Genomic DNA, 70,777 nt, shown 5'->3' on the forward strand with positions numbered 1-70,777 from the left:
GGAATGTCTGCTCCTCATGGATTCGATCTTAGATCAATCTAGAGCAAGCGACGAATTTCCTACACTCCAAGGTCACCATGCCACTAATGCCGAGCACCCTGCTCGTGCACGTCGTCTGAGGTGGAAAGATGAAGATTTGGTGATCACGGCAACTTCAGAAGGGCCGACCACTTGAAAGGTCATTGTGTGGTTTTGATAATTGAGTGACAACCTAGGTAGACTAATTGTATTTTTGTGAGATACATAGGTGATTAGTCCATAGGTACATGTGTGTGAAAATGGCTTGGAGATGTTGCAAAGCTCACACATGTGATGATGAAGGAGCTCATTGCAAATGAGACATGACATTAAGTCATGTGATCAAGGTGGAGAAGATCAAGACATGACTTGGCTTGATGGACCGGTTGCAAGCGTGAAGGGCAAGTTGGAGGTTTTGGAGCGATGGACCACGTAGCGGTGAAGCTTAAGTAAGACTTAGCACCGATGGACGAAGGCAATGGTGAAAAGCAAGTGAAGTCAAGATCGATGAACCAATATGATCACGTGATGATATGAAGTGGATCATATCATTGTTGATTGTGTTGGTGCATGTGTTGCATCGACATTGGAGGAGATGGAATGGAATGCGTAGGGCAAAGGTATAACCTAAGTCATTTCATTTCACCGGTCATAGGTGTGTAGAGAAGTTTATGACCGGGTTTAGGATAGATGGCCGTACTATCAAGAGGGGCAAACTTGTTTGCGTATCGGTCATCTAGTGTCACTCGAGTGATCTAACTTCGCATCATCGCTAGGATTGAATGGCGTGGCAAGTTGAGTGGCTAATCTTTTGGAAAATGATTATGAAAATGCTAACACACATACACACGGTGGTGTTCACTTGGTGGCGTTGGCACATTTACAAAGGAGATGAAGTTGGAGTTGATATGGATCAACTCGGTGAAGGAACGGGGGCAAGGGTTTGAAACTCCACCGGCGCCCTATATAGAAAAGACAGGGTCTCATAGGAGTGGACCGAACGCTAGTCACGTGGTGACCGGACACTGGGGTCCTACGTCCGGTCAGTGGCAGCAGAGAGCGCGTAGGCATCAGTCTTCGACCGGACGCTTCCGCTAAAAGTGACCAGATGCTAGCACGGTGTGTCCGGTTAGGCTGACGTACGGTAATGTAGGCGACATAGAGAAGTTAGAGAGGACTGGATGCTGATGCTGCATCCGATCATGACCGACCGAACGCGTCCGGTCATGACTGGATGCTTACTGGAAACGACCAGATGTTGGTGTTGGTGCGTCCGGTCACTTTGAGCAGCTGCGTTCGGTCGTCACTTGACCGTTGAGATCGAGTGACTGTGTTTGAATGGAGTCAACATGTGGTGAGCATCCGTTGACCGGACGCTTAGGTCCTGCATCCGGTCGATATGACCGGCGTGTCCGGTCGTCCCGAGTTTTGCCCAGTGAAGGGGTAACGGCTAGTTTAGCCCGTGGGGCTATAAATAGAAGTGGGTCTCAGCCATGGCTGGTGCTGAGCACCTTGGGGGACTTTGTGTCCATGCTTAAGAGTGCTTGGGAGCCCTCCATCTCACATATGCTTGATAGTGATCATCCGGTTGTGTGAGAGAGCGATTCTAGTGCGATTGCATCGTGAGGTTCCATCGAGTGGCACTAGGTGATCGAGTTGCAAGCCAGTGGTACTTATTACTCTTGGAGGTTGCCACCTCCTAGATGGCTTTATGGTGGTCTCTATCGAAGCCCGCAAGAAGCTTGTGCGGTGCTCCGGAGAAGAGCTTTGTGAGGGGCATTGTGCTCGCCCCGTGGGAGCCGCGAAGAGTAAGTCTAGTTGAGCGTGTTATTGAGCTACCCTCACTTTTAGGGTAGGTTCTTGTGGTGCCCGATGTGTGGGCTTGGCGGCTATGCCAATTAGCCGCTGAACCACCAAGTGAGCGGTCGACACAATAGGGATGTAGCGTGTTGGCAAGCACGTGAATCTTAGGAGAAAATCACCATGTCAACCTTATTCTTTCCGTTGGTTTGCAATCCCTTTACACAAGCTTGTGATTACTTTTATATACATTGTGCTTGTGTAGTTGCTCTTGTAATTAGTTAGCTTGTGTAGCTCACTAGTTACCTTCTTGCTTGTGTAGCATAGAAGTAGCTCCCTTGCGTGGCTAATTTGGTTTGTGTAACCATGATAGTCACATTGCTTAGTTTATGTAGCTAAGTATTTGCACTCTCTAATTTGGCATTGGTTGCCTTGTTATTGAGCATTGTTAGTGAGCATTAGGTGGCTTTGTGCTTTTGCTTACTAGCATGTGTAGGAGCTCCCTTGTTACTTGAAGTACTAGTGGCATAGGTTTGTGTAACTTTGCTTCTAAAATTGGTTAGGTGAGCTATAGCTAGCTCAACACCTTTGTTGCTTAATTAGTATCTTTAGAAGGTGGTAGAGAACATAGATAGAGGGGTGTAGTCTTGGCTAGACCGATAGTTTTAATTCTACATTTGTTTCGGTTAGCCGACGCGATTAATTTTAGAAAGGACTATTCACCCCCCTCTAGTCTGCCATCTCGACCTTACACCACTCCCCGCCCCGACGGAGAGCATGCCAAATCCCTATTATTTTAGGTTGGTGGGTATAGGTCTGATTTGTTAGGACGCCATGCACCATCTTTTCGCCGACCATGCCAAGCGCAGCCACGTCAACGACCTCTATCAGATCGACTTCCCTGAGGCCGACCAGCCTGCGCCAATGGTAAACATAGTGTAAATCCGAACAGATCTCCCGGATGACACGCTTCATACAATCCTAGAGGAAAGCCCCGAGCCATACTCCAAGGGTTCAACCAGTAGCTGCCCACCTTTCCCTCTAGGCTTTGGGAAAGAGCTTTTCATGGTTAGCCACGACAATGTTGCTATCAATGGAGAAACTAGTGTCCAGCGTCGTGAGCGCAAAGCCAGGAACACTGATCGCCAACGACGTCACAATGAAGAAGCAAAAAACGCCGCCCAAGCTGCCAGAGGTGACCCGCCACCTCTCGCTCATAATCTCCAACAAGAGTTCCTCATGGTGGATAACTAGCAAGTGGAGCAGACGCCAAGCGCCAATCTGGCTGTGGCCACCCATGAGTTGGCTAGACTCCCACCAACGCCGGAGGTACTCAAGATCCAAACGCTACTTAAAGTAGCTCCGGTCTAGGTCCACGATATCCGAAACCTAGCTCTGTCCTTTTCGACAGCGTCCACACGTAGTCGTAACCCCTGTGGTTCTCACCATAATGGGGGGAATCATTACCACAGCGGCCAGATCGTCCAAGGGGGATCTAGGGGCAATGTTGCCATCAATCCTGGATCATAAGGACCATGAAATCAACGTGGCCGACCAGCTCGTGATGCCAACCAGGAGGTTAATCAACCCCTGCGCGATGACACCCGCGATCGTATCAATGCCAATCTCGATGCTTGCCATCGCATTGAGAACAGTCGTGCCCAGCGGCATCGAGCAGAACTCCAACACTGACAGGAGTTTGACGACCAACATGGCAACCCCATCGGCCTCTGACCACTCCCCGTTGTCGAGCCAATGGGACCTCGCCCCTTCATAGCAAGGCTGCGAGCTGTACAGTGGCCCATAGGCTTCATGGTCTTTGGGATCGATCCCTATGACGGCAAGGCTAATCCCGAGCAGTGGATGTAGCTCTACGAGATCGACGTACATGCTGCCGGGGGAAACAACAATGTAATGGCAAACTATCTGCTTGTTATGCTCTTCCAATCTACTAATAATTGGCTTTATGGGCTTAGGGGAGGACTCCATCGAATCTTGGGATGATCTTAAGAGAGTTTTTATCAAGAATTACATGGCAATGTGTCAGTAGCCTAGTATGAAGTATGATCTAGAGAAACTCCATCAGACGTCTAGGGAACCTTTGCAAAGCTACATCAAGCGTTTTTTGGAAACGAGGAACACCATCCCTAATAGAGGGGACAGTGAGGCCATCTCCGCTTTCACCAAAGGACTCCATCACCATCAGGAGTTGTGCTCCAAACTTTACCACAAGAGGCCACAGACCATTGATGAACTCCTCAAGCTTGCAAACTCATATGTAGACTTCGAAGAAGCTGATCAGTAGTTCAAGGACAATGTTGCTCATGCTTCCCTCTCGGATCGCCACCCATGTTGTGATGATGATCATCACAAAGAATGGCATTATGAAGATCGTGGCAGGCGCTATGATGATCGTGAATGCTGTCATAATGATTGGCTAGAGGGATCAAGGGCTGCACAGCCACGTCGTCGCCGACCAAAAAACTTCATCAATAATGTAGAGCAGCCACGCGCTAAGCACAATTTCAAAGTTGCCTACGAAAAGCTCCTTGATGGTCCATGCCCAATTCACAAGGACAACAAGCACAACACGCGGCAATGCTATGGCATGGCCAAAGCTTTTTGTGATAAGGAGTAGAAACAGCAGCGACGCAAGGACGATGAGTCAGATGACGGCAAGGGGGAGGAACGTCCTAAGGAAGTAGGACCCACTTTCCAAGATGCCAACAAGACTGTCGCCATAATATTCGGAGGGTACACCACCTTCGAGAGCAAACACTAGCAGAAACTCACCGCTCGACAGGTCATGTCGATCACCAAGTATGACACGGTCATTGATCCTAAATATCTAGATTGGTTAGAGTACCCTATCACCTTCAGTAGGGCTGACTAGTGGGTGGATATCCCATACACAGGGCATTTCCCACTCGTGTTGGATCCCACCATCCGCAACATGTTGTTCAAGAAGGTCCTCATCGATGGTGGGAGTGCCCTTAATCTCCTCTTCGTCAGAGCCCTGACTGAGTTAGGCCTCACAAAGGACGATCTCATCCCTGTTGATTCTCCATTATGGGGGGATTGTACCTGGCAGAGTGTCCCAACCTTTGGGGTAGATCACCTTGCCAATCTAGTTTGGCACCGCCGACCACTTCCGTACTAAGTACGTGAACTTCTTCATGGCAGATTTTGATACCGCCTACCATGCCATCCTTGGCCGACCAGCTCTCGCCAAGTTCATGGTCGTGCCTCATTATGTCTACCTGGTGTTGAAGACCCTGATGGAATAGGGCGTTCTCACCCTGCGTGCCAACGTCTCCACCACCTATGACTATGAAAGAGAAGGACTCACCATCGCCGAAGCAATCGACATCTCAGCTAGAATGGAGGCTTGCATCGTTGACTCCAAGAAGGTCCATACATTGTCAAGGTAGTTACCCCACTAGGGTCATATATGTTCTGTGATCAAGACGATGTAGACATCCCTAACTCCTGGCACATCAAACACCTCAGACGTTTCTATCCTTGAGACGTCCTACTAAGATATATATCCCTTATGTATTTATGCATTTCAATAATGATTTTCTCTATGATGTTTTCTCCATTTGTTGTTTTCTCCATAATTTTCCTCAAATTATCTTTTATATTTCTCCATGCTAAACATCTTTAAGATGACGTATACTATCGCCATTAAAATCGAACGGCACCCTTGCCTCGGTCGAACACGCTCAAGGGCTTCGCCTCCCCACGAGAATTGACTCTACTAGGCTCCAATTACACCCATTTGCCTATGACTCTGCGTAGCCACCGAGCCGCCATGCCACCGAGCCACCAAGCGAGCTGCTAAGTGAGCCGCTTGAGTCGTAAGCAAGCCGCACTGCGTTGACCAGTCATGTTTTCATTTGTGTTATCCAGAAGCAGCCTTGTCTTCAACTTAGCACCAAAACATGCATGAGCAGTAGCGCCCTGCATCATGAGCGGGCGGTAGTGGCTCCTCGGTGATGCCCATATTCCTAAGCGTGTACAAGAATCTTGGGATAGAATGCCCCACACATTTCACCATGGTATAGTGCTTAGCACTCTTCATGTTCTCCAATTTTGTCACGGTATAGTGCTCTCCATGTTCTCCAATTTCACCATGGTATAGTGCTAAGCACTCTCCATGTTCTCCAATTTTGCCATGGTATAGTGCTAAGCACTCTCCATTTTCTTCAATTTCGCCATGGTATAGTGCTTAGCACTATCCATGTTCTCCAATTTCGCCATGGTATAGTGCTAAGCACTCTCCATGTTCTCCAATTTCGCCACGATATAGTGCTTAGAACTCTCCATGTTCTCCAATTTTGCCATGGTATAGTGCTTAGCACTCTCCATGTTCTCCAATTTTGCCATGGTATAGTGCTAAGCACTCTCCATTTTCTTCAATTTCGCCATGGTATAGTGCTTAGGACTCTCCATGTTCTCCAATTTCGCCACGGCATAGTGCTTAGCACTCTCCATGTTCTCCAATTTCGCTACGGTATGTGCTAAGCACTCTCTATTTTCTCCAATTTTGCCACGGTATAGTGCTTAGCACTCTCCATGTTCTCCAATTTTGCCACGGTATAGTGCTAAGCACTCTCCATGTTCTCCAATTTCGCCACGGTATAGTGCTTCACACTCTCCATGTTCTCCAATTTCGCAATAGTATAGTGCTTAGCACACTCCATGTTCTCTAATTTTGCCATGGTATAGTGCTAAGCACTCCCTATGTTCTCTAATTTCGCCATGGTGTAGTGCTTAGCACTCTCCATGTTCTCCAATTTCGCCATGGTATAGTGCTAAGCACTCTCAAAAATTCTCCACGGTCAATTGCTAAGTATTGTCTCCATTTTGAAGTTCTCAACACTCTCCAAATTTTACTCCTTTGTCCAGTGCTAAGCATGGGGATTTTGTCCTTTATATAAATATGAATAAACTCCAAATAAACATAAACTGCTCTACAGGATATAAAATTCACCGATACATTGCTCCTAATAAACTCCGCTCTATTTTCTTCATCACCGAGTTCATATATTTTATTTTTAAATCATGTACTACCCATCCTACATATTTGTATTGCAGGATCATTGTCTAGGTGGTTGCACCATCTGGCCTTTGGATTTCTCCACCGATCAACTGGTCGGACTGCTAGGTTCATGACTTCGTCGTCGACCAGTTGGTTAGATTATTCTACGTTCACTTCTACTCGGTGCTCACTTCGTAGCTGACCAGTTGGTTGGGTTGCTCAGTACTTGATTCTTTGCCAACCAACTGGTCGGATTGTCTGTCGCTTCATCGTTAGTTACGCTTTGGGCTCGCCAGCTAGGCTGGGGACTTCGTCTATCGATTCGCCTGATGGCTTACTACGTTTTGCCAACGTTGCATGTCATGTGTGATATCAATGTGTTCCATGCTGTCCAGATCAGGGCGCTGATCCTGGGCGGCGTGTCAGGGGCTTTTATAAGTATATCTATCGTAGCAATCTAGTGTTAAGCACTTTCCGTTTTCTCCACATTTTACTGCTCGATATTATCAAGTTTTACTCCATATGCCTAGTACTAAGTGTCTTCTTCACCTACTGTCAGGCTCGGGGACTACAATGTATATATTACACCTTGCGGTGCATGTATAAATACTAACATCCTCTTTGACTAAGTCATGGATGATGATCATCTGACTTCGTCAACAAAGCCTAAGTGTGTACACTTCACCTAAGGTCGATGTCTCTGGCAAGCTCCGCCGATGTTTTCTTCGTCGATCAACTGGTCGGACTGCTAGGTTCATAACCTTTGTCGCCAACCAGCTGGTCGGATTGTTCGACGCTCACTTCTACTTGGCGCTCACTTCACCGCCGACCAGTTGGTTAGGCTACTCGGTTCTCGATTCTTCACCAACCAACTAGTCAGATTGTTTGTCACTTCATCGCCGGCTAAGCTGGGGACTCCTCGGCGTTCGGATTCTTCATGCAAGAGTCACCAACTAAGCTGGGGACTCCCTTAGCGGTCGGATCTTGCTACGTCTCATCGGTGTGCTATCAACTTGCTCCATGTTGTTTGGATCAGGGTGCTGATCTTGGGTAGCACGTCTAGGGTCTTGATACGCACATGTCAGATGATGTCGACAAGCTTTCAGATTTATTTTCTTTGACCCTGCTACAAGATCTATTCTTCATCTTCCAGCAGGCTTAGGGGCTAAGTGGCTACACTTCACCTAGCAGTGAATGTAGTGCTCTTTTCTTGATTTACCCTCCTTATTGACTAAATTATGGATGATTCCTCGCAAACGAAGTCTAAGTGGCTACACTTCGTTTGAAGAATTTTTCAATTTAATCTTGAGCCCCTTATATCCTTCCGGCAAGTCTTACTTGGTTAAGTCCGAGATCGATTAACCTGTTAAACTGGTCGGCTCCTACTTTCACTGCTCAAGTCACCAGTTAAACTGGTCGGCTTCGACTTCCATCGCTCGAATCACTGGTTAAACTGATAAGCTTCACGTCAAACTGCTCGGACTTGTTCAAGACAGCGTTGCTCAAAGGATACAAGGCGCTCGGGGACTAGCTGTGGGGATATGACCCCGGTACCCACAAAGACAAGACATGGGTCGCGCCCCAAAGGTGGCCCAGCCCACAATATCAAGGCATGCACCGCAAGACTACATGAAGATGTGATTTATTGTATAATACTAAATAGGATATTTTTCTTGTAACCCTACCCCTCTAGAGTATATAAGGAGAGGCAGGGGTACCCTAGACGGGATATATCGAATCTAATAAACAATCAATACAAAATAACAGAGCACATGATGTAAGGTGTTACGTTAAGCTGATGGTCTGAACCTGTATAAATCTTGTGTCTGTGTCACCATCCGGTTTCTATTACGCGCACTTCTACTGATTCATCTGTAGACATACCCCTCGGTAGACTGCCGACCATATTTCGTCGACAGCGCCTCCATTGTCGCCAGTACAGGGCAGCCACAAGCCACGGCAGCATGGGTGGGACAACCCGGCATCGAGATCACGATGGGCACGCCTACCCCTAGCGACGTGACACCCACGTCAAGTGAGGCTTCTCAGCGTCTCGCATTGTTCACCGAGGAGGTGCAGCACAAGCAAAAGTCGTCATTAATCGTCAGTCCACCAAGGCAGAAGGTGGCAACCACGAAACGCCCCCTGCCAATCAGGAGCAGACGGATTGCCACCCAACCGTTGACGCACATACCGACCGTCAAGTGGGGCAAGGTGCTACTCACGAAGAAGATGGGCATCGTGCCGCCGACAGCACCAGTTTCATCAGCGTCCAAGGGAGCATACGACGCCATATTCACGGGGAACTTAACGTCGAGCCAAGTTGCAGCCTTCGACGAGCTGTTTCCAGCGACCAACAACAGGCTGGTAGAAAAAACAACGTGCTCTTCTCGGATGCCGGAGTTGGATCGCGTAACCAGTAGAGGAGGCGCCCAAGTTCGTAGGTTGGAGCACTGCTCTTAGCTCGGTTGTACACCTTTTATGTGATATCGATATTCGAAATTGTATACTAGGACGGTCTAGCCTACGGCTATAAGACCTATTAGAGCGCTCCTCACAAGCGCGTCATTTGTATGGTTCAATCCTTGCGCAAATCTTTTGCGAGAGAAAAGAAAGATCATGTCCGGTAGCGAGGAGGAAAAAGTGGAGAAAAGACGTGCGGGGCAACGGCGACCACGCAATGAAACAACGGCAACACGTCGCTCGCGTGGCCTACATAATATATATATATATATATATATATATATATATATGGTGCATGGGAACAAGACAAGCGATGATAGCACATAATGCATGATCGGTAGTTTTTTTTTCTTTTTTGCGAAGGCATGATGGTATATATGTACAAATTAAAGAATATTAGTTGTTGTAGGCCAACAAACCAACAAAGCAAAGCTAATCAGGGGATGGATGGATGATGGATCGGAGGGGACTGCCACCTAACTGATCGTCCATGCCTGCTTTTATATATATAATAATGTTATTAGTAAGAGATATAGCTAGATAGTAAGTATCATCATCGCCATCATCAGCGGGGAGAAAGCTAAGAGAGAATCAGAAATGGAGCTAGCAGATCGAGAGAACAGCAGTAGTACAGACCGGAGGAGACACGGTACGGTGTACCACGACACTACAAGACACATGACATGCATGGCTCTACCGAATTCAGGAGCTTTGCCAGAGTGCCGGGGGCACTCGATGAAGACCTAAAAATACTCGGCAAAGGGTTACACTCGGTAAACGACACTCGGCAAACCCTTTAACAGCAAACACTAGTTTGCCGAGTGTTTTTTGTCGGACACTCGGTAAAGACGTTGCTGAGTGAAAAAAAACACTCGGCAAATTTTTTTTCAAAAAATAAATAAAAAAAGGCAAACAATTTTTCAGAAAAAAAAACAAGCCGCCGTCTTCTCCTCGCCGCGATGCCACCAAGCCGCACCACCACCACGCCCAGGCCGCCACCACGCCGGGGCCGGATCTGGTGGAGGCGGTGGAGGAGCGCCGCCGGGAAAGGGAGGGGGGAGGGCGCCGCCGCGCCGGGAGAGGAGGGCCGCGCGCCAGATCCGGACACGCGCCGGGGCCGGATCCGGCCTCCCCGTGCGCCACCGTCGCCGGATCCGCCCGCGCCGGGGCCGGATCTGGTGGAGGCGGTGGAGGAGCGCTGCCGGGAAAGGGAGGGGGGAGGGTGCCGCTGCGCCGGGAGAGGAGGGCCGAGCGTCGGGGCCGGATCTAGCCTCCCCTTGCGCCATCGTCACCGGATCCGCCCGCGCCAAGGTCGGATCTGGTGGAGGCGGTGGAGGAGCGCCGCCGGGAAAGGGAGGGAGGAGGGTGCCGTCGCGTCGGGAGAGGAGGGCCGCGCGCCAGATCCGTCCGCCCGTCGAGAGAGGAAGGGGGGAAGGCGCCACTGCCGGGAAAGGGAGGGGGAGGGGGCCGCCGCCGGATCTAGGGAAGGAGTGGAGGGGCCGTCGGCGGGGAGAAGGGGAGGGGGCGGCGTGGCGCGTGCGCGTGCGCGTGTGCGGAGAAGGGGAGGGGCGGCGCGGCGCGTGCGCGGAGAAGGGGAGGGGGCGTGCGGGCGCGGCGCGGGAGAAGGGGATGCCGCGTGCGGGGAGAAAAGGGGGGGGGGGGCGTTATATTTGGAGTTTTGCTTTGCCGAGCGGCGGATGGGAGGCACTCGGCAAATCTTGTTTTTTATTTTTTTTTTCTAGCTCTCTTTTACACAGTAAGTAGTTTGTTTCCTTTGCCGAGTGTCCTAGATCTGGGCACTCGGCAAAGTTTTTTTTTATTTTTTTCTTCTCTTTTTTTCCAGAAAAAATATTTTTATTTCTTTGCCGAGTATTCTAGATCTGGGCACTTGATAAAGTTTTTTTTATTTTTTTTCTCCTTCGTTCCTAGAAAAAAGATTTTATTTATTTACCGAGTGTAAAAAAACACTCGGCAAACTTCTTTTTTACCGAGTGTTTTTTTAACACTCGACAAACCTAATATTTGCCGAGTGTTTTTTTTTAGTATTTTTAGTGCAGCACTCGATAAATAGCTTGTTTGTCGAGTACCCGAGAGAATATATTCGGCAAATATAAAAACGCTCGGTAAATTTAACGTTTACGATAGCGGTGGCGTGGACAGTCGATCCAGAGACGTCTCCACTCTCCAGTGATTCAGCTCATGATATGTGTCCTACGTCGCGCGCGCGCTCTCTCTCTCTGCCGGCCGGCCCACCCTGTACTACCCCTCCTGAGTTTCTCCGGTCTCTCTTTGCATTTTGCGTTTGGGTATACATATAGTTTTAAAAAAGAAATCGTTTTTTTCAAAAAAAAAATGATATGGTGGCTGCTACGTAGCTGTATACCTCAATGTTGAGTCATGCCATACTAAGTGGTTTATTCTGTAGGCATTTTGAGTTACGATAATTACTATATTAATTTAAGAGATTACAGTAACTCCATACTAAGTGGTTTATTATAACGTTATGGTAAATATCTCCGTGTGTTATAATAACCCAACTATGATAAATATGTATTGATATTATCGTAAATTAGTATATAAAATTATCGTAAATGGAGGTGGCCACGGAATAACTTATTTTGTAGCTGGCTACTGAATACACTCTCCCTATAGAACTACTATCCTATAGCTAGCTACAAAATAACTTATTCTGTAGCCACTTTGAGTTACGATAATTACTATGTTAATTTACGAGATTATAGTTGAAGGGACCGTGACGCCTAAGAGGAGGGGTGAATTAGGTAACTTAAAATTCTAACTCTAAACTATGGTCTCTTTTTCTAACCTTAGCAAAACCTATGCAATAGATAAACTATCTAGATGTGCAACTATGGTTTTACTAGTGTGTTGCTATCTCTGCCGCAAACGAAGTAAAGTAATCAATGTAAATGCGGAAGCTAAAGAGCAAGGTAGAGATATGCAAACTCCCGTCGATGTCTCCGTTATTTTTACCGAGGTGTCGAGAAACGCGCAAGCTTCCCCCTAGTCCTCGTTGGAGCCCCTCGCAAGGAATCCCTCACAAGGGCCAAGCTTCCGGTCGGATAACTCCGTGGATAGCCTCAGGCCTTCCCCACGCGCAAGTGGGTCTTCGATGTGCCTCTCGGCAAGCCTCTTCCGGATGCTCCCCGCCGTCTTCACTATCAAGCTTCCAGCCGAAACGCCACGGGCCTTGTTCCCTCCGGTATACGGTGGCGGTCACACCACAAACACAGTTGATGTGATCTCGCAAGACTTTAAGCCCCTCTGATGTACAACACTTGTGCTCGCAAGCACGGGGTGGCAAGAGGCATGCAAACCTCACTAAACACTAGACAAACACCTAGAGCAAGCGCATAAGCGGTGGTCTAATCAACCTAAGCACTTCGTAAAGTACTTATGCTAATCACCTAATAAAACACTAAGCACTATGCATGTGGAGATCACTAAAATGGTGTACCAACACCCTTGGTATGTTTTCTCAGCTCCACTTGTGTCAAATGGCCGGTTGGGGGTTATATTTATAAGCCCCACTGAGAAAGTAGCCATTGGTGTCGAATTCCCGCGAAACTGCTACTGACCGGACGCTGAATCGTCTTGACCGGACGCGTCCGGTCGTCCCGACCGTTGAGTCGGCAAAATACTGATCGGACGCTGGCAAGCGTCCGGTCGCCTGCCACCGAATGCGTCCGGTCGCAGATTTGCCGCTCTGGAACCTCTCTGTACTTGATCGGATGCTGTTGTCCTACGTTCAATTGGTTGCCGCCAGCGTCCGGTCCAGTGTCCGGTCGCCTGTTTGCCGAGCCACTTGTCCAGCGTCCGATCGCAGCGTCCGGTTGCTTGTCCAGCGTCCGGTCCTGCATTCGGTCACCACAGTGAGCTTATTTCTTCACAATCTTGCGTACGACTTGGTTCCAATCTTCATGCTTGGACTTTGCTTGATCTCTTGGGTCTTTTCTTGTGCTCCTAAGGTCTTGCTTGAGGTGTTGATCATTGGATCATCACGTCGTCTTCGTCCAAGTTACGTCTTGCACCCTATTGAACTACAAAACAAACACTTGCAAATTCATTAGTCCAATTTGGTTGTGTTGGTCATCAAACACCAAAATCCAAAGTAAATGGGCCTAGGGTCTATTTTCCTTACAATCTCTTCCTTTTTGGTGATTGATGCCAACACGACCAAAGCAAGCAAATAATAAAAATTCTGGAAGTTAAAAACTACCTACTTGCTAGGATGCAATGCAAAGGGCAAGATTATATGATACTAATTGACAGATACCAATTAAAAGTTTACTTAAAATCTTGTCTTGCCCTTACAAATATCCCCGTGTGATATTATGGATTACTACAAATTTTACCATTACTTAGACTAATCCATAATCCACTTTCCTCCCTTTCTAGGACCATTACAACTTGTAGACATCAACTTGATGCTTGCCTTTGGTCCTTCAAATTCTTCCCCTTTGGCATCAAACACGGAAAAGGAAGACCTTAGTAGCACAAGGGAGGGTCAAATTTTGTGATCCTTTGTGTATAGAGTGAGATGGATCACAAAATTTGACTCTCACATTATATAGACTAAGCTCCCCCTAAATATATGCATGCATATGGTAGAAAGCAAAGCATATGCATAATTAGCAATTTATTGTACAAGAGAGTTAAATCTATATAATGAATGGAGAAAGCATATAAATATGAAAAGAAAGGACCAACATGATGATGCCAATTGAAGAATAATGCTTAACTCCGGGGACTCCAATTTCCTTACAATGAGACTACTACACATGTGATAGGTTTAAAAAAAATGATACTATTTGAACAAGTGTTAGTCTCAAAGCATCCAAGTTATAGAATTACTCCCCCTAAATATGTGCACACAAATGTGGAACACTGTGTAGGAATCATGCACATTGATTTTAGAATCAAAATACCACTTGAAAGATGACTTCTCATGAATGTGAGAATCATTTTCAAAAATGATATTCGGGAGAGATTATCTATAATTTGGACTTTGGCACATATTAGATAAACAAAAGTAGGACAAGCTATGTGTTGTGCTTCTAAACAGTTTTAAACCATGTAGGTTTGCTCCAAGGGTTGATAATAAAACCGAGCACGCCTACCATATGATATACCTATTGAATGCATGACAAAAGATTAAGTATGTAAATGCAAACATAGGCATGACAGATAACTAGATGCTTTAAGAGTATATCAATTGAAAAATAATACCAATTGAAATGAATACTAATTGTAAGTAATGACATCTAGTTACCTAACATGGGAAAGGAAATTTAGGTCCATAGTATCCACTAACCCACTTGGCAATAACTTTGTCCATTATGATGCACCCCATGAAATGCACCCATACTTTGCCAAGTCTCCAAATTCCCCGATGTCTGACGGACTTCTCACTTCCCTCTCGGGATCCAAACCTTCTTGGTGCTCTTCATGTTGGAAATGATTTCTTTTGGCACCCAAAAGCGTTTGACCCCATTGTTGGCTTGCTTGTTCACCTTGATGGCCACCACCTTGTCATTTTTCTTCTTCTTTAAGAGATAAGGTGTGGAGGCCTTCTTGTCCACCTTATTGGTGTAGGTGTTGGAGAGCTTGCTTGTTTGCTTTTTCTCCTTCTTCTTTGCTCCTCCCCCATTCTTCACCTTGCACTCATAGGACTTGTGACCTTCCTTGTGGCACACGTAACAAACCACGATTTATCCTTCATCAAGCTTCTTCACTCCCTTGATGGTGTTATCTTAATGAAGTTGGGTTTGCTTCGCCTTACCTTTTACTTGAGTCAAGTCCATGGTGAGGCGAGCTACTTCTTGCTTGAGTTGCTCATTCTCCTTTGCAACCTCTTGTGTGCATATATCTACAACAACTTTCTCAACACAAATTTGGTTGCACAAAGGTGAGTCTAAACATAAATCATTACAAGAAGTAGAGACATATTTTTTAGACATGTTAAAGATAGTACTTTTCTTTTTAGATGCCTTGATGGGGGTTGTGCTAACGGCTTCAAGATTAGCAACTTTATTAGTTAGCTCATCATAATGTTTGCACATGATTTCCATTTTAGCAAGCAAACTATTATATGCTTCTTGTGAGCTAGCTAACTTTTCTTTTAATTTTTTATTTTTCTTTAAGAGTTGCTCATCATTGATTGTGCATGCATTCGTTGTTGCACTAATCTCAAGTTTCTCAATTTTAGTAGATAGTTCAATATTGAGATTAGCAAAGTTCTCATATTATTCAAGCAAGGTTTTGTATGCTTTTTGTGAACTATCTAGCTTTTCTTTTAAACTTTTGAGCTTCTTTTGTTGACTAGTGCAAGCTTTAGCAAATTTAAGATTTTCTTGCACAAGTTCATGATAAGAAGGCATATCATCATCACTATCACTCTCACTAGAGGAAGAGCTTTCGTTACCTCGTGCCATAAGGCACACACGAGAAGAGCTTGATGATGATTGCTTGCGGCCTTGCCTCTTGTGATGGGGTTCTTCTTCACTTGAAGAATCATCCCATGATCTTATTGATGTGAGGGCTTTGTTCTTGCATGCCTTCTTCTTTGCCTTGGGTGTGGGCTTGTTTGGTCAAACTTCCACAAAGTGCCCCAACTCGCCGCATCCATAGCATCCTTTCTTTCTTTGCTCATCTCTTTGATTAGTGAAAATGAGGTCTTGAATTTAGATGGGCACACCCTTGACATTGAGCCTTATGATCATCTTCTCCACCTTTTTGATAAGTTTGATTGATTCTTCATCAAGGTCGGAGGTGGAGGAGGAAGATTGATCATCATCACTTGATTCTTGTTCATCATCATCATCATCCTCATCTTCTTCTTCATCTTCACTTGAGGAACTTGAGCTTGAGCTTGTCTCAACTTGCTTGCCCTTCATCTTCTTTTTCTTGCTACAAGCGAGAGCTTTGCCTTTGCTTGATGAAGAAGCTTCTTCTTGACCCATCTTACGTGACATTTCAAATGCCACTAACTTGCCAATGGCTATGCCTGGGGTCATGTTGCTCAAGTCCTCCATGTTGTGAAGGATAGTGATGATGCTTGCATATTTCTTTTGTGGTAGCACGGAGATGATCTTCCTCACGATGTCCGCATCATCTAGTTTTAATAATCCTATAGAATAGAGCTCATTGATAATTAGATTCAATCGAGAATACATATCACGAACAAGCTCATCATCATTCATAGCAAATGAATCATAATTTTGCTTAGCTAGACAATGTTTTTGCTCACGGACATTACTTGTGCCGTTATGGAGCTCTTGGAGTTTTAACCAAATTTCATGTGCCGTATTTAAGGTGAATACTTGGTTAAACACATCCATGCTAAATGATTCAAACAAGCAATTTTTAGCTCTAGCATTAAAATGCATTTCTTTTTCATCACTCTTTGTGGGCTTTTCGGGATTCTTAATGGGTTTCATCCCATCACGAGTGACTCTCCATACACCTAAATCAACCGCCTTAAGGTGGCAAGCCATTCTAGCTTTATAGTAGAGGAAGTTAGTGCCATCAAATTGTGGAGGCCTAGCGGTATCCATCCCAACCACTCTACAATAGCGTCGGCTCAACGATGGTTAAGACAAAGGTCCAAATATGAGCCAACCGGCTCTGATACCAATTGAAGGGACCGTGACGCCTAAGAGGGGGGGGGTGAATTAGGCAACTTAAAATTCTAACTCTAAACTATGGTCTCTTTTTCTAACCCTAGCAAAACCTATGCAATAGATAAACTATCTAGATGTGCAACTATGGTTTTGCTAGTGTGTTGCTATCTCTACCGCAAACGAAGTAAAGTAATCAATGTAAATGCGGAAGCTAAAGAGCAAGGTAGAGATATGCAAACTCCCGTCGATGTCTCCGTTATTTTTACCGAGGTGTCGAGAAGCGCGCAAGCTTCCCCCTAGTTCTCGTTGGAGCCCCTCGCAAGGAATCCCTCACAAGGGCCAAGCTCCTGGTAGGGTAACTCCGTGGATAGCCTCGGGCCTTCCCCACGCGCAAGTGGGTCTCCGATGTGCCTCTCGGCAAGCCTCTCCCGGATGCTCCCCGCCGTCTTCACTATCAAGCTTCTGGCCGAAACGCCACGGGCCTTGTTCCCTCTGGTACACGGTGGCGGCCACACCACAAACGCGGTTGGTATGATCTCGTAAGACTTCAAGCCTCTCCGATGTACAACACTTGTGCTCGCAAGCACGGGGTGGCAAGAGGTATGCAAACCTCACTAAACACTAGGCAAACACCTAGAGCAAACGCATAAGCGGTGGTCTAATCAACCTAAGCACTTCGCAAAGTACTTATGCTAATCACCTAATAAAACACTAAGCACTATGCATGTGGAGATCACTAAAATGGTGTACCAACACCCTTGGTATGTTTCCTCAGCTCCACTTGTGTCAAATGGCCGGTTGGGGGTTATATTTATAAGCCCCACTAAGAAAGTAGCCATTGGGGTCAAATTTCCGCGAAACTGCTACTGACCGGACGCTGAATCGTCCTGACCGGACACGTCCGGTTGTCCTGACCATTGAGTCAGCAAAATACTGATCGGACGCTGGCAAGCGTCCGGTCGCCTGCCACTGGACGCATCCGGTCGTAGATTTGCCGCTTTGGAACCTCTCTGTACTCGATCGGACGCTGTTGTCCTGCGTCTGGTCGGTTGCCGCCAGCGTCCGGTCTAGTGTCCGGTCGCCTGTCTGCCGAGCCACTTGTCCAGCGTCCAGTCGCAGCGTCCGGTTGCTTGTCCAGCGTCCGGTCCTACATTCGGTCACCACAGTGAGCTCATTTCTTCACGATCTTGCGTACGTCTTGGTTCCAATCTTCATGCTTGGATTTTGCTTGATCTCTTGGGTCTTTTCTTGTGCTCCTAAGGTCTTGCTTGAGGTGTTGATCATTGAATCATCACGTTGCCTTCGTCCAAGTTACGTCTTGCACCGTATTGAACTACAAAATAAACACTTGCAAATTCATTAGTCCAATTTGGTTGTGTTGGTCATCAAACACCAAAATCCAAAGTAAATGGGCCTAGGGTCTATTTTCCTTACAATAGTAACTCCTTACTAAGTGGTTTACTATAACGTTATGATAAATATCCCCATGTGTTATAGTAACACAACTATCGTAAATATATATTGACATTATCGTAAATTAGTATATAAAATTATCGTAAATGGAGGTGGCTACAGAATAACTTATTTTGTAGCTGGCTATATATACACACACACACACGCACACACGTACTATTCTGGCCGCAGAATAAGTTATTCTATAGCCACTTTGAGTTACGATAATTACTATACTAATTTACGAGATTATGGTAACTCCCTCGTAAGTGATTTACTATAGCATTATGGTAAGTATCATCTTGAATTATAGTAACCCATGTATCGTAAATGTGTATTGTGATTATCGTAAATTGGTACAAACATTATCGTAAATCAAGGTGGTCATATAATAAGTAATTCTGTAACCAGCTGCAGAATAACCTTACCGTGTGTGTGTATATATATATATATATATATATATATATATATATATATATATATATATATATATATATATATATATATATATATATATATATATATATTAAAGTTTAAAGGGACCAATACACTGATGTGTATGTACCACGTTAGCGCGCGCCCGGTGATGTGATAGCTACGATGGATCATATCGGACGACCCACCTTGACGCTAGACCAGATGATATATAAACATGCATGCATTGGCCACGCGCCCATCTTTGTCCTTGGGTCTATCTATTTGCATTGTGAAAATGATACTCCCTCTGTTAAAAAAAACTATAGATTGAATGCCAGTTAAAGTGATTCACGTTTCACCAAATTCTTAGTAAATGATATTCACATTTATGGCTCTAAATTACTACTTCCTCTCTTCTAAATTGCAAGTTATTTTAGTTTTTCTAGAACTATAGCTTTTACTATATATCTTTGACATAATAAAGGCATGTGTCTAGAAAAGCCAGAACGATCTACAATTTACAAGGAAGTGAGTATAAGACATGTTTATATGTAATAGTAACATATATAACAGTATAATACCGGTGGTTCTATATATGTGGACCTTACTTAACATTGATGAGAGGTGTGGTAGCAGTAACAAGACGCAGACGATGTAGATTGTAGCGGAGGCAGACAAATTGCGGAACAATCTTAGATATATAACTATATATGCATGCAAAAAGGACATGCAGCATATACTCTCTCTCTCTCTCTCTCTCTCTCTCTCTCTCTCTCTCTCTCTCTCTATATATATATATATATATATATATATATATATATATATATATATATATATATATATATAGGCGGCCGGCCGGCAGACGCAGGCACACTGAGAATACGGTATACAGAGATAGATAGATAAACGCTGCGGAGCCATGCTTCTGCATGCTATATATACTGGCAGTGTCTGCCATATGCACTTGCAGTCGGTGTAGGGTGGGTGTACAATGCAATAATAATGTGTACACACAGCGACACGATCGAAAGAGACGGCCGTTGTCTGGCGATACCAGCATACCACTGGACACTGCACGAGAGAGAGAGAGAGACCCGGCCCAGACCCAACCAAGCCCTATAAAGCAAGTGGGGGAGAGAGAGAGAGAGAGAGATGAGATGATGAGAGAGAGAGATGATCTGTACTGATGAGAGCAAGCAAGAGGAGGCCAAGAGGGAGGAGGTTTTGATGTGTGGTGGACATGCGTCCTGCTGTCCAGTCCAGGCCCTAATACTCCAAAATCACCACGCACCAAACTAGTCTTGTAGTAGCTGTTTGCTAGTAGTCCGTCCGTCCATTGCTCTCATCTCTTCTTCCTCCTGACCTCCCCTTGCGGCGCTTTCCCCTCTCGCTCGCTCTTGGATCTCGTTCGTTCGTTCCACCTGCAGCAGCTACCTAAATACAGCTCCCTTCTTCTTATATCCATCATATATTAGCTGCCCATCAGCCAGATAGAGATCTCCATCGTCCGTCGTCGTCGCTAGCTGCTTATCATATCGACGAGCCCATCTATCTATCCCAATTAACTCATCTCGCCATATATCCATGCATCTTTAATTTCTCTAGCTTCTCTGTCAATCCCATCTATACATATAAGCGAATCTATCTGTAGCTAGAGCTAGCTAATTGTATTAGCCAGCCGCCGGATCGAGAGATCAAGCAGCTAGAATATATATAATACTGGCTACTTGCTTTATTACTCTAGCCATAGGCACATATCCATCGATCAATATATACATATCTCCAGAGACTAGGGTATATATCGTCCATGCTTGGGGTGTCGACGCTGCGGAGCCCTAGCAGCAGCAAGGCGGATCAGCACTGCGGCGGCTTTGTCGGCGACCACCATGTGGTGTTCCCGACGTCCGGCGTCGGGTCCGACTGCTGCGACGGCTTCGCCATGGTGGACGTGGACGACAACCTGCTGGACTACATCGACTTCAGCTGCGACGTGCCCTTCTTCGACGCCGACGGGGACATCCTCCCGGACCTGGAGGTCGACCCCACGGAGCTCCTCGCGGAGTTCTCGTCCACCCCGCCGCCGGACGACCTGCTGGTGGCCACCGCGAGCCCGGCGGCAGTCCACGTCGACGACGAGGCGGCCAACAACAAGGCGCCGATGGTGCCAGACGACGACGTGAAGCAACATCACCTAGCGGCGGTGACGACAGTAGCACAAGAGGAGAAGCGGTTGTTGGAGGAGCAAACATGTGGTGATGAGAAACATGTGTCCGCCAGCAAGCCGACGACGGAGGAGACTTCTTGTGCCGGGGCCGCCGTGTCCGACACCAAGTCGTCGGCGTCGGCGTCGGCAGAGGGCCACAGCAAGAAGAAGCCGGCACCAGGGAAGAACTCGCACGGCAAGCGCAAGGTAAAGGTACTAGCTTAGCTTAATTAGCTTGCTTGCCCTAGCATAGCTAGCTGTTGATGTTGAGCATGCACATCTATCGCTCACAGTCTGAATAATCGACCGATCGATCGCTAGCTTATTATAGGATCGGAGTAGTTTGGTAGTAATTTTAATTTTGTCGCCACGTACACATGAGAGGACTTTCAGGAGCTAGCAGAGATATATCGTCGAGAGACGAAGGAAATGAACAATCAGATGTGCTGACGCGACGCTAGCTCGTCTTTCAAAAGTCGCTGAGCTGCTACTCCATGAATCCATGATGAATCGATGATGAAGATCATCACGGGGGAATGGAATCCGTGGCAGAGCAGAGGAGACCTGATCAGCTCGTTGTTACGCCCTAGCTTAGCTAGCTGCTGCATGGACATGAAGTGTACTACAGCTGCGGGCTTTGCTGATCTTCTGCTACGTGTGGTATGGCCTGCAGATCGACAGGCAATGATAACAACACGGAAATTAAGGCTAGAGAGAGACCCATTGCCTGGCTCGATCATCACCTCAGATTTATTTTAATTTGTGCTCTCTTCTCTCTCTCCCTCTCTCTCTCTCATGCAGGCATGGAGGTTTACACACATACAGCGTGTTCGCTGGTTGGTGCTGGTGCTGGTTTGGACTGACTGGTGCTGGGTTTTTTTAGAGAAAAACATTGTTGATTGGTTGAATAAGTCTGGCTGAAACCAACACGCGAACAGAGTGATATTAGATTCATGTACGTCTAATTTGGGCGGCAATGAATAGAGCCATGGGAATCCCCGTGTACGCAGGCTCCCTTTTTGCGGTCGGTCGGGCACGGATGGATACAAAGATAGATCGATCGATCTTGGCAGGGATGAATCGGATCCCATAACACGCAGAGAGAGAGAGAGAGAGAGAGAGAGAGGTCACGGGATCTCCCAACCCCATTTACCCCAAGCAAGCATTCGTAGCTGCTGAAGCATATAGCAGCAGCAACAACAAACAGTGACCGGGCGGCCTCTTGCTAGATCCTACCACAGCCTAGAGCGAACACCAGCAGCAGCAGCTGTGCAAGCGACAGTGTTCTCATATCTTTTCGCCCTCTTCCGGGTACAAGTCTCACAGAGTCCGTCTTGTCCTCCAGCCTACTAGCTGCCACTGCCATTATGCACCCCAGGATAAAATCTACTTTTATTATTTACTAGTACATTTACACGCCTGCTAGCTGCTCAACACGACGACGACCCACGTTGTACTGTGCTCCATCTCTTTTTTCAACCCCACCCCTTTTTGCGTATAGTGTACTAGCAATCTAGCATGCATGTCGTGTCTCTACTTGGACTTCATCTCAAAAAGATCCGATCCACCCATGCCCATGCATGCCTTTTCTAGCTTTTTAGTTAGTTAAAAGTTTCCTTCTTTCAGTAATTTACATGCATTCATGCATCATCTGCTACCTGTGTACGTGTAACATACCAATCCCTCCGTCCCTAAATAACTTTTATTTTTTATTTTTGTACCGTAAGTAAATTTGTAAAAAATGTGAGCAGCATTTGTATCTCCAAATGAATTTATTATAAACATAGATTCAACTACTATCTAATGATATTAATTATATACCATAAATATTAATATTTTTATATAAAATTAGTCAGTTATTTCTTGGTAAGCGAGAACGATAATTATTTAGGGACGGAGGGAGTAGACTATTAGCTCGATCGATCTATCTCTGATGACGACATATATGCATATATGTATATGTGCATATATATATGCCTGGTAATTAATTATATTATTACATTATTATTATCAGGTGGACTGGACGCCGGAGCTGCACCGGAGGTTCGTGCAGGCGGTGGAGCAGCTGGGCATCGACAAGGCCGTGCCGTCCCGGATACTCGAGATCATGGGCATGGACTGCCTCACAAGACACAACATTGCCAGCCACCTCCAGGTACATATACATCTTATCTCTATCTCAAAGGGTCAACATACAATCAGTACTCCATCAACTTATTATATACATCAGGTTGATTTTCAAAGGAAATGCTAACTGCTCCAAATAAATAAAGAAGTACCATAATGGATGAAATACATATAATTAACAAGTTTCAAAATAAAAAATCAGTCTCAATGAATTCCATAGCAACACTTGAATTATTCCTGCAGGTTACAATGATATATGCACAAGTTTCACATAATTAAGCTAGTAAATATATGGTACATCTTTAGCGTCTAAGTAGTGGTTTGTGATATATCATCTTATGTGTGCCTACTATATATACTCCTTTCATATATATATTACTACTACTTAAGATGATATATATATATATATATATATATATATATATATATATATATATATATATATATATATATATCATCATCATCTTAAGTAGTAGTAATTTTATAGTAACTAGCAAACATGTCCGTAAGTTGCAACATAACACAATTTATTGTACGGTGACATGGATCACTTGCAACTTAGAGATGTATGCAACAATCGTGTCATCTGTGTTCCAATTAATGCATCTTAGAATCAGACATCGACATATATACCATGGGTGACATCCTAACTAATATATATGAGCATGAGTCCAGTTCATGGACAGGAAAGAGATGTGGTGGGGATCGACATTGTTGTGGGAAGTAAAATATTACGAACAGAGGAATAATCCATTTTTGACTTTAACATATTACTATTACTATTAGGGATATAGATAAACATAAAGATATACAGTGATATGGGACAACCAGATCTGGGGGGAGGGGGACACATATGGTGCATTGCCCATGCCAATGGTAGTACCATCATGTGAATCTTCGTTGTTCTGGGGTTCCTTTCATCTTGCACTGGGAACGAACTATTGGTCATGTGAATCCATTCCATGCATGCATATTTTACCGGGCTCTCTGCTGGCTCTAGCTGCCAAAGCTAGCACAGCTAGTAGTACATGATCTGAGCTGGTAAAAGTGAAAGCATATTTTTTGAAGAAAAAAAAATACAGGTTGTGGGCATGCATTATATTGCAGCAGGAGCGAGGAGGCAGCAGCAGGTGCGACGCAGTACACAACAAAACAAAGGAAAGCAAAGCAAAGGCAAAGCATGCAGTGCATGATATAGACACGCTACACTGCAGCATGAGAAATTGTCAATGGCATTGGCATGCATGCGATCCAGCATGGTTTTTAGCTTCTTGTTGGACTGGATTGGACTGCATATATTCCTTTGCTCAAACCATGCAAAGAGGAGACGTACGCCAAGCCGGCCAAGAGCGGCGGTACCGGTACAGGCACTACTAGCTGCCTGTGCCTGACTGCCTGCCTGCCTGCCTGCTGCCTGCTTGTGGCCCTGCTGCTGCTGGTCCCGCCCGGGCCCGGCCCACCGCATGCTCTGTCACCTCCCGACTAGGCACCACAAAACACATGACTTTCCAGTTTCCACAAACATGTATGCCCATGATTGTGTAGTGTACGTATATTACTTTTATTTACTCCTTACTACTACAATATAAGACCATCATCAGTTAATTAACCACCAAAAGCTAAGTAGTACTAACAACTAGCTCATGCCCATGCATGCATATGATGGGTGCAACACACATGAAATTAATTTTAGAATAAATAAACTCATGATCGATCAGTGCCTATGCCTAGCTTGTTGTACTCTTGGATGCATAGATAGATAGATGGAGCTAGCTAGTACTCAACACACTGATGAGTAAGCTAGTTTGCATGTATACATGGCCAAACGGGCCGCCCAGGCACGGCACGACACTGGCACAGTGAGGCACGGCACGACGGGGCACGGTGGCGCTGCCGTGCCGTGCTGCGTAGTGCCGCTGTGCTGGCATCCCGGCCCAGTCACGGCCCTATGGCGACTCAGTCGTGCCGTGCCGATGGGCACGACGGTCCATCGCCATGGCCGCTGTCGAGCCGCACTTGCGTCGAACGCGCCACCATCGTAGACGTGTCTCCACCACTCGAGCTCGCCCCTGCCGCGCGCCGCCGCCGTGCCGTTGCGCCCTGGCCGAGCGCCGGCCCTTCGAAGACGCACCCCTGGCCACGCCACCGCACAGAGGTCGCCACGCCGTCGAGCAGACGGGAAGGACGGGAGCACGGACGGAGGAGCCGCCATGGGGAGCCGCAGTGGGGAGCTCGGGAGGACCGGAGGAGGTGCTGGGCAGGACTGTAGGGATGGGAGGAGTCACACACGGGGAGGAGGGCGTGACTGCGCGTGGAGGACGAGAGAGATCGAGAGATGACGGCTACTGGGAGGAATCCTTGGGGGAGTTAGGGTTTGGTGCTATATACTCTTATCCAACGGCTATGGAATCCTCTGAAAAGCATCCGATGGCTAGAATTGATCGGGCTGCATCGTACCGGCCCATTATTGGTGCAGTGTCCGGGCCGGCACTACGGGCCGACATGGCGGCCTAGGCACGGCACTACGATTGAGCAGTGTCAGACACGGGCACGATGGGAGCCAGTCCGGGCCGTGCTTCTTAGTGCCGTGCCTAGGCCATATGGCCAAGTATGTTTGCATGGAAACCCCACTCGATCGATCGATCTGTTTTCAAATGAGTGGTACTCTACTCTACTGGCAGTGGCATGTTATGCTGCCGACGAGATCGAGTTGCAATAATAGTAGCCGTACCTTGAGGTTGGCACCATCTTCTTGTCTCACATAAATGTTATGTTGTATATGTATGTAGTGAAGTGATGATGTTGCATGAGTACGTAACCATAAATTTGATGAAAATTTACGATGTTTAATTAGGCAGTGTTTGGTTGAGCTTATGAAAAATACTTGTGCTATCAAAAAGCAGAAAGCCAACCAAATGGGGGTGAAATCTAAATTTGGAAGCATCTTGAGCCCTGCTTTTGGCTTTCTAGTTTTCGAAATGAGTGAAAATAGAGTTTTTGTTTCACAACTGTTTCAAGGGAGGGGTAGGTTTTATACTTGTTTCAACCCAAATAGCTTACAGTTTTTCTATAGCACATAGCTCACATTAACTTTTTCACAACTTACAGCTCAGAACAGTTTTTTTTTCACAGCTCGTAGCTAAGCCAAACAAACCCTAAACACATTATATTACATGTCCACACATCAATAGCATATTTCATTTTTCCCATAAGGGCACATGCAGTACGAGCAAGTACTTTTTCAGGTGATTGGATTTTCAGACAATAATACTCGGTGATTATTAGATAATTAACTAGTAGTACAACTAAAAATGCAATTTAGTGTACTATTATATATATATGGACAGAAAGGATTTGTCTGATTCTCTTTCAAAAAAAGAAAGAATTTGTCTGTCGTCATCATTACTTCATTTCGCATGGCATGCACGGTGATTTGCTATTAAATAAAGGCTATAAAGGATGGATGCATGCATGCATGCATTGATGATGCATATATACTTGCATCTGTATGGGAGCTCAGCAGCCGATGCTGATGGAGTTGGTAAATTTGCAGAAGTACCGGTCGCACAGAAAGCACCTGATGGCGCGGGAGGCGGAGGCCGCCACCTGGGCGCAGAAGCGGCACATGTACGCGGCGGCGGCGGCGGCGGGCGGCGGAGTAGGCGCCCCGAGGACGGACGCACCACACGCCAGCCGGCCGTGGGTGGTGCCGACCATCGGGTTCCCGCCGCCGGCGCCCCCGCCCTTCTGCCGGCCGCTGCACGTGTGGGGCCACCCGCCCCACGCCGCCGCGGCTGAAGCCGCCGCCGCTGCTGCTGCGGTGGCGGCGCCTCCGACTCCGACTCCGACTCCGATGCTGCCCGTGTGGCCGCGGCACCTGGCGCCGCCCCGGCCGCTGCCGCCGTGGGCACACCCGCACCCGCCGGCCGTGGACCCGGCATTCTGGCACCAGCAGTACAATGTGCGTGCTCGGTGCTCCCCTGGACCTCAGCTCCATCTCCATCCCTCCCTCCCTTGCTGTTGCAGACTTGCAGAGTAGCAGTCAGCACTCAGCAGTGCTAGTGCATGCACGTGACTCGCTTTTTTTGGCAGTTTGCTTAATTTGGCTCTACTACGTACCTTTGCTCTGTTCGTGTTACTTTACTTAGTATTATGCAATTGTATTTACTGTGTTTGATTGATTATTTACCCTTGCATTGTCTCCTTCCTTCCATTCCATCTGTGGCTGATGCAGGCGGCCAGGAAATGGGGTCCACAGGCAGCCGCAGTGACGCAAGGGACGCCGTGCTTCCCGCCGCCCGCCGCCGCCATGGTATGTAAACTACGTAATCAACTAGCTGCTTCCTAGCTCCGTCCGTCGATGCATCATCATCAGCCTAGCTGCATTCTGCCGTATGTGTACTGATGATAGTGATACATGTCCGTCCGGTGCGGTGGTGCAGCTGCCGAGGTTTCCGGTGCCGGGGATGGTGCCACACCCCATCTACAGACCGGCGATGGTCCCTCCGCCGCCAAGCAGCAAGCTCGCCGAACTGCAGCCTGAGCTCGACACGCACCCGGTAATTATATTACCACCACATTAATTTTGGGATCCAAATGCGATGCAAGCATTATTTTTCTATATGTATTAATTAACTTACTGAATAATTAATCAACTGATCTTGTGGTGGATTGATCCGAGTGCATACAAATGCAATGCAGTCCAAGGAGAGCATCGACGCAGCCATTGGAGATGTTTTAGTGAAGCCATGGCTGCCGCTTCCCCTGGGGCTCAAGCCGCCGTCGCTCGACAGCGTCATGTCCGAGCTGCACAAGCAAGGCGTACCAAGCATCCCACCGGCGGCGGCCACCACCGCCACCGCCACCGGATGATCTCATCTCTTCTGGTGTGACAATACCAACCACCACTCGTCGACATGCATGTACAATAGTAACATCCGTCCGTACGGTACGGATGTGTAGTATAGACTCCGGCCTGCCAGTGTATCATGGATTGCATACCTTACGTACGTACGGATCCAGATCATTTCTCTCGTCCCGTTTTTTTTTTCTTTTCTTTTTTGCCCTCGACTCCCTGCTGGCTATACACACAGGCTAAGCTAGCTCTTTGAGGGTTTCTTAATTTCTTCTTGCGTCTGTTGTATGCTACTGAAGTACCGATGCTCCTGCTTATTGGACGACCGAGATGTACGTACGCCTGTGCAAACACATCGGATCATATTGATATGAATAATAACCATGCGTATGTGAGCTATCTATCTTATTCTTAAAGTCGTTTTGACTTTTCTAGTCTAAATACATAGCTTTTGTTATGCAACAACTAGATACTAAACTATGTCTATAACTTTAGATACATAGAAAAACTATATACCTATAAAAGCCAAAACGACTTTTAATTTGGAATGATGCCTTGCCTGTGTGTGTACACGCAAAAAATATATAATCATAAAGATGGATTCATGTGAACGAATCTCATCATTGTGTCCATACTCATGTGACCACCAGCAATTCAAAAACATGAATGTACTTCACGACAGATATGTCGCTGGACCAGCTTTATTTGCTGTTACGTTCCAGATGATGATGCCCGTGTCTTTCCAGTAGTCCAGTTCACTGAAACTGAATGCCCAATTATTTCAGCCATCGGGCGTTAGTTTCCCTGAGAATAAGCCCTATAATTTCAGTTCGGAATTGCTCACGGTTGCAAAGATCTTATAACGCATGGCCCACAACAAATATTTGGTTTTGAATTTTAAATAATACTCAAACCAATACAAAACATATAATTAGGGGTGGGGGTGGGGGGGTGCAAAACTAGAGCTCTACTCTCAACGGCAAACACGCATGCATTCTCATCTCAACACCGCTTTCAACAAAACAAACTCCCAACTGCATGCCTACTCAACTTCTTTGATGATTCTTCGCTTCCTGAAGGGCTGCACAGCCATGCTCCCCGGAGCGCTGTGCTTTCGCCTTCTTTCCTCTTTGCGGCTTTCAGCTTCGATCATCGTGCGCCGTAGGTAGGCTGCCTTGTAGATTGGCTTCGGCAGGTGTCTGTGCCTGTAATAATTAACAGCAAAGCCATGCATGATGGAACTTTTTATTTAGCAAACTGACAGTAAGAGACGCTGGCTCATCAACTACTTGTGATTACATAATAAAAAAAAAGGTATGACTTCCCCATGCATGCCGGGAGGCAAAACTAGCTTACCTTACAATCCGCTTGACTTCTGGGAGGTGCTTGTACCGCTCCTTCAAAGCATCCTGGTACTCTTGCTTTTTACGCTCCCGTGGAAGAAGCTGCACGAGAGATTTGTTCAGTCACATACAAGAACTCAACAGCAAAGCATTCATAAACTCTTCCATTAATGGTCAGGAGTACAACTGATGACAATTACTGCCTACAAACTAACAACAAAATCCTAAGGCATCAATGATAAGTAGTACAGTCATTTTCCAAGATACGTATCCATAAGTTAATGACAGAGACACAAAACGAATACGGGAACAATAAGTGCAACCATTCACAACAATAACACATGTTCCCCTCATCAGTTTACACGGATTCAATCATTCAAGTATTAATCCTCAAAAGCTAAACTAAGCATACATGATGCCAAAAAAAAACAGAATTTCTCAGTGAAGTAAAATGAAAAAAAAAAGAGCATTTGCTTTGCCTCCACATACATGTTCCTCGCTAGGTGTTCTTGAAGCAAACTATGACCTCATGCAGACAAGACCAAATACAAACTAGATCCAAGTACCAAAAATGCTAATGCAACCGTTTTCAGGCAAGCAGGATAATCCGGTAATAAATTCAACTGACCAAACAAAGCCAAGCAATGACCAATCATGATCAAAGGAAGCCTGTCGGCCGCCTCATTGTCTAAGCCCACTTAGCTGCTAGTTCACTGTCTACTTATGACTCTTGGCATTAATGGTATAGGAAAACAACTATACAATGGGTGAAATGGTCTGTACAAAGAATTTGCTTTTGATTTTTTTCTCCTTTCCTTTGGTGTTCTCTTTTCCCTTAGGAGTTTGATTAGCTGATGGGCTGAAAACTATTGCAAGAACTTGGCTGTGCGCGGTTGGAAAGGCAGAACTTTTTTTTCCAAAAAGATGGTCTGTACAATCCAGCCCGCTTGCATCCCTTAATGGATATGAAAAATACATATTAAAGACCATCTATAGTAATAATCCAGGTGCTCCGCGAAGTAAATTAGGGCATACAAAGTTGGCAATTGCAATACTGCCAAGTCATGGAGCATCCACTGATCTACAGTGAGAAGACAGATGCCTGTGTACTTGTCCAAAAAAGCTACCACCTGAATTCAGCATGACTCTGAACACCAGCAGGCAACAAGCATGCCAAAACAGAACAGCAACTTGAAAACACTGAGTGGTATTGAAAAACTTACAACTCCAAGTTGTTCCGAAGCTTTGGACTTCCATAGCCGAAGATTTGTATCATCACTGCCAGAGACTAGATAGGTCCCGTCGTAGGTGTACTTCACACAAAACACCCTTCAAAGTAATATGGTAAATTGATTATAATCTTACAATAATGTTTGTGGTAAATAGCAGGAAATTATCTTTCAGAAAAAAGATGCATAAAACGAAATCTGAACTCATTCATACCAAACTACTTCCTGAAACTATCTAGAAAACAAAACTCAGTTATAGAATGCTCCATGCCCCACTTGGAGATCTATATCAACATAGATGGACCTCCCACTAAACAATCCACTCAGTTTAACAGCATAGAGATTTTGAGGGTTAATGCAAGTGGAGTTAAGCATAAGGTACCCAGTCTGGACTTTGGTCTAAAAATGAGGACACCAACAGTAACTAGAAACAAAAGGTGGCGACTGACAAATATTGTAGTAATAAAGAAGAACCTTTGCATCCTCTTGGTGTGGTAAATCTCTCTGCTGTGATCTCCAAGATAATTAAAAATCCTTACCTGCAAAAAGTATTATATATACATCACTGAATAAAAATAACAAAGAGTATGAACTCATTGTAAGTTCTTTAGGAGTAGACATACTGTTCTATCATAGGAACCAGTAACAAATTCACGCCCTGTTGGAGAGTAGTCAATATCCATCCTGAAAACCCAAATTCATGTAAGATGACCAGCAAATTAGAAGAAACTAAACGTGTACCCTACCGATGTCATAAGTACAGATCAACTACATGAAATGATATCTTCTGTACATATGAGTTAATGCAACTTCAAAAGGTTATTTAAGTCATGTTTGATCTATAATCAACTGTACGACAATGGAGCAACCCCACCACTGAATTAAGTGACAAATCCAGTTTCTATTTTCTCTTTGTACCCTATGATTTTTTCCAATGTTCTTCAAATTGATAAGAGATATATGCCAGCAAGGGAAATATCAATATAGGTTCTTCTAACTTTCCTCAATATTCATATGCTCTTCATATTGATAAGAAATATATACTAGTCAGGATAATAAATCTTTACAGCCACACCTACTAAATAAATAGCACAAAAGGTAATTTTGCAGAAAAATACACTTACACTGCTGAAACATGGCCTTTGTGAACAATTTTGGCTTCGTCCAGCCTTCTAGCATCAAACGAATAACAGTTTGTGTCTTCATTTGCCTAGTGACAAAAGGGAACACAACATCAGTTCCTAAATGCTGGAGTTGCAGACTTAACAAATATTTATAATATGATAGTCAGAATTATGTGACAGCTCAAGTAAATATAAAAATAAATTTGAATCTTACAGCAGTGAAGTTCATGGGCTCTCTAGGGTTCCAGCATACTGAATTGCACCTTGTCTGCATAATCAAAGCATACATCACTGTGTACAATTCAGTAGGTACAAAAATAGAAGCTAGAAGAAAATGTACATTTATCAGGATTCCAAAGATGAGAATCAACTGACCTTCATTATTAGCTTTCTAGCTGGAGATGACATGCGCAGGTCGTAGAGTGTTAGACTCCGATCACTGGAAATATGAGACCACAAAAGTTAGCAATGCTTAGAGCATTCTCTTCATTGAGATGTTACATATGTCCTGTCCTGATCTCCAGGATTGACATAAAAAATATTTTTAAGCATTAACAATGCTTAGAGCATTCTCATTGAGATGTTACATATGTCCTGATATTCAGTATTAACATACAAAATATTGTTAAGCAATTTTATAGTGACCACAGCCAAACCAACAATTTGTGAGGTGACTGACAGAGTGAAGACAGTTTAGAACTCATGTGCTTCCACCGGTTTGCAAATACTTCATTTGACACTTTGGACAAGGTTTGAGTCAAAACTTTAAAACTTTGATTACAAATAAAAAAAAGGGTGTACCCAGTGCAGAGAGCTCCCACTCTGTGCGGGGTCTGGGGAAAGGTGTTAGTGGCAAGCCTTATGTAACACCTCGGGTGTTAGCCTTGCATAACTTGACTTGCATAACATGAGCATGAGCATCAAGCATTCATAAATCATCATTTACAATTGAAACATTTGATCGAAACATATGAAACATTGCTTGTTATCTCGTGTTTCTTGGAACCTATGCATATGATCTTGTACAAATGAATGCAAGTGGGTAATGCTAGTCACTAAAACACCTTAGCTACACTTAGGTTAATAAAAGGAACCTTGTTCATGAAGGCCACATCTCATGATCAAGCATTTAAGTGATATTTCATGTGTTGACCTGGATAGCTCTATGAGTGACCACTGCATAAAATGATAGGATGATCTTGCAAATTGCTCAAACATGCTTAGGATATCATTAGGAACAACTTTGGTATTTAGTGCTAGGGCTAGTTTGGTCATTAAGCCATGCTTTGATGTGTTTCCTCTTTTAAAAGTGACATGTTTGACCAATTTGGAACTAGGTGTTAGGGACCTTGCATGGAGGAGTTCACTAAAGCAAAGTTGTAGTGTTTGACATAAGGAACAACTTTTATTTTTGGGTCATGGACTGATTTAGCTTCTAACATGCTTGAATGGGTCCCACAAAAACCAGCAAAACCAAGCTTTCATTACTTAACGAATTTTTCTAAGTCCTTTTTACAATGGCAGTTGACAGGCTCAACTTTGGATTGATTTTTCTCCCTATCTGTTGCGAATTAGAAGAAGGTTTCTTAAGAGATATTGTAAATGGTACATAGGACTACAAAATCTATTCAGGATGTTTGCACGAAGGAGCCACGGATTAGCTGATAAATCAAATTGAAAACGCGCTGTCAGGCTTTGCTCGGGCGACTGACGAACTGAACCGCTCGTTCTTCAGTGGCCGACCGGAGCAGAGTCCGCGCGCCGCGTGGACGTCATGGCTGGCCGCGCGTCGCCGGCGCTCTGCCCAGCGCGGCCAAGGCAGGCAGACGCGCGCCTTCAAGTCCCCAGCGCCCGCCCGCATTCAGCCGCGCTCCATTTTCACTTCGCCTCGGTCTCCTTCGCCGTCTCGCAGCGCCAGCAGCAGCCGCCGAGCGCCCGCAGCTCCGCCGTCGCCATAGCCACGCAAGCTCGCGCCTAGCCATCCATTCTTCACCGAAGCAGCACAACTAGCTCCCCAGCGACTCACTGCCTCCTCCCGTACCCGCTGACCGCGTTCGGTAAGCGCCAACGCCATGCTAGTGCTCGCCGGAGTTCCGCCGTGAGCCCCGTCGTCGTGGCCACGCCGCCACAGACCTCCTCCCGCTCCGTTAGCTAGCGCGCTAGGTCCCCCAGCATTCATAGATGCTTGTCCACGCGTTGATTTGAACCACCGTAGCCCACGCCGGCGTACCACCGTGGTCCAGCCCCGCCGTTCCGCCATGGCCGCCGCCGTCAGCTCTAGGGTCGGCAATAGGTCCGGCCATGTGGCTCAGTAGGTTCGCCAGGTCATGTAGGTCATACCATGATGACCTCACCGCCGGCGAAGCTCGCCGTCGATGAGCCGCAGCCGCGCAGTGCCCAGCAGCGCCGCTGCTCTGCTCCGAGTCAATGACATGTGGGGTCCCCTGACCACCGGGTCCCACCGGTCAGCGACAGCAGTATTGTAGGATAGCTCATTTGATTCCAGTTTTTGATTTGTTTTGTGAATTTTGTATCTTCAGTTTGGTAGCTCCTAAAATTGTGAAATAAATATGATTGTGTTGCTTAGGAAGTGTAGTATTTAAGAAAAATATGTTCTTGATGTCAACAGTAGAAATTTCTGGAGATTTAAATAGGGATTTCAAATGTGCTTTTGAATGCATTCAAATTTGTTTATTTTATATCTAGAGTTCCTGTGCTCCAAAAATTATGAAATTTTTGTGGTAAGCTAGTCTTAGCATATGTGAACTCTGGTAAAAATTTGAGGACCAGTGCATGTGTAGAATTATAGTTATAGATTTTTCTTTTATGGCTAGTTAATCCTTGCATGAATTTTTATAAATTATTTATGAGTCCAAAATTCATGAAATTTGTTGGAGGTAATACTAGTACCATATGGATGTTAAGAAAAATAGAAAATCTGTTGCTTGACACTTTTCAATAGGATTTTCCATTTATGCTATTTCAAGCCTTGCTGCCTTATCATTTTTATATAGAATGTTCTACTTAGTAAAATGACATGAAATTTTTATGGTAGTCCTTTGATAGCATTAGTGAGGCACTGTAAATTTTTGAGAATTTATGAAGTACATCTGATATATGTTTATTATTTAACCTAGATATCTAAATAAAATAATAAAGGCATTTAAATAAATAGTTTGGACTTCACCATTACATCATCTTAACTGTATTTGGTATGCTTAAACTGGTGGTAGAGTATAGGTTGTCAAATTTTGAATGATTACATGAAGTAGAAGTATTATTACTTTACATTGCATGTTAAATAGTTTCCAGACTGATTCTAGAGTGTGATGAGTTGCATGTTGAAACTGATGTAGACTGTAAAAATGGTTAATAACAAAGTTGTAGAGAATTTGATAAGCTTTCCAGAAAGTCCAGGATCACTGATTTTGGATTTGTAGAACTCCAGTTATGAGCGAAGCAAGTAGCTACTCTTTGTGGCATAGTCGATGCATTGTAGAAGTAGTCAAGTAATAATCGAAAAGAGATATGCACCTACTCAAACAACGCGATGCACTTGTTAACATATATGCATTCGTAATACTTATACCATACTCATACATCTAGGATCGGAGGAAGGGATCATGTTGCTGGAATTCGAAGAAGCAGAGGAAGGGAACCCGCAGGAGGATCCGCAAGCCGCAGCTCCCGAAGGCGTGGGGCAGAACCCTGAAGAGCTTCCGGAGTGTCCTGACCACCGCCCTACTTCCTTTCAGCGAGGCAAGCCCCGGAGCATTATAAGTCTCCCAGTAATTTACAAATGTTTACTTACGTATTTATGATTGATGCATTAGGTTATAAGAGTTGAATAAAACCACTTGATGCATGTACATTCCTTGTCCAGATATTAACCCTTTAACTGGTATAGGTCCAGGATCGAATATATGCTTAGCCATGCTTAGACCGGTAGAAGTCGGGTGATGTCCTGTCACCTGCGAGATATAGGTGGATACCGGAGCACGGTTGGCTATATCTGCTATCGTGGAACAGAATCATGTGGTAAAAATAAATTGAGACCGGACGGGAAGTCGATAGAGAAGCAACAAGACATGGAGGTCTTGGGTGTGGATTTATCCCCGTCTGTGTCGATTAAGGACCGTACCGTTGTTGGCGCTTCTGACAAGATTGAACGCATGCCTCTCACTTAGCTGGCCGGATAACTCGTTCCAACCGCGAAGCCGAGTAATTCAACTCAGGCCGGGAACCGTTCTGTTGTGCGCTCCTTCCGGGGAACGATCAGACTGAGCCCAAGGGCAGGCTTGGCCTGAGCATCCTGGCATCTGGTGTTCCAGATTGTGCGGCGCGGTACGGACCCGCGAAATGTGTACCTAAGTTGTACCAAAGGTGACCTAAGACTATCGTGGCTGATAGATCTGGGTTTGTGTTAGGAATAAATTCCCAGCTGGTTGAAATCGATTCGAATCGCCGTCTCTCCCGGATAGTGAGAAACTTGGCTAGTCCCAACATCGTAGCAACTATATTATGAAACATGATGGTTCAAATGAATATGGAATTACAATACCTGCTATGGTTACTATTGTATGCTTCTAAATGATATACCACATGTTTGACACAGGATAGTTGCTAATCTAGAAATGGATAGTCATAATTAACTTGATAAAGGAACCATAATGGTACAACGGGTAAATTGCCTTTTACGCAAAATGTTGTCAAGTTACGTCCACTTATACAGCCTTACATAATCCTTGGAGTCATTTTATTTCTGGTTCATGACGGGTAAGTCTAACTGAGTACCTTCTCGTACTCAGGGTTTATTTTCCCATTGTTGCAGATGGCACTGTGTATCATGGGTATTGCAAGAGTTGCTTCTATCCCGCCGTGGATGAGGAGTAAGCCTTGGGCAGGCTTCTGTAGTAATTCCTATCTTTGCTTTTGTGGACCGTGATCTAGCTTGGCACTGTATCAAACTATGTTGGAAAACTTTATCTTAAACTTATTTGCTTCCGCTTTGTTTATCAAACTTGGTTTGTAATAACTTTTATTCGTACTCTGATGATGAAAAGTATCTGTGAACTTTATGTAATATGAGGCATGTATGTTGAATCATGTACGATCTTGGTTGTTGTAAATCGTTTATCGAGACCCGTCGTGGTACTCGACGGACTACCGGGTTTATATGGATTCAAGTATGATAGTGCGACCGCTTGCGGATTGCCATTGTACTTGTATTCTTATAAATTGGTCGGTTCTGCGACAGCTGGTATCAGAGCAGGGTTCAACGTTAATTGTCACAAGTGTATTTAAAACAAAAGTTTTTGTTTTCTAAAAACCCTTTTCTAGCAACTAATAGTTATATAATAGGTATTTGAAATCTAAAGTGTGCCAATGATCACTTTTCTTATGCCCAAAGTAAGAACTATTAGGTGGCTATTTAAGTACTAACATGGGGGTTTTTGCTTCGTCGTCCATACGGCGTGCTATAGTATGAATGCCATTCACTTGAGTGGTAATGTATGGATCAAATGCCTCTACGCCAAGGTAAGATGAGTGTATGACCGCAAGATGTGAGCGTGCGGTCGGGAAGAGTTAGCCTTGGTACGGCTATGTATGCATGCTTGCATGTGTATATGGTACGTATTTAATTGTGGGTTTAAATTATTGTTGGGTAGATTGATACAGAAGTATATGTATGGGGATACATATATGAAAGTATTTACAATTACATTCTGCATATTTCGTTATGGGTTTAGGGCTGAAATGAAATTTTATGCAGGTACACTAACAACGAAACGTGTAGCTCGACTAGTTACGATATATATGAGAGAACGTATGTATGCCACCGTGTCTACCGTTAGAAACAAATTTTTCCTAAGTTTGTGAGGACGTACGGAACGAGCATGCATCATGTTAAATTACCATACACATAACTACATTGTTCCTCCCTTTATAAAATTCTTACTCGGTTATGTAACTCTTATCCATTATGGCATTGTCTCACAAAAGGGTACATGTTGATGGTGCAGATGGCACGCACTAAGCAGACTGCTCGCAAGTCCACCGGAGGCAGAGCTCCTAGCCGTCAGCTTGCTCCACGTACCCGTCAACGTCACACGTTCCTTGGAGAGTTTGGGATGCCTACACTCTTGTGGAGAGTGCTCAGCTATGTAGGCTATCCTGATGGAATGGAACCCCGCTACTTCTGGGCGAATGAGCGGTTGGGAGAGGGTCTCTTAGTTATTGTGGAGGCCGTTGTTCGTCCCCGAGGTGACAATTCTGAGTGGACAGGTTGGTGTTATGAGTCGACTAGCAGGACTGCTGAAGAAGCAGCTGGCAGGGCAGCCTTTGGGATCCTGAGGGATATCATGGGTCGTTTTCCTCAGGAGCTGGCAGCCGCTTTGGTTGGAGTTTTTCCGAGGGGCAATCCCTCCACTGACTCATGGCAGCAGGCAAGAGGAAGATCTTTGGAGATTGGTGCAGCAGAAGGGCAGAACAGCGATAACCCTTCCATGAGCATCATGTTCGCAATGATGAGAGTGTTAGATGGAGTTGAAGGTAGCCTCAGACGTGTGTCTGGCGCTCTTGGTCATGCCCGCGAGGACCGACGTCAGCTTCAGAGGGAGCACGACGCCGAGATAGAGAGGCTCACTGAAGAAATGACTCGGTTAACTCACCAGCGAAATGCAGCTTGGTCCAGGGAAGATGTCCTGAGGGCTCGACAGTTTGAGCTGGGACAACAGCTGGCCAATGCGGAAGAATACAACGATAATCTGCATGAAGAGGTTCATCTACTGCACAATCAGCTCCACCCTTATGTACCACCTGGAGCCGCAGAAATGGATCTAAAAGGGTACGAGGAAGAAGAAGTGGAGCCTGAAGAAGAAATAGAGCCTGAGGAAGGAGATGATTCTGCATCTGACCTCGATAGTGATCATGATGAGGATTAGATCGCTTAGCATTTAGTGGAAGGACTAATGTACCACCTTTATTTATGTAATGGACCTGTAGTTCGAAGTTGGCATTCGTAACCAGACTATCATGTAATGTTAATCGCATGTTTGGTTGAACGTCAATGCAATTCCAGTACTTTGTCGGTAATCACGCTTTAAAATTGCATGCGTTATGAGCACGATAAGTGGTCAAATTGGCGATGTCATGTTGCGAGAATGAATTATTATGCCTTTGTTTTTATTGTGCTTTTGAGAAAATTTCTCCAGTAATTTCAGTTTGGCATGAGTACCTAATTCATCTGCAATCTCTTGGCATCAATCAATAATCGCTTATTGTTGCAACTTCGCAGATGACGTGCACCCGTGCTGGAGCTGGTGGCAGCCAGGATGGCAACCAGGATGACTTGCCACCCCCACCGCCACCGTCTGCTCAGGAATTCTTTACCCAGTTCCTAGGGAGCCAAAGGACAATGGAGGAAGCTTTGCGCCTCATCGCGCAAAACACTGCTCGTGGCCATCCACAGCAACCAGGGGCCGAACCAAATCAGCACAGTTCATTCAAGGAGTTTCTGGACACGAAGCCTCCGATCTTCAAGGTGGCTAAGGAACCACTGCAGGCCGATGAGTGGCTAAATACCATCGAGCAGAAATTTCGTCTGCTAAGGGTCACAGAGCACCTGAAAGCAGAATATGCTTCTCATCAATTGCAAGGACCAGCAGAAATCTGGTGGACACACTTCCTGTCGTCTCTGCCTGCTAATGCGAGAGTGACCTGGGATCAGTTCAAGTTGGCTTTTAGGAGACACCATATTCCCCCGGGCTTGATGCGCATGAAAGCAGCCGAATTTATGAGGCTCACTCAGGGAACAAAGTCACTCACAGAATACATGCACGCATTCAACAACTTGTCAAGATATGCTCCAAGTTTCGTGGATACGGAAGAGAAAAAGATTGAGAGTATCAAGCGAGGTCTGGGTACCAAATTAATAAAGACTATGGCAAATTCTCGATGTGCCACGTACAATGAGTTTATTAGTGATGCCTTGACCCAAGAAAACCACAACAACCTGCATGCAGTTGCTAAAGGTCGCAAGAGGGCATATGAGGTCGGTGCATCCGGATCTTTCCAGTCAAAAGCGCCTATCGCAGCTAGGCCACAATTCCGTCCACCTGCACCCAAGTTCAGGCCTCCACCACCAAAAGCTCAGAATAACAGGCCACAGAAACCGTTTCGTAAGGCGTTCACTATTGCCTTACCAAAAGGAAATGGCAATCAGGACAGCTTCACCGGATTTAGATATAATCAACCTTGTTTCAACTGCAACCAACTGGGTCATTGGTCCAAGGAGTGCCCCCACCCCAAGAGGAATAGCAACTCAAATCAGAACAATCAGAGGCAGGTGAATGCAGGGCACGTCAGGGACAAGTGCATTATACCGCTGTGGAGGAAGTGCCCGCCGGAGAAGTTGTCACGGCTGGTATGTTTCTCGTCAACAAGCATTCCGCAGTTGTTTTATTTGACTCGGGAGCTTCTCATTCATTTATGAGTCAAGCATTTGCATCTAGATATGATCAAGAAATTATAGAAGTAAGTAAAGGGGGTTTTAACATAAGTTCAACAGGGGGTACTGTTACTACCAAAAAGATAGTCAAAAATGTACTCATCTTGATACAAGGGAGAGAGTACACAACAGATTTGATAATATTGCCGGGGTTGTCGATAAGTGTAATCTTAGGCATGAATTAGATGAAGGATCATGGTGTTCTTATTGACACTAGCACCCGCACTATTATGTTGAGAGAACCCACGGGAGGGAATGCTTTTCTAGTCCCACTCTCCCGCGATTTCGAACCCCAACATTTAGCCTGTGCTATCCAAGCCACCACCATATGTGATATTCCAGTGGTTTGTGAGTTTCCGGATGTATTTCCAGAGAAATTACCAGGTCTACCACCGGATAGAGACGTGGAATTTAAGATTGAATTAGTGCCAGGTACCGCACCCATATCCAGAAGGCCCTATAGAATGCCACCCAATGAGTTAGCAGAACTTAAAGTTCAATTGCAAGATCTATTGGACAAAGGTCTTATCCAACCTAGCTCATCTCCGTGGGGATGCCCAGCATTGTTTGTGAAAAAGAAGGATAAGTCACTGAGAATGTGTGTAGATTACAGACCACTCAATGATGTGACCATCAAGAACAAATATCCATTGCCCCGCATTGACATCTTGTTCGATCAGCTAGCGAAGGCAAAGGTATTCTCCAAAATTGACTTGAGATCAGGGTACCATCAGATAAAGATCAGACCAGAGGATATACCTAAAACCGCTTTCTCTACTAGGTACGGCTTATACGAGTATTTGGTTATGTCTTTCGGACTAACAAATGCCCCAGCCTATTTCATGTACCTAATGAACTCGGTATTCATGCCCGAACTTGATAAGTTCGTGGTCGTGTTTATCGATGACATATTGATTTATTCAGAAAATGAGTCAGATCATGAAGAACATCTGAGGATTGTCCTATCCAGATTGAAGGAGCATAAGCTATATGCCAAGTTTAGCAAATGTGAATTTTGGATGAGCAAAGTACCTTTCTTAGGTCACATTTTATCAAGAGATGAAATCTCAGTAGACCCATCAAAAGTACAAGAGGTCATGGATTGAAAAGCCCCAACTTCGGTCCATGAAGTTCGGAGTTTCCTGGGGTTAGCAGGATACTATCGTCGGTTTATTCCAGATTTCTCAAAAATAGCTAAGCCTATGACCAGACTATTTCAGAAAGATGAGAAATACAAATGGACACCAGAATGTGAAACCGCTTTTCACACCCTCAGAACTTTGTTGACTACAGCACCTGTGCTAGCACAACCAGACATTGAAAAGCCTTTTGATGTATTTTGTGATGCCTCAAGAATAGGTTTGGGATGTGTGCTTATGCAAGAAGGGAGAGTAATTGCATATGCCTCTCGGCAATTGAGAAAACATAAAGTCAACTATCCTACACATGATTTGGAACTGGCAGCCGTTGTCCATGCATTAAAGATATGAAGACATTACTTGTTGGGCAATGTATGTCATATCTATACTGACCACAAAAGCCTCAAGTATATCTTTACCCAGCCAGAACTGAACATGAGACAACGTAGATGGTTGGAATTGATTAAGGATTACAATTTGGAAGTGCATTACCATCCGGGTAAAGCAAATGTAGTAGCTGATGCACTTAGTCGGAAGTCCCATTGCAACACTATGGAAGCACTATTGGAAGATGGATTCAACTTGCTACATCCTGCTGTACTGCACAATATCACGATCAGTTGTTCGCTTGAGGGCAAAATCATAGAGCTACAGCAGACAGATGTAGGAATAAGTCACATCAAGATAAAAAAGCAAGAGCAAGAAACCAAACATTTTAGATTGGACGAAAAAGGTGTATTATGGTTTGAGGACCGGCTAGTGGTGCCAAAAGACCGTGAGCTAAGGAATCAAATTTTCGAGGAAGCTCACTCGTCCAAATTGTCTATCCACCCGGGTAGCAGTAAAATGTATCAAGATCTAAGAACTCGTTTTTGGTGGACTAAGATGAAGAAAGAGATCGCAGCCTATGTTGCTAGGTGTGATAACTGTAGTAGAGTGAAAGCCGTCCATATGAAAACTGCTGGATTACTTCAGCCACTGCCTATTCCAGGATGAAAATGGGAGGAAATCAGTATGGACTTTATTACAGGCCTTCCAACAACGCCACAAGGTCATGATTCAATCTGGGTCATTGTTGATCGTCTCACCAAGTCAGCACACTTTATACCCGTGAATACACGGTATATAGTTGGGAAGTACGCTGAGATATATGTGTCCCAGATCGTGAGATTGCATGGAGTACCCAGGACCATAATCTCGGATAGAGGACCACAGTTCATAACTCGTTTCTGGGAACACTTACACCAAGCTTTGGGAACCAAGCTAATCAGAAGTTCAGCTTATCATCCGCAAACTTCAGGACAGACAGAGAGAGTAAACCAAATCCTAGAAGATTTACTTAGAGCTTGTGTTATATCTTCAAAAGGTTCATGGGAGAAATGGTTACCTTTAGCTGAATTCTCCTATAACAACAGTTATCAAGCGAGTATCAAAATGGCTCTATTTGAAGCCTTGTATGGCAGAAAGTGCAGAACTCCATTGAATTGGATTGAACCCGGTGAAAGGAGATACTTTGGTATTGATTTTGTCAATAAAGCCGAAGAACAAGTACGTATCATCCAACAACACATGAAGGCAGCTCAATCAAGACAGAAGAGTTATGCCGACAGGAGAAGAAGACCACTGACTTTTGAAGTAGGTGACTATGTGTACTTGAGAGTATCACCCATGAAAGGTGTGAAAAGATTTGGGATGAAAAAAAAGCTTTCACCAAGATATGTAGGGCCATACAAAATTTTGGAACGAAAAGGAAATGTTGCATATAAGCTACAACTACCACCAGAGATGAGTGCAATCTTTGATGTGTTCCATGTTTCTCAGCTAAAGAAATGTCTTCGAGTACCGGAAGAAGCGATTGCACCCACCCACGTGCAGCTTCAATCGGATTTGACCTATGAAGAAAAGCCAATTCAAGTAGTAGAAGAGATGGAGAGAGTGACAAGGAGTAAGATTATTAAGTTTTATAAGGTGGTGTGAAACAATCATAGTGAACAAGATGCTACGTGGGAAAGAGAAGATTATCTACGAGAAGTTTATCCCGCCTTTTTCCAAGAATGGTAGGTCTTGCAAATCTCGGGATGAGATTTTTATAACGGGGAGGGGCTGTAACACATCGGGTGTTAGCCTTGCATAACTTGACTTGCATAACATGAGCATGAGCATCAAGCATTCATAAATCATCATTTACAATTGAAACATTTGATCGAAACATATGAAACATTGCTTGTTATCTCGTGTTTCTTGGAACCTATGCATATGATCTTGTACAAATGAATGCAAGTGGGTAATGCTAGTCACTAAAACACCTTAGCTACACTTAGGTTAACAAAAGGAACCTTGTTCATGAAGGCCACATCTCATGATCAAGCATTTAAGTGATATTTCATGTGTTGACCTGGATAGCTCTATGAGTGACCACTGCATAAAATGATAGGATGATCTTGCAAATTGCTCAAACATGCTTAGGATATCATTAGGAACAACTTTGGTATTTAGTGCTAGGGCTAGTTTGGTCATTAAGCCATGCTTTGATGTGTTTCCTCTTTTAAAAGTGATATGTTTGACCAATTTGGAACTAGGTGTTAGGGACCTTGCATGGAGGAGTTCACTAAAGCAAAGTTGTAGTGTTTGACATAAGGAACAACTTTTATTTTTGGGTCATGGACTGATTTAGCTTCTAACATACTTGAATGGGTCCCACAAAAACCAGCAAAACCAAGCTTTCATTACTTAACGAATTTTTCTAAGTCCTTTTTACAATGGCAGTTGACAGGCTCAACTTTGGATTGATTTTTCTCCCTATCTGTTGCGAATTAGAAGAAGGTTTCTTAAGAGATATTGTAAATGGTACATAGGTCTACAAAATCTATTCAGAATGTTTGCACGAATGAGCCACGGATTAGCTGATAAATCAAATTGAAAACGCGCTGTCAGGCTCTGCTCGGGCGACTGACGAACTGAACCGCTCGTTCTTCAGTGGCCGACCGGAGCAGAGTCCGCGCGCCGCGTGGACGTCACGGCTGGCCACGCGTCGCCGGCGCTCTGCCCAGCGCGGCCAAGGCAGGCAGACGCGCGCCTTCAAGTCCCCAGCGCCCGCCCGCATTCAGCCGCGCTCCATTTTCACTTCGCCTCGGTCTCCTTCGCCGTCTCGCAGCGCCAGCAGCAGCCGCCGAGCGCCCGCAGCTCCGCCGTCGCCATAGCCACGCAAGCTCGCGCCTAGCCATCCATTCTTCACCGAAGCAGCACAACTAGCTCCCCAGCGACTCACTGCCTCCTCCCGTACCCGCTGACCGCGTTCGGTAAGCGCCAACGCCATGCTAGTGCTCGCCGGAGTTCCGCCGTGAGCCCCGTCGTCGTGGCCACGCCGCCACAGACCTCCTCTCGCTCCGTTAGCTAGCGCGCTAGGTCCCCCAGCGTTCATAGATGCTTGTCCACGCGTTGATTTGAACCACCGTAGCCCACGCCGGCGTACCGCCGTGGTCCAGCCCCGCCGTTCCGCCATGGCCGCCGCCGTCAGCTCTAGGGTCGGCAATAGGTCCGGCCATGTGGCTCAGTAGGTTCGCCAGGTCATGTAGGTCATACCATGATGACCTCACCGTCGGCGAAGCTCGCCGTCGACGAGCCGCAGCCGCGCAGTGCCCAGCAGCGTCGCTGCTCTGCTCCGAGTCAATGACATGTGGGGTCCCCTGACCACCGGGTCCCACCGGTCAGCGACAGCAGTATTGTAGGATAGCTCATTTGATTCCAGTTTTTGATTTGTTTTGTGAATTTTGTATCTTCAGTTTGGTAGCTCCTAAAATTGTGAAATAAATATGATTGTGTTGCTTAGGAAGTGTAGTATTTAAGAAAAATATGTTCTTGGTGTCAACAGTAGAAATTTCTGGAGATTTAAATAGGGATTTCAAATGTGCTTTTGAATGCATTCAAATTTGTTTATTTTATATCTAGAGTTCCTGTGCTCCAAAAATTATGAAATTTTTGTGGTAAGCTAGTCTTAGCATATGTGAACTCTGGTAAAAATTTGAGGACCAGTGCATGTGTAGAATTATAGTTATAGATTTTTCTTTTATGGCTAGTTAATCCTTGCATGAATTTTTATAAATTATTTATGAGTCCAAAATTCATGAAATTTGTTGGAGGTAATACTAGTACCATATGGATGTTAAGAAAAATAGAAAATCTGTTGCTTGACACTTTTCAATAGGATTTTTCATTTATGCTATTTCAAGCCTTGCTGCCTTATCATTTTTATATAGAATGTTCTACTTAGTAAAATGACATGAAATTTTTATGGTAGTCCTTTGATAGCATTAGTGAGGCACTGTAAATTTTTGAGAATTTATGAAGTACATCTGATATATGTTTATTATTTAACCTAGATATCTAAATAAAATAATAAAGGCATTTAAATAAATAGTTTGGACTTCACCATTACATCATCTTAACTGTATTTGGTATGCTTAAACTGGTGGTAGAGTCTAGGTTGTCAAATTTTGAATGATTACATGAAGTAGAAGTATTATTACTTTACATTGCATGTTAAATAGTTTCCAGACTGATTTAGAGTGTGATGAGTTGCATGTTGAAACTGATGTAGACTGTAAAAATGGTTAATAACAAAGTTGTAGAGAATTTGATAAGCTTTCCAGAAAGTCCAGGATCACTGATTTTGGATTTGTAGAACTCCAGTTATGAGCGAAGCAAGTAGCTACTCTTTGTGGCATAGTCGATGCATTGTAGAAGTAGTCAAGTAATAATCGAGAAAAGATATGCACCTACTCAAACAACGTGATGCACTTGTTAACATATATGCATTCGTAATACTTATACCATACTCATACATCTAGGATCGGAGGAAGAGATCACGTTGCTGGAATTCGAAGAAGCAGAGGAAGGGAACCCGCAGGAGGATCCGCAAGCCGCAGCTCCCGAAGACGTGGAGCATAACCCTGAAGAGCTTCCGGAGTGTCCTGACCACCGCCCTACTTCCTTTCTGCGAGGCAAGCCCCGGAGCATTATAAGTCTCCCAGTAATTTACAAATGTTTACTTACGTATTTATGATTGATGCATTAGGTTATAAGAGTTGAATGAAACCACTTGATGCATGTACATTCCTTGTCCAGATATTAACCCTTTAACCGGTATAGGTCCAGGATCGAATATATGCTTAGCCATGCTTAGACCGGTAGAAGTCGGGTGATGTCCTGTCACCTGCGAGATATAGGTGGATACCGGAGCACGGTTGGCTATATCTGCTATCGTGGAACAGAATCATGTGGTAAAAATAAATTGAGACCGGACGGGAAGTCGATAGAGAAGCAACAAGACATGGAGGTCTTGGGTGTGGATTTATCCCCGTCTGTGTCGATTAAGGACCGTACCGTTGTTGGCGCTTCTGACAAGATTGAACGCATGCCTCTCACTTAGCTGGCCGGATAACTCGTTCCAACCGCGAAGCCGAGTAATTCAACTCAGGCCGGGAACCATTCTGTTGTGCGCTCCTTCCGGGGAACGATCAGACTGAGCCCAAGGGCAGGCTTGGCCTGAGCATCCTGGCATCTGGTGTTCCAGATTGTGCGGCGCGGTACGGACCCGCGAAATGTGTACCTAAGTTGTACCAAAGGTGACCTAAGACTATCGTGGCTGATAGATCTGGGTTTGTGTTAGGAATAAATTCCCAGCTGGTTGAAATCGATTCGAATCGCCGTCTCTCCCGGATAGTGAGAAACTTGGCTAGTCCCAACATCGTAGCAACTATATTATGAAACATGATGGTTCAAATGAATATGGAATTACAATACCTGCTATGGTTACTATTGTATGCTTCTAAATGATATACCACATGTTTGGCACAGGATAGTTGCTAATCTAGAAATGGATAGTCATAATTAACTTGATAAAGGAATCATAATGGTACAACGGGTAAATTGCCTTTTACGCAAAATGTTGTCAAGTTACGTCCACTTATACAGCCTTGCATAATCCTTGGAGTCATTTTATTTCTGGTTCATGACGGGTAAGTCTAGCTGAGTACCTTCTCGTACTCAGGGTTTATTTTCCCATTGTTGCAGATGGCACTGTGTATCATGGGTATTGCAAGAGTTGCTTCTATCCCGCCGTGGATGAGGAGTAAGCCTTGGGCGGCCGTCTGTAGTAATTCCTATCTTTGCTTTTGTGGACCGTGATCTGGCTTGGCACTGTATCAAACTATGTTGGAAAACTTTATCTTGAACTTATTTGCTTCCGCTTTGTTTATCAAACTTGGTTTGTAATAACTTTTATTCGTACTCTGATGATGAAAAGTATCTGTGAACTTTATGTAATATGTGGCATGTATGTTGAATCCTGTACGATCTTGGTTGTTGTAAATCGTTTATCGAGACCCGTCGTGGTACTCGACGGACTACCGGGTTTATATGGGTTCAAGTATGATAGTGCGACCGCTTGCGGATTGCCATTGTACTTGTATTCTTATAAATTGGTCGGTTCTGCGACACCTTACCCTCGCCTGTGCAATGCGAGGAGACCGCAACTCGAACCCGGGACCTTCCGGTCACAGGCGGTAAGACTCTACCGCTTGCACTAGGCCCGCCCTTGTTTGATTACAAATAACTTATAAAGTATTTAATTCAGAAACCTGGTGATCAAATATGCATAGATTCATCTTGAGAAGTACTATAAAAGAAGCATAAATTTGTTAAGATATTCATTGGTCAAAGCTATTTTTGGTAGACCACATCAGTGTCCAAAAGATCAAGTATTTGAAAACTGGAGGGAGTAGCCAAACTAGCTCGATCATAAATGGGCCATTTGAAAGGTGTCCCAACAAATAAGAAACAAAGATATCTAATCCTCTTGACTCTTGTTGATACCACTAACATAACTGTGAGATGAGGTCAAGTCAACCAGAGTGACTGACCTCTGAAAAAAAAGGGTTTATAAGAAAGGAACTGAGATTTTCTCACAAGGTCCTTCACAACTATGATAACAATGACAACATGAAATGACATCAAGGTTACCAAGAAAGAGAAAAATGTACATTCCATTCAGTTAAGTTATTGTGTGTTGCACTGGGATTAATAAAACCATAGCAAAACAGAAACATATCAAATTTTGCAGATAAAATAGCAAATTTACCTGCCTGATGTAATCAAAATATTACAATCTCCAGGATCAAATCGCACAGAAAGAACCGTATCTTTACCCCACTCAAAGCTATTTATTGGCTCCGACCTGTGCAGATAAAATGAGTGTGGATGCTGGTAACACATAGAAACAAAATTAAAATTGCTAGAAATGAATCATATATACCTGTCAGGATCCCATATATCAACTTGAGCACCAACAGTTGCAAAAAGATTACCATCCCACTGGTGGTCAGCACCCCTAAAAGTTATGAGAACAAAGATTATTATTACAATTTTTGCAGATAAAAATGAGAGGAGCTAAGGTATGACAAAAAAAATGTTGCCCTTACCAGAATGCATGCTTCCAGGTGTAGACTGCTGATGGCTGCAAAATTGGTGAACTGAAAAAAGTCAGAAACAGAATCAGAGTAAAACGAGATAGATGTGTCTATCCAATGCATGCCTGGGAATTATCTCCAGTACGGTCGCTGGTGTCCACCATTTTAAGCATCGGAACTTTCCAGAGCCGAACACTGCGACCAATGAGAGTGTAAGTGTATGGAGTATGGTAATAATACATATAACAGAAATAACAGAACTGCTTTACTTTACACCTCAAAACACTACAGTTTCATAAAATTAACTAAGTTTTAGACAACATATGCATAATCTGTATAAACCCTGGAAGGCAACAGAGTCTAAAGGCATATCTACAAAACCACTCCAAATAGACCATCAGGCGATGCTATAAATATTGGCATCTTTAATATTTATTATTATCCCTAACCTCACCAATCATGCCTACAGTCAGTTCACCTTGGCTGTATGTAAGTGCATCAGATGTGTTACTGCTACATATCGTTTATAGATATAAAGCAACTTGACACATGGAAATCCAGAACGCTGTCTTAAAGACAAAGAAAGTTATATCAACAATTAACTTACGTGCAATCAACGCCACATGATACAAGAAGATCACCATCCGTGGATGTTGTTAAACCTCTTACAGCACCCTGGTGTCCAGGGAACTGGCAAACTGTCTTCCTGTTGTCGTTATTGTAAAAATCACACAAATTCACTTTATATACGACATGGAATATTATGATATAAATCCAAGAACCAATTGAGGAAAAGGAATGAGGTAATCCTCAATAAATAGCAGTACCTCGCAGCAATGTCCCAAAGGCGAATATCTGCGAAGAAAACAGAAAGGTGAATTTTACCATTTATTATCCAAGTTTCAAGTTGATTCACAGATAAAGGTAAAGCATGGATCCACTAAAATAATGAAGATGACAGACCATGTTCAGCACTTAAGGAGTGGTTGAATAAAAATCAGGTTGCAAATTTGCATATAATGGCTACAACAAGCACTACTGAAACTACATGATGTCCTATTTGTAAATATATGACACAAGACTCTTGAGGTACTCAAGAACCTTGACAACCAAACTATAATTTTGGAATAGCGGCGGGGTTGCCTGTCCACTAGATATAAATATAAAAATAAGACATAGCCCACCAATATGGAATTGCTTTTATGTAACTCTGTTGATCACTCGGACCAACATATGATATATTTTTGTGTGTGTGTGGAATTGAACTGACAAGTTACCTACTGTATGTATGTAACCACCTTGTGTTTATTTTTATAAAATCACTGTGGGAAGGCTTGCCATTGACACCCTTCCCCAGACCCCGCACAGAGCGGGAGCTCTCTGCACTGGGTACCGCCCACTGTGGGGAACTCCCCCACAGTCTTTGCCGTTCAAAAAAAAAGTTACCTACTGTATGCTAAACAAGTTCCAGACCCTCTAACTAGCAGTGTCCACAATAGGTGCAGAAGGCAATTAGCTAATTACCATAGACTGCATCCTAGAGGCCATTGTACAGTCTCGTAATAACAAAGTAAAAGCATGCTTAAACAAATGCAGGCAAACGTTGCAGGCTCATATTTTATTTTCTAAGTACATCCAAATAGTGTTTCATTCATGCTAAACATGTCACTGAACCAATACATAATTAGAAGATGAGGACTGGAAGGTTATCTACTTGTCTATGCAGGAGAAGAATGTCAAGAGTTCACTTGAAGCAGCTAGCCAGTTACAAAGATGGAAATGAACTCAGGAATACAATCTCTCATTGGTATCACCAAAAAGGCTGCCACTAAAAGTGACAACACCATAAGTCTCTAGTGTGTACTTGTACGATAAAAGTAATTGATTGATTCGATTCATTCAAGAAGCAAGGAGTATTGTGGGGACACAACCAGCAAGATAAAAGATTTTCGAGAAGTAGGTAAGTACCTCCATCCATTGAACTAGAAAATATTGCTTTCAAATGATTGGGGTTTTTTGCCATGCATGATACCGCATCAATATGCCCATTCATAGCTCCAACAAATGGCTTAGCAAATATCTGCACAAGGAGAGCAGAAGAATTATCATCCCAATATATAGAAAGTAAATAAACAAAACATGAATGCAGGAAAGGAAGAAGTGGCATACCTTCTCTAACTTTGCAGCATTAAGTGCTCGAGTGTATTCAACAGCTTTCTCTTGACTACGAAGCGCTGGATCATAGTTGCGGAATACTTTCTGTAGAGACCAACAGAGTGCCATTGGGAACGTCAGTGGTGGAGGAAAGTGAAATTCTAAGACCAAATGCTTGAAATGTAACGGGACTAATATTTGAAAGACTTCAATTAGTGTGCTGTAAGTGGCATCCAATTATGTACAACATTTGTTTACATCTGATGGCACATGCTGAAGATTTCAAATCATATGGTTATTATGCTGAAACAGCAAACTGACACTCGATCCAGAAACATGATGTATAGAGAATGCGAGGTTCTACCCCTCAATGGAAGTTGCAAGAGGGTATAGCCTAATTGTCCAATTGGTTAAAAAACTAGGAGCATCTTATGAGGGGTCGCCTACCTGCAGGTCCTGGCTGCGCTCGCGCGTGAACTCGTCCGTGGAGCGCGAAATCACCTTCACCCTCATCGCGCCCGCGGGGTCGGCGACGGCGCGAGCCACTTGACGAGAAGATGCCGCCGAGGAGCTAGGGTCTTGCGCCGCTCACCGCCCGCCTCCAAACCCTCGCCGCCCGCCGCCGAGGGGAAGGGGAGCAGAACACAGAGACGAAGGGCTAACCAAAGGCTCAGAGCCAGAGCGCGATCAGGTCGTGGGCTCGTGAGACTGTAATACTACTGGGTCGATCCGAACAGCCCATGAGGCCCATCTGAAGCCCATACCGATGACTCCCCACTCCAGTCCATCATCACAATTACAGAGTTGCCACCGGCAGCACAAGCTGCCGAATTTTTTATTTTTTAGCCTTTTTTTAAAAAAATTGTTCACAAGTATGCTACTGGAGGAAAGATTTTAAAATATGGACCCTTAGCTCAGCGCCATCGTTGCTGGCGCCGAGCTTACACGCCTAGCACCAGCGTCCCTGGCGCTGAGCTCTTGGGCTCGAAACCAACATGACGGTGACATGGCAGGAAGCTCGGCGCCAATCACCCTGACGTCGAGCTCGGCGTCAGGGTGATTGGCGCCGAGCTTGTGTTTTAACCCCGGCCCCAACCTTCCTGCCCGAGCCTTCTTTCTCCTCCCTCGGGTTTTTTCTCTCCCCACTTCGTCCTACCTCACGAATCGGCATATTAGACCTTAGAAACTTTGATTTGATCCGTAGATCTTCGAGAGCAAGGTATCCTCGCTCCCCTCTTAATTTTTTCGCATCGATTCGGTATATATTAGTCGGATTTTTCAACCTAAGAATTGTCATTACTTGGGGTTTCATGTAATTTTTAATATTTGTATTAAACCTAGGTAATCGTAGCGCATGTTGTTATATTTTATGGGTTCATTGTTTTGCATAACATTAAAAACCCTAGGTTTAGGGTTTAATGTTAATTGCTTTCGGTTCTTAGAACGAAATTGGTTGTATTGTAGTTATGGTTCTCATTGGTATTAATTTGTGATGTTTTGATTTTTATTTGTTAAATTACATCCGTTTTGTTAGATGCAAGAGATGTATCGGAGGAGTTTTGGCAAAAACGGGATTGTCGGGTTCATAAACCCGAGGTCCCTTGTGGACCGGCTTCCCCGCAAAAGCTTGGCCCAAGCAGACAGCACGCAACTCATGGGCTGGCCCAAATACCTGAGCGACAGGGTGGAGGAGTGATCCAATCTCCGACCGGAAGGTTAGGCCGAGGAGGAACAGCGTCCGTTTTCCAACTCCGGCTCACCTCTCCGACCAGAGCGCTCAATTCAGTCATCAACCCGCCTCCGGACGGCCTTTTCGACCGGAAGGCCTGGCAAAAAGCACCGCTTTTGACTCCGACCCCGCACTCTTCGACCGAGGATACGCCCGGCCCCTGCTCACTGCTCTTATTTGACTGGCATGATCAAGAGCCAACTAGGATCAACCGACCGGGGATGCCCGCTCGGTAGGGACCAGGAGACATGTGGAGAAAAGCAAGGCAAGGCGCATAAGTCAAACCATGGTACTAGGGACCGTACCCTGCACGAAACAGTACTCTGCAACCGCCCTAACACAAATAGTGTTGTAGGCGCCTACATTTCCCCTACAGTATTGTGAGCGTCATTAAACTCTCATACGGTAAGGTTCCCCCCACGTGTCTCTGGGCATCAATAGTGTTGTGGGCGCTGAGATTTACCGTACCGAGTGCACATGGTGAAACTCCTCACATGCCTGTAGGTATCAACAGTATATGCAGGTACCGACATCTGCCATACCTAAACAAGGACGACGGAACCTCCCATGTGCGTCTGACATCCAACAGTGTTGTGGACGCCTACCATCATCCTGTACCCATCGGCATGGGCAACAAGGCTTAGAAGCATTCGTACTCTCTCCTCTCACTTGTAAGGCCATCCCCTTCATCTATAAAAGGGGATGCGCTCTCTCCCAATAGACCAAGTTGATTCAAGCTCAGCCCCTTTAGATTCATTAGATCAACCAAGTTCACTAGCTCACAACCATAGAATCACCAGGTTTGGACCTCAAGCACACGCTTGAACACTTAGCTCATAGCGGAGCTCCTATCGCTCTCGGCCCTTCCGACCGGAGTTCGACCGGACCTCTCGTACACTCCATCTTTCTCCTTCTTGTTTGTAACCCCACTACAGACTTCGAGCACCTGGGCTCAGGAATAAAGTCATCAACTGACTCAAACTGGATGTAAGGCACGTTGCCTGAACCAGTATAAACCCTATGTCATTGAGTGCTAGGTCATCTCCGATCATAACGTACGGCAAAACTATAAATATTTACATGTTGGTCACTTTCTGCATCGACAGTTGGCGACATCCGTGGGGAGGACATTGTACGTTCAACACTTTTTGGTCATTGGATGGCCCATTTTTCCGCCACCCTCACCGTGGCGGGCGCAGGCGATACAATTCGCTTTGGCTCGCTCAAACTTCCTGCTCTCCCACCAGTTGGGATGCGGGTTCCATCCATCTTCGAGCCATCCCAGGCCTTCCTCTTCGGTAGTCTAGACTTCATTGCTAGCCTGCTTGGCGTACTACACCTCTGCGGGGAGGCTCATGTCCCGACACCCATCGAAGGGGCGCCCTCCATCGACTCCGGGATGCACGACTTCGACGACGTGGCATCTACGCTTCATTCTAAGCAAACTCTCTGCTCAAACCCCGCTGTGAGTAATGTACATGATATTATTTACTTACTACTCTCTATCTTCCACCGATTATCCAGAGGAACCCCATTGTCCCTGACGCGACCGCCATACGACCGATTCCCCTATGGCCTCGCATCTTCCGCGGACGCATATGCCCGAGGGCTCCAAAAGATGCCAGCGCCGTCCCCTCTCGCATCCAAATTTGTGGGTATGGCAAGCTATGCTCCCACCTGTTTCCTCGACCTCATAGATGACGATGGCGAGTGACGGCTCTAGCATCGACGACATGGCACCTAGCCACCATCCGTCTCGGGAGTATGCCATGGTGGATGCTCTGGGACACCCACCGATGGAAGTAGAGTCCTCATAGACTCACACCTCATCGAACTCTCGTGCGGAGACCCTTGAGCTCACACGGGAGCACGGCGAGGCACTACGACAACAGTGACTACGCCAGCGCGCTCAGCGCACCACACTGTGCCCTGTGTGCATAGACTGATGAGCGGTGCTCAGGGTCGCGCCCGTTGGGTCTAGTGCAACACCATGGACAGGGGGACCGATCCCCCACAGTTCGCTTGGGCCAGTCAAAACATCGCGCGCTGCGGTGATGCTTCTACGCGTCCTATCCGAGACGAATGACCCTCATGAACAGGTGATCCACCAGAACCTCCGAGCACTAGTAGAGACCACCACTGTACAAACAAGCGGAGAGCTCCATGTTGCGACGCCAACACGCGACCTCACTCCCCACCAGGGGAATGGGAACACAGCAGATGGGTCGCTCCACCCGATCACCATGATGACCGCCGAGCATGGCATAGGAGGCCGCATTGGCACCTCATCTTGACTTGACGATCGCTCCGTACCGACTGCCTATCTATGTGCGACTCGGGCCAAACCGAGACACACGCAGCAGCAACCGGGGTCCCAACCCTAATGGCCTAGGCCCGTGGACCTATGTCCAAAACCTCCAGCAAGCGCCGCTCCCACCACACTCCAATGGAGGCCAGGGCAAAGGTAAGGCCAAGCACCAGGATCAGGACGAGGGCTCCTCCACATAGAGAGGGAAAAGGAACAGAAAGGATCATAGTCGACCGACCAACTCTGCATTGGACGCCACGGCTGATCACGTGGCACGCGGGCCCCAGCAGGACCCTCTGGGTCACTTCCATGAGCTCATGGAGAGCCCGTGCACCAACCACAACTACCCTGTCAAACACCTCTACAAGGACTGCCAGCTCCTCAAGCGCCTTCTGCGGTAGGCTAGCAGGCCAAAGGAAGAAAAAGGCGAAGAAGCAGCGACTAAGAAGGGGGGCATAGCGGGCAAGGATCCGAACGACTGAAGGTTGAAGTGATCCAACCAGACGCCTACCGATTGAAGGACAGCAATGACGGCATTCTCTCCGAACGCTTGGAATAGCTATGTCGCTTTTCTTCCCCTAAGTTTCAGTCTTACTATTATTTACTTAGCGTATACTCCTATAAAAGCACCTCGACCTAAACACTTTTTGCCCTAGGGCGCTCAGAGGGTACACTAGGGTATACTACTACCTCTATATTTTGTTTACTATCATATGGTAAAATTCCTTCCTACCTAACCAAAAGGGTAGTTCGTTCCTTTAATTTGCCTTACATAGCTTTGCTTTAAAACATTCCGACCGATCGCAACCCGCCTTTCTCTATGGTTACGAGCAGCCGAGCCTCACGGCCCATGCCTTGGGCTCCCAAGGTTGCAACCTATGGGATAAATGAGCAGGTACGAGAAGGAAAGAATAAAAAACAAAATTATGCTAAGGAAAAAACTAAGGAACAAAAAGGGAACAAGCTTCCCCGAACGGAGTGACTCCATCATAGAAAATGAAACCAACCGTAGTCATTAAGCACACAGGAACATTTACATAGGGTCTCCCCCACGAACTTAAACTTTTTACATTCACTAAACTACTTATATTTTATAAGCTATTGGACCGGCTTGGCGGCATCTGCTATCGGTGCAACCAACAAAGGCGCGGGCTACTCACTTCCTAGCGGCACGACATTTGGCTCGATCAAAGCCGGGGCAATGTCCACCTCCGACCTAGGCTCCATGCCATCCGTAGGCTGGGCAACATCCTCCCCACGCATGCTTCTAGCCATGTCTTCATGGTGGATGTCCATCACCCACTGGGTAGAGACTTGCTCTGCCACTGACCTTGCGTGCGGTAGCAAGCCCTCCCTGGTCGATTGAATGTCCTTCGTGCTCAAGCCTTCAGCATACCCACTACAGATAGTGACGAAGTCTAGGTTTGGGTGGTGTGTCACCACCGACGTCAGCACTCCTGATGCTCTATAGAATAGCTCGCTCGTAATAAGGTCCCGGACCGCATCTGAGACCTCCGCCAGCTGGACGGCGGGCACGCTAGTGCTTGGCACCGACCCAAAGATCTCCAAGATGACCAGCTAGGCAACACTATGGATCTAGTCAAGTTCCCCCTCGAGCGCACATTGCTCTTCATGGGACTTGGCCAGCTCCTCTGCATTCTGGCTGAAAGTCGCCTTGACCATCTATGCATGAGCTTGGCCTTGCGCTGCGTGCTAGGCCGCCTGCTACAGCACTGGCCGTGACCACCACCACTGCCCCGCCTACCGCCTGCCACCGCTGCTGGCTCATCTAGCGTGCCGGAGCATCGGTTGTGCCCTCGCTGCCGTCCATGAATGCACAGGCCCCAAATGCTGCTGCCTTGGCTACCTGCTGCTTTCGCTAGCACGTGGGTCACTTTGCCGGCTAACGCGTTGCGTCTGAGGCGTCGACCGTGTCCATCGTGCCATGCCCTGCTCTGCCTGCTTTGGCCGGAGGCGCGCTGGGTCCCACGCTACACGTGCGCCAGCGGCCATGCACGGCACTGCCTCATTGACTTGTCTTGGCTACTCGCATGTGTGATGATAGCCTGCTCCCCCATCACCTCCGTGTCGCTCGCACTGTGTTGTTCTTATCTGGCGCTGCCTGCTGCAACGCCGTGCTATGTCTCATCAGCTTGCTGCCTCGGCCATGCGGTCAGTCACCTAGGGCACGTCCCACTATCCCCCATCGTGGCATGTGTTTGTTGGTTGCATTGACGTCCACAACCGAACCGAGCCAAGCCACGCCAGAACCTCCCCTGCCTCCGCTGTCTCCATGGCCACCGGGACGACTCTTTCAAATTCACCGTGGTAGCAGTGCCCTGTTGCAATTGGCTTCGTCCTCGACTCTGGTAGGTAGCCTGCTGTCCTACCGACCCCACATCGCTGCCTGTAGCTCCGTCATAGGCCCCAATTTTGAAAAGCCACGCCTTCGGGTCCATAAGACCGGGAGGGCCTGCGCCATCGGCTATCCTTGCAACCAAGGCATCTCGGTCCAATCCCTCGCTCTACTAGCCTCTCCTCCAGTTGGGTGTCACCATGCTCACCTTAGTCTAAGCCCTACCGCCATGTAGCAGTTCCTAGCACAGCCATGCCACCGCCGTGCACCGTCGCACCACCTCACGCGCACGCGGCCAGCTCACCTCGGGCTTTCTCCGGCTAGACCGTCAACGCAAAGGTATCCGTGGGTAGTCCCTTGAGCTCTCTAGCGTAGTTGCTTGCTTCATCTTCACTGTCACTCATAGGAACGCACCCGCCATTGGAGGAAATGGACCACCGCCAGGAAGGGGGCTCGGCACGACATCTCTATTCGCCGTGAAGCCTCCAGTCGCTGCACTTTGTCCCTAAGGTAATCATCGGCCCCTTAGTTAGGTAGTAGAGGTTTGAGTGACGTCGGCATGACCGCTCGATGCCCGTGCCATCGCGCCAGTGCGCGCATGGGTGCTGGGGGACTTCGCCACGGTGAAGAAGGAGAAAGGGGAGGGCGCAGCTGTAAAACCTTAGACTGGTGAAATAGTGTCCTAGAGCTCGCTGTGATTACATAGTACTTCAAGGGTGCCTGTGCATATTTGCCATCGCGCGCAGGCCTTCCCTCATCGTGGGCCGTTGACCGACCGGGCCACGTGCGCGCATGGGCCACGCTGCTCTGGTGCGCGTGTCACGCAGTCGCGAGCCAAGCTAGCGAGTTGGGCCTAGGAGAGGGATTTGGTTTTCTTAATTTTCAGAAGATTAGAAATGTTTATTTATTTTAGTTATGAACTGAACTTCGATAAATCATAGTAAATTGTGTAGTTGTCCAAAAATAGCAAGACTAATTTTGTTAGGTTCACAAAAATACCATCTATCTGTTAGTGTAGTTAGTTCACAATTAGCTGTTATGATGATAGGCTCATAAATTCTAATTAGAAAGCTTGGTATTATGTAAATTCATATTTGTAGGAATATTTGTGGACAATTGGTGATAGCTATCGACTCCAAAAATTTTGCAATAGATTCTCTAGGCCATTATGTACTTGCTTCAAAGTTTGTAGCCTTAGAATGAGTTGTTAGATAGAGTAGCTATTACCTTTGCTTTACCATATATTACGTAAATTAGCGTTAGGAGTAAGAATGCCTGTAGTGGCTATAAGAATGAATGTCATGTTTCACACTTGTTAGTGGTTACGGTATGTAGCTTAGCCTTTAGTGGGTAGACCTCACTTAGTTGTTTAATCGATGTACTTTTATTTTAAGAATTTTTATTGTCGCATTATTAAACGTTGCATCATCATTTCATGTAGATCACGAACTGGTAGACTTCGTGCCCATCAGCGAGTCAGAGTATGATGAGGTGATTGAATAGTACAAGGAGGAGATCCTCGTGCAGGAGGGAGCCCAGGAGCCTGTTGGTGCTGACCCTGCTAACCCGACGCTGCCTAAGGCAAGCCCCGGAGCATAATCCATATTTTTATGATCACTAAATATATATATATGTGATGTGTATTTAAGTTACAGGTATTTTTATAGAACTACCTGCATAAATATATCTACCCATAAGTCCTACTAGTACAGGTCGAGTAGCTGCTATGCTCAGGATATCGGTAGCGTGAGTAACCTGTCGTTACTCGCAAATAGGTGATAAAATATGATCACTCATGATAAAATGGTGGAAAAGAAATTGGTGACCGGGTAGGGATATGGTTTGGGTACTGGTAGGTGTAAGGGGTTGTGTCCTGCGGTCAACGGGGCATGACTGGTTTATACTTTTTCCCTGTCCGTGTCGATTAAGGACCGGTCGTTGCAATGGATGCTAGGCAAGTCACAGATCTATTGTCCCGAGCGCATACTTGGGTATGGGCGCAGGGAAGACTTGTTGCTCTCTTATCGCGGATCTGGCTCTTTTTAGACCGATTGATTGGAGGCGGGGATAGTGGAGGTCCTTGCACCACACAGAGTTCGGGACTTAGGTGTGGGGGCTTGGAGTCCAAGTTTGAACGGAGACCTGGACACCTAGGACAGTAGAGTGATGGGTTAGTCCTGCTTGTGCCTGGGGTACAAGCGGGGCATGTGTTTTGGGGCACCCAGCTAGGCACATTGGTTCACGAATTGCCGCCGAGTCGGTACGACTTGTCTTAACTTTAGCATCGTAGCAAGAACTGAAAGTTGAAAGGAGAAGACATGGAACTGGTTGCTCAACTCTTACTTGAAAGTAGAACAGGTGCTTATATAGACTGGCTAGATGATAACTTAATACGACTCATAATAATAATGCATAAATAAGGACTCACTATTAGTATTGCTTTCTGCTAAAGAAAACCAGCAAACCATAAAGTCTATCATATTCCTTAGAGCCGGGAAATTATTCCCAATAGTCGGATAAGTCTTGCGAGTATATTATGTACTCAGGATTTATTTACCCCTGTTGCAGGTAATGTTTGAAGAGTAACTCTATGTGGAGGATCCTTCTGGTGGGCTCAGACGGAATCCTCGCCCTTATCGCTAGTTGTTCTTTTTAAAATTCCGCTGTTTATTATTCCACACTCTGGTATTTGGTATTGTAATAATGTACTTTTAAGAAACTTGGATGTATGAAACGAACTGGTATTATAACTCGTTCTCATTATTGGATCATTGGGAAAAATATGGATCTTTCAGGTTCTTCCTTAGGGTGTGCCCGACGGACACCGCTCGCTATAGCCTGCTTTTGAGGTGCTTAGTGTCTGGTGGAAGACGAGCGCCTCCTTAAGTATGCTATTTCGGACGGTTCTGCCACAGCCTTCACTGCCTCGAGCCCTTGATCAGCGACAGTCGCCCACTCTACTGCACGCTGCCCCTCCGCCCACGTCGCGGTTGCCTCGGATGCCCGGTCCTAGGATTTACGGCGAGCGAACTCTAGCTGACGCTCAAGCTCAGCCATCCGGGTGTGCTCCATTCAGAGAAAGCGGGACTTGCAGGACGACCGAGGATGGCGGTGGCGTGCGGCGGGCGCGGGAAGCCCGGCGCTCCGCGCGGCGAGGTGGGCTCGGCGGGTGTGCCCTAGGCCAGCGGTGTCGGGCGGCACGGTCACGGTCACAGCACCGGCGCGGCGGGGCGCGGCCAAGGCGGACGCGAACGGCACGTCGGGCGAGCCGCGGGCGCGGGACCGGCGTGGCCGCGGGGGGGGGGGCAGCCTCGGTGGCGGCGCGACGGTCTGGCGGGGGCGCGGGGCGCGGCGAGGGAGAGGGCGCGTGGGCGCGGGAGAGGGTGCGGGTGGCGCGAGAGAGGGAGGGAGAGGAAGAGAGAAAAATTGGGGCCCATACGTAAGATAGGCTCGGCGCTAGGGTTGCTGGCGTCGAGTTACCTACCATGTCAACGCCACGTTGGCTTCGAGCCCAAGAGCACGTGTTAGCTCGGCGTCAGTAACGATGACGCTGAGTTAAGGATCCAGATTTTGAAATCTTTCCTCCAGGGGTATATTTGTGAAAAAATTTCAAAAAAAAAGGCTAAAAAAATAAAAAATTCGGCCCAAGCTGACCGGAAAACCCCATCTCCTCCGCGCCGCCCCACCACGATGGCCGCCGCCGCCAGGTCGCTGCTCCGCTCGTCGGCCTCCCTTCTCCGCGCCGCCCCCGCCCCCGTGAGGTCCTCGGCCGCGTCGGCTACGACGCGTCCGTCTCTTCGGCGCGCATTGGCTGCTCCTCCTCGCCTCCTCAGGTACAACCCCGCCCGTCGCTCCTCTTCTGCCCCCGATATAGCAAGCAGGACACGGAGTAGTGGAATACTGGTGTGGTGGTGATAGGTCTTGTTCCTCTCTCAGGTCGCCCGTCGAGTCGAGCTTCTGCGTGGAGTCGCTTTTGCCTCTTCACGCCGCCACCGCCGGTGCACGGATGACGTCCATGCTCGCCGCTCCTGGCCGAGGCCTCGGCTGGCTCACCCAAGGTAAAAATACAAAAGCAATTACTTCGATCTTCAAATGCACTTCAATTCATACTCAGAGAGGCTGCACTGCTTTTGGTGCAAGCTCGCAGTGTAATTGCCTGATTGACATACCTCCACCAGTTTCGTTTAATTGCTGTTTTTTTTTTTTTTGATAAAAGGCAATATATTAACAGCATGATGCTGCAATGAGGGTGAAACAATCACGCATTACAGAGTTCATAGCTGCTAGCGTTGGGCAGCTGTTTACATGAGCTGGATTGGTACAGGAAGTCTGGAAATGAACAGGAGATCTATTTGCAGACGCGAACGCCTGAGTAGCTAGGATATGCGCTGTCGCATTTAGCTTCCTTTGTACCTTGAATATGTGTTGAATCTGACGCCACAAACAACCTTAGATGACTATGAACCCTATTCTAGCTTGTGAGTAAAAGGTTACTTTGCTTATGAATGAAATGGCCCATTTGGTTGCAAGCATACTTCAGTTTCACCAAATCATCACCCAAGCCAGCTAATAAAATTGTTCAAATGTATACCTGATTTTCAAAAGAATGCATATGAATGCATAGGTGCACGATAATGGTTGCTCGGCAAACTTGTCTACCAGTGAACTTTCAGAGGGTTGTATCCACGTAAAGGACAGTGGCAGTATATATGACCATATGGTGTGTTATTAAATACAGTGTGTAAGACTCCCAGATGGCCAATCCACATTCAAGAATGCATTGACATCATTACAAAATTGGCTCTGGTACAAAATTAAATAAATCGGCTTATACAGGTTCTAAGTTCAATGTGGAAGATGAAGGAAAATTGATTTGAGAAAAACTGCAAGAATAAGAAAATGTTCCTATAGATGTTTTCACTTTCCTTTGATGTAAGGGTTCATGAATCGTTTTATATGATTTATCAGTTATCTTACTAGTCAAGAGTGCAGTTAGCTTTGCATTTTATAGTACTGAAAAGGGGAAATCGTATGGATTGCAACCTGCCCTATATTAGACAAAGACCCCTTGAAAAAATGTGATGTACTAATAACGTTGGTGATATTAAATATGTTTTCTTGAATTGTGGAACAGCTTTTACGAACGAATCTTTTTTTTTTTAACAGCTGAAACTGATGGAGTATGACGGCCCATGGCGGTGGTTTAGGTACCAGGAGATCAGTTGTGTATCTAGTTCTTCTGTGCCTGCTGGAATCAGGAAGAGTTGATGAAAGGGGAAAAAGATTTTCTTTATCTTTATGTGAAGTGTGATGAGGACATAATAAACTAGATCTTTGTATGATGCTCTGACCCTTTTTATGTGTTTCATTGACTAAAATGATTATGTAATGGTAACTACGGCAGGGGCTAAATGTTTGTAGAAGTAAGACCTACACCTGATTTATTTGGTTTCATTCTTCATCATAGCCTGGTGATTGAGGAGCTTGCAGGGAGCAAGACGTGTGTGCTAATTTATCTGTTGGTGCGAGCTTTTTTATCTACACTAGAGCTACGAAGCCCATTTTATCTCGGAAAACAAGGAGCGTGACATCTAAACAATCCATTCTCATTCTCGGACAATATGAATGCCAGATTCTAATTTACATAGAAACAAGAATAAGAACGCTACAATTAAGTTCTAATTTGCAATACCAATGTCAGGATAATGGGTTCGCATCTGTTCAGTCTGGTAGATGGACAGGAACTTCATACAGATAGGCGGCTCGACTTTGAAGATGGCGAGGAGCGAAGATGGCAGCGCCCAGAGCCCGTCGCCACAGATCAAACCAGACGCCACCACAACTGAGAGCAGGTTTGCTGTTTGCTTATTCCTTCTCCTCCAGAAGATGACTAGGAGGCTCCCCAGGCACATGTCTATGGCGAAGGTCGGTCCGACGAAGAAGGGGATGGCCATGGCCATGATGTTTGGGACGTAGCTTTTGATCCTCCAGTCGTTTGCCGTGGCGACGGCCGTCAGGGCGTCGAAGCACAGCGCCACGACGAAGCAAGGTATGCAGAGCATGATGGAGTGCTTGGGGAGCATCTTCATGCCCTCCACGCTCAGGTCGGCGATGCCGCGGTAGGCCATGGCCATGGGCGCGGCGTAGAGCGACCCGGCTTCCCCCAGGTGGTCCTTGCCGCCGGCCATCTCCTGGAAGCCGAGGAAGAGGAGCGGGTTGATGATGCAGCCCAGCGTGGTGCCGATCACCTGGCTGGCGAACATGGACAGCGGCGACGTGAGCGTCAGGTAGGCCGACTTGAAGTCGTGCATGAGCTCGGAGGAGTTGCCGATGACGACGACCACAACGCCGCCGGCGAGGAGGCCGGCGATGGCCCCGCCGGACGCCTCGCCTACCCACGCACCGAAGATGAAGATGGCGAGCTTGCCGTAGATGGTGCCGAGAGACCAGTCCGTGAGGCCGGAAGCGTAGGAGCTGCAGAACGCCATGAGGGGGGCGATGGCGTAGCACACGGCCACGTGGTAGAACCTGACCTGCGGGAAGATGCCGGGGAGGAAGACGGTGGCGATGGCCGCCAGGAGCGCGTAGCCTGCGAGCGCGACATGGATGGGCATCCCCTCGCTCTGGAAGTTGTGGATCCTGCGCCGATCGTCGTACGACAAGGACTGCTGATCGTCGGCGGCGGCGGAATCCTGCTGGCCGCCACCTTGGGCACGGTGGAAGCTCCGTGCTGTCCTGATGCTGACGGCGGTGAGCTGGAAGAGGCAGTCCCCGAGCACCAAGGAGATGCCCATGGGCACCTTGTACCCGTTGAGTCCTTTGAGGCTGGACGGCGAGGCTTCAGCGTCATACCATGTCCCCGCCTTGCCCTGCAGGATGGGCCAGAGGATCGCCGAGGAGACGACGGCGCCGAAGAGCAGCGAGAAGTTGACCATGGGGGGGCAGATCATGCCGATGCCGACGAGGCTGGGAGAGAAGTCGAAGTAGAAGCGCTTCTTGTAGGCCTCGAGGCCGAAGAGAGGGAAAGCCTGGAAGCCGCAGCCGTCGCCTCCCGTGTAGAACCACTGGAACACCGCCCAGCTGAAGCTCCCACCTAGAGATCTCAGCAGAGTCGCCATCTGCAATCTTTAATTTAGACAACAAATGTATCATTTAATACAAATCACAAAGGCATTATCAGATCTGTCACAATAACCAGCCAATACTAATGGTGATTAAATCCTGCATGTGTTTGTTCATATTACTTTGCTGTTGCTGCTCCGGCTGGCGTGTGGAAGCTGTTGACAAGTCCAGCTATCGCCGAACCGGATGGGAACAGCAGCTTGTAGTCCAGGATCATGACCTGCATGTACGTGCAGCCAGCCAAATCATCAACGGCTTGTTTGCATTGCATTGCAAGATCATTTGTTTGTTCTTGAAGGGATAAGATCAGATCAGATCAGATGAGAGATGGTGACCTTGGTCAATGGGAGCGTGATGAACAAGCTGGTGAAGCCGGTGAGGAAGCTGAAGGCCATCATCTTGCCGAGATGCAGCGAGTACACGTTGTTGCCCGTGCCCGGGCCGCCGGCCGATTTCGCCACGGGTGCCGACATGGCCGGCAGGAAGGACGTGAAGCCGCCGTAGAGCGCGAGCGTGGCGCAGGCGATGACGCAGGTCTGCACCACCACGTTCTCCTGGCGGGTGAAGGGCTGCGTGGCCACGCCGCAGCGGCCCAGCAGCCGCGTCCACGAGCTGATCGTGAAGAAGCTCACCAGGCTCGCCGACATGTTGAAGGACGGCACCAGTCCGATGGTCAGCCCCATCCTCATCGCCATGAAGCTGAACACGGCGCCGATGAACACGCTCGCCGTCACCGAACGCACCGTCACCTGCCGCCACCACGGCGCCGGCGACTGCCCCGCGAAAAGTGCCTCCACCGACGCCTCATCGTGTTCGTGCTCCTTGTCCCTGCCATGCTCATGCTCATGCTCGCCGCCGCCCTCTACGGCCATGTCGCCGGAGCCGAGCCTGAGATGCTTGCCTGTTCACGTTTGCGAGGTCTCCGTTTCCGTAGCATCCTCAAACCTGCATGGCCTGTGGCCTCCAACACAAGCATTGCTTTTTTTAGGAGTCACATAACAAATTAGTGGACTGGCAACCACAGGGTCTTCCTTTTCCTTTCTTGGCCAAACAACATTTGTTATTGTTATTGTCCAATTTAAATCACACCCCGTCAAAAAAAATGCACTCTTTTTGGATAGCCACGCAATTACAATAGACGCCAGTGTTCATAGCGCTGCGTGACTTCCCCAACGCAACACGTTGGGGCAGCACTGTGTGCTCTTGATTTCTTGCGCTGGCGTAGTGCCCCGGTGTGTCCATTTCTATGTCACCAAAAATATTGACCTCGCAGACGTTTGTAATGGAGAGAATTTCTTATTTGACACCAGAGAAATGATCCGTTCTTTTTTTGGTCCTCAAAAAAATTTCGTTTCCTATTTGACACCGAGTTCAACTTTCGTTCCTTCCGTGACACTCCGTCGCGTTTTCCATCCGGCCACCGTTAACTGCGCTGTGAAAAGACGATTTTACCCTTGTGGGCCCCACCACCCTTCTTCCTCCTCTCCTCCTCCAGACAGTCGCCTCACTCCCTTCGTCTCCCCGCAGTCGCGCAGCTGAAGGCGCGCCCGTCCCACCCGATGGCGCCCTCCACTCTCTCCCTCTCTCCACTCTCTCTCCCTCCAACTCTCCATTCCGAGCCCCTCTCCCTCCCGAGCACAGCGGTGGTCCTCCCTTCCCATGGCGCGGCCGCGCTCCTCCCTTCCCTAGGCGTGGTGGCGCCCCTCCCTTCCGCGCTCCTCCCTCTCCTCGATGGCGACTGGCGGTGGACTAGAAGCGGCGACGACGGTGGCGCGGTGGAGCAGGCGGCCACGACGACGACGGTGGAGTCCGGCGAGATCCGGCCTCGGGGCTCGCGGATCTGGCCTCGGGGCGTGGATCCAGCAGATCCAGCCTCGGGGCTCATGGATCTGGCCTCGGGGCGCGCGGATCCGGCCTCGGGGCACGCGAATCCACCCACGGATCTGGCGAGCTCGCCGGCGGCAAATCGAGGGCGGGCACGGGCGAGGCAGCGGTTGGACCTGTTGGTGGGGAAGCCGGATTCGGCTCGATGGTGGAGGATGCACCCCGGCGGCGGATCCAGCGAGCGTCGACGGCTGCCCGTGGATGGGCTCGGCGGGCCCATGGGTGGCGGGGACGGCCGGCGGCCTTTTCCTCAGGTGGCGCGGCCACGGACTGGGGGAGGACACGGCGCCCTGGAGGAGAGGAGGGAGAAGTGTGGTGGGGCCCACAGGGGCAAAATCGTCTTTTCATAGCGCAGTTAACGGTGGCCGGATGGAAAACGCGACGGAGTGTCACGGAAGGAACGAAAGTTGAACTCGGTGTCAAATAAGGAACGAAAATTTTTTGAAGGCCAAGAAAAGAACGGATTATTTCTCTGGTGTCGAATTCTCTCTTTGTAATGACTTGGAGTGGTACTAGTATTCTTATCTGACACACGTAGCAGAAGCAAATGTTGAAGAGCCTGTTGTGGTCTCGATTTTTCCTTGCACGTATGGAAGCGAACTTTATTTCGGAGCTAACGCTAGTGTAGGTTTGCGTTGTTAGGCAAAATATACGATGGAAACCACCTAATAGATAGAAACATGAAAACCAATTTAAAAAAATATTTTGGTTGTTCAAATTTTTTAAAAAAATTAACACATCCGTAGTGAATACAAATATTTATTCACATAAAAAAGTTGAGATGCAAACACAAACTAAACAAATCATACAAAAATGGCAACTAAAAAAATCATACAAAAGTGACAAATATGAGGTTCATAGCACTAAAAAAATAAAATCCAGGAATTTTATCTTTTAGTGCACATGAATCTAAAATTTATCATCTTCATAGGATTTTTTAAAACGAGTTTGAATTCTAAGTTTTGCATGTGAGCATATATTTGTATGAACTATGGATGTGTTAAGTATTAAATTTTTTTGAACGACCAAAATATACTTTTTGCTAGAATTGTGTAAGTCTTATTGGGCTAACCCTAGAAGGGTAGCAATGTATATTAGTCATACATGGGCCTCATGGGCCTAATACACTCATACTCTCATACTCCAACACCCCCCCGCAGTCTGAACTACCGTCGCAGCGGAGTTACAGACTGGACATGAAAAGAAGCACACACACGAGCCCCCCACAGACGCAACTAGCCACCAATGATGTTGAGGCTGGAGCGAAACTCGGTGAAGGTCGATGACGGGAGGCCCTTGGTGAAGATGTCGGCAAACTGGGAGGTGGTCGGGACGTGTAGGACCCGAACATCGCCGATGGCAACCCGATCACGGACAAAGTGTAGGTCGATCTCCACATGCTTGGTCCGTTGGTGCTGCACGGGGTTGGTGGAGAGGTACACCGCACTGACGTTGTCGCAGTAGACCAGCGTGCTCCGGGAGAGAGGGCTGTGGAGCTCGGCAAGGAGCTGTCGGAGCCAGGAGGCCTCAGCCACGCCGTTAGCGACAGCTCGGTACTCCGCCTCGGCACTGGATCGGGAGACCACCGGCTGGCGCTTGGACGACCAGGACACCAGGTTGCCGCCCAGAAAGACAGCGTAGCCGGAGGTAGAGCGCCGAGTGTCCGGACACCCGGCCCAGTCGGCGTCAGTGTAGACGACGAGCTCGGTGGAGGAAGACCGCTGAAGGAGTAAGCCGTAGTCGACAGTGCCGCGGAGGTAACGGAGGAGGCGCTTGAGCGCAGTGAGGTGAGGCTCTCGGGGATCATGCATGTGAAGGCATATCTGCTGTACTGCATAGGTGATGTCTGGCCTAGTGAAGGTGAGGTACTGAAGGGCACCTGCAAGACTCCGGTAAGCAGTGGGGTCTGCCACGGTGGTGCCCACGGCCTCTGACAGCTTGCCCTGTGTGTCAACTGGAGTAGAGCAGGGCTTGCAGTTAGTCATCCCAGCACGCTCCAGGATATCAAGAGTGTACTGCCGCTGGTGAAGGAGAAGACCGGTGGGGCGAGGCTCAACAGTGACCCCGAGGAAGTGGTGGAGCACACCAAGATCCTTCATAGCAAACTCCTGCTGAAGAGAGGCGATGACACGGCTGAGTAAGGACGGGCTGGAGGCTGTGAGGACAATATCATCAACGTAGAGCAGCAGATAGGCAGTCTCAGCTCCATGGTGATAGATAAACAGGGACGTATCCGACTTGGCCTCCACAAACCCCAGTGTCAGCAGGAAAGCAGCAAACCGAGAGTACCACGCCCGGGGGGCCTGCTTGAGGCCGTAGAGAGACTTGTTGAGCCGGCAGACCATGTCCGGACGAGAAGAGTCAACAAACCCCGCTGGCTGGCTGCAGTAGACTGTCTCGGTGAGAGTCCCGTGGAGAAAAGCATTCTTGACGTCCAGCTGATGCACAGGCCAAGAGCGACTGAGAGCCAGGGAGAGCACTGTGCGTACGGTGGCCGGCTTTACCACGGGGCTGAAAGTCTCATCATAATCAACTCCAGGGCGCTGAGTGAAACCCCGAAGAACCCAGCGAGCCTTGTACCTCTCAAGGGTACCATCAGCCCGCCGCTTGTGTGTCTAGATCCACTTGCCGGTGACGACGTTGGATCCGGGTGGACGGGGCACTAGATCCCATGTCTAGTTGACGAGGAGAGCCGCGTACTCCTCTTCCATCGCGCGGCGCCAATGAGGGTCCGACAAGGCGTCGCGAACGGAAGAGGGTACAGGAGAGATCTGCGGGTCGTCGGGCATCGTCGCGAGAGCCCGGGGCCGCAGGGTACCAGCCGCGTGACGCGTCACCATAGGGTGAACATGCCATGGGTGTCGGTGAAGGAGTTGCGGGTGGTACACCGGCGACGCGACACGGGCAGCCTGAGGCGGCGGCGGCGGTGTAGGGGTCGCCGGCGGAGAAGGAGCCACCGGTGGTGTAGGCGTCACCAGTGGAGAGGTGGACCCCGGTGGTGCCAGAGGCAGCGTTGCCGCCGGCACACGGCGCTGGTAGACGTGCACCGGCTGGGCGAAACGCGCAGGAGGTGTGACAGGCGGTGTCCCCGGACCCGCTGCGAACGGAGGGGCAGGGGCAGCTCCGGTGGGCGATGCCTCCGGACCCGGGCAGGGCGCAGGGCCAGGGGCGTCACTGGTGGGCGGCGAGCGGGGGCACGGGGAAGCAGTACCTGCAGGAGACAGCGGTGAAAGCGGCTGGACCACCGTGTCAGTGGGAAACAGAGAGAAGGGGTCAGGATCGGGGGTGGGAGATGGTGTGGTGGTGGTGGAGAAGGGGAAGACAGACTCATCAAACACCACGTGGCGAGAGATGAGGACCCGACGGGAGGTGAGGTCAAAGCACCGGTACCCCTTGTGATCCGGGGAGTACCCAAGGAAGACACACAGAGCGGAACGGGGAGCCAGCTTGTGGGGAGCGGTGGCAGTGGTGTTAGGGTAGCACGCACACCCGAAGACACGAAGGTGGTCATACCGAGGAGGGGTACCGAAGAGAGCGTGGTGTGGTGTGGGAGCCGGGCAGGCAGCAGAAGGAAGGCGGTTAAGGAGATAGGTGGAGGTGTGCAGACTCTCGGCCCAGAAGCGAGCAGGAAGCGACGCCTGGAGCAGAAGGGTGCGCATGGTGTCGTTCGTGGTGCGAATCATGCGCTCGGCCTTGCCGTTCTGGGAGGAGGTATACGGGCAAGACATGCGCAACTGGACACCGTGAGAGAGGAAGAAGGCACGGGAGGTGCCGTTATCGAACTCACGGCCATTGTCACACTGGACGGCCTTGATGGTAAGGCCGAACTGAGTAGACACCCAGGCGAAAAAGTGGAGAAGAGTGGTGAAGGTATCTGACTTTGCACGCAAGGGGAAAGTCCACGAATAATGCGAGAAATCATCAACCACCACAAGATAGTATTTATACCCAGAAATGCTGATGACAGGAGATGTCCATAGGTCGCAGTGTACAAGATCAAACACATGCGTAGCATGTGAAGAAGAAGAACAAAAAGGGAGACGAACATGACGGCCCAGCTGGCACGCATGACACAAGTGCTCATCGTGAGCCCGAGTACAACCAATGTCGGAACTGCGACTAAGCTGCGTCAGAGCATCACGTCCAGGATGGCCGAGGCGACGGTGCCAAGTGGTGGAAGAAGGAGTGGCGGCGAAGGCAGCTGACAAAGTAGACGGTGACGAAGAGGAAGCAGACGTCGGAAGCCGAAGGGTGTAAAGGGGTCCCGTGCTGTCACATCGGAGAAGAGGACGCCGGGAAGCCAAATCCTTTACAGTAAGACCAGTAGAGTTAAATTCAACATAACAGGAATTGTCAGCTGTAAAACGACGAATAGAAAGAAGGTTGTGAACCATA

General features: G+C 47.0%; 5 protein-coding genes across 6 annotated transcripts; 2 read left to right on the forward strand and 3 right to left on the reverse strand.

Moving 5' to 3' along the window:
• Positions 1 to 19,986: 19,986 nt before the first annotated feature.
• On the forward strand, positions 19,987 to 28,418 carry LOC136553240 (probable transcription factor GLK2). 2 transcript variants are annotated; one of them, XM_066544618.1, is made up of 6 exons: positions 19,987 to 21,250; positions 23,052 to 23,192; positions 26,718 to 27,125; positions 27,399 to 27,476; positions 27,607 to 27,723; positions 27,866 to 28,418. In XM_066544618.1, exons 1-6 carry the CDS (start codon positions 20,642 to 20,644, stop codon positions 28,034 to 28,036), a joined length of 1,524 nt encoding a protein of 507 aa, XP_066400715.1. In that variant the 5' UTR covers positions 19,987 to 20,641; the 3' UTR covers positions 28,037 to 28,418. The 2 variants fall into 2 exon arrangements, with proteins under 2 accessions (XP_066400715.1, XP_066400716.1); XM_066544619.1 differs by having other exon boundaries at positions 19,991 to 21,244.
• A 251-nt stretch (positions 28,419 to 28,669) lies between these two features.
• On the reverse strand, positions 28,670 to 51,662 carry LOC136553241 (uncharacterized). The gene is made up of 17 exons (XM_066544620.1): positions 51,431 to 51,662; positions 50,999 to 51,088; positions 50,798 to 50,909; positions 49,657 to 49,684; positions 49,437 to 49,535; positions 48,955 to 49,024; positions 48,842 to 48,876; positions 48,676 to 48,750; positions 48,502 to 48,597; positions 32,091 to 32,154; positions 31,930 to 31,983; positions 31,716 to 31,801; positions 31,215 to 31,275; positions 31,066 to 31,130; positions 30,586 to 30,691; positions 29,376 to 29,464; positions 28,670 to 29,224 (listed from the first exon to the last, which is right to left on the reverse strand). Exons 1-17 carry the CDS (start codon positions 51,494 to 51,496, stop codon positions 29,062 to 29,064), a joined length of 1,359 nt encoding a protein of 452 aa, XP_066400717.1. The 5' UTR covers positions 51,497 to 51,662; the 3' UTR covers positions 28,670 to 29,061.
• A 9,363-nt stretch (positions 51,663 to 61,025) lies between these two features.
• On the forward strand, positions 61,026 to 62,650 carry LOC136553244 (protein NUCLEAR FUSION DEFECTIVE 6, mitochondrial-like). The gene is made up of 3 exons (XM_066544623.1): positions 61,026 to 61,209; positions 61,313 to 61,434; positions 62,543 to 62,650. Exons 1-3 carry the CDS (start codon positions 61,067 to 61,069, stop codon positions 62,560 to 62,562), a joined length of 285 nt encoding a protein of 94 aa, XP_066400720.1. The 5' UTR covers positions 61,026 to 61,066; the 3' UTR covers positions 62,563 to 62,650.
• A 311-nt stretch (positions 62,651 to 62,961) lies between these two features.
• On the reverse strand, positions 62,962 to 65,521 carry LOC136553242 (probable metal-nicotianamine transporter YSL1). Its single transcript, XM_066544621.1, has 3 exons — positions 64,834 to 65,521; positions 64,621 to 64,718; positions 62,962 to 64,501 (listed from the first exon to the last, which is right to left on the reverse strand). The coding sequence occupies exons 1-3, from the start codon at positions 65,368 to 65,370 to the stop codon at positions 63,055 to 63,057; spliced, it is 2,082 nt and encodes a 693-aa protein (XP_066400718.1). The 5' UTR covers positions 65,371 to 65,521; the 3' UTR covers positions 62,962 to 63,054.
• Positions 65,522 to 67,617: 2,096 nt separating this feature from the next.
• Positions 67,618 to 68,727, reverse strand: LOC136451243 (uncharacterized mitochondrial protein AtMg00810-like). The gene has a single exon (XM_066451964.1). The coding sequence runs from the start codon at positions 68,725 to 68,727 to the stop codon at positions 67,618 to 67,620; it is 1,110 nt and encodes a 369-aa protein (XP_066308061.1).
• Between the last annotated feature and the right edge of the window lie 2,050 nt (positions 68,728 to 70,777).

Source organism: Miscanthus floridulus, chromosome 5, assembly GCF_019320115.1.
Source record: "Miscanthus floridulus cultivar M001 chromosome 5, ASM1932011v1, whole genome shotgun sequence".
Classification (NCBI taxonomy): Eukaryota; Viridiplantae; Streptophyta; class Magnoliopsida; order Poales; family Poaceae; genus Miscanthus; species Miscanthus floridulus.

Excerpts from the sequence above, each read along its gene's own strand:
- LOC136553242 (XM_066544621.1), bottom strand. The coding sequence starts at position 65,370 with ATGGCCGTAGAGGGCGGCGGCGAGCATGAGCATGAGCATGGCAGGGAC. Across the intron at positions 64,719-64,833 it reads TCACGCTCCCATTGACCAAG|GTCATGATCCTGGACTACAA; the intron begins GTCACCATCTCT and ends ACGTACATGCAG. Across the intron at positions 64,502-64,620 it reads GCCGGAGCAGCAACAGCAAA|ATTGCAGATGGCGACTCTGC; the intron begins GTAATATGAACA and ends TCTAAATTAAAG.
- LOC136553241 (XM_066544620.1), bottom strand. The coding sequence starts at position 51,496 with ATGAGGGTGAAGGTGATTTCGCGCTCCACGGACGAGTTCACGCGCGAG. Across the intron at positions 32,155-48,501 it reads ATTTTGATTACATCAGGCAG|TGATCGGAGTCTAACACTCT; the intron begins GTAAATTTGCTA and ends TCATATTTCCAG. Across the intron at positions 31,984-32,090 it reads CTAGAAAGCTAATAATGAAG|ACAAGGTGCAATTCAGTATG; the intron begins GTCAGTTGATTC and ends TTGATTATGCAG.
- LOC136553244 (XM_066544623.1), top strand. The coding sequence starts at position 61,067 with ATGGCCGCCGCCGCCAGGTCGCTGCTCCGCTCGTCGGCCTCCCTTCTC. Across the intron at positions 61,210-61,312 it reads GCTCCTCCTCGCCTCCTCAG|GTCGCCCGTCGAGTCGAGCT; the intron begins GTACAACCCCGC and ends TTCCTCTCTCAG. Across the intron at positions 61,435-62,542 it reads CCTCGGCTGGCTCACCCAAG|CTGAAACTGATGGAGTATGA; the intron begins GTAAAAATACAA and ends TTTTTTTAACAG.
- LOC136451243 (XM_066451964.1), bottom strand. The coding sequence starts at position 68,727 with ATGGTCTGCCGGCTCAACAAGTCTCTCTACGGCCTCAAGCAGGCCCCC.
- LOC136553240 (XM_066544618.1), top strand. The coding sequence starts at position 20,642 with ATGCTTGGGGTGTCGACGCTGCGGAGCCCTAGCAGCAGCAAGGCGGAT. Across the intron at positions 27,126-27,398 it reads TCTGGCACCAGCAGTACAAT|GCGGCCAGGAAATGGGGTCC; the intron begins GTGCGTGCTCGG and ends TGGCTGATGCAG. Across the intron at positions 27,724-27,865 it reads CTGAGCTCGACACGCACCCG|TCCAAGGAGAGCATCGACGC; the intron begins GTAATTATATTA and ends AATGCAATGCAG.